Below are 72,089 nucleotides of genomic sequence, written 5' to 3' on the forward strand. Positions count from 1 at the left end.
GTAAATACCGTTAATACGGTAGTTTACTCGCTGAATTTCATCTCGCAGCATGAAATTTAGCGGGTAATTACCGTATTAACGCTAATATTTTTAGAGCGCTCGTTTGAGAGCGTTAACGGCAACAATTGAATACCCTCCAAAGACTCTGTACTCAGGAGGGGAGAAGGCATTCCAAATCCCACTACATCATGATCCACGCAACTGCGGTTGCCATGGTAGTTGCATGACACTGTGCAAAGCTATAAATCATTAATCGCAACCGGAGGAAACAAACCAAGGAAAACGGTAGTTACCAAGTTTCTTCTTACAGCCTCCCACAGTGAGTTGTTTGGGAAAAAAAAAAATCTAATGTTTTCATGGGACATTAACATCTAACATGAAAACTATAACACTTGAACGAAGTTATTACTCAGAAAAGTCTTTTATCTGTGGTTGAGCACTGCACACTTCCCTATGATTGGAAGTAACTTTTTGTAGTACAGTCAACTTAATAATATGATACAGCATTTTTGTTAATGAAGTTAGTTATTGAGATTTTTTTATATAAGCTATAGAGCTATTCATAGAGTTAAATGTATAGATATAGTCAATAGTACAAGTTTATGTATTGAAAATAGAATGTTGCATGGTATTGATATATTAGAGCTAAACTTTCATTGACTGATTATTCCAATTTTCACCCTTCTCAACTCCTTCCCCTTGCTCCACCGAATAAAAGCAATCCCGAAGTAAGGGTCCTATTTTTTGGGGTCTCTCCTCACGCTGTGTTAGAGTTGACGACACTCGTTCTGCACAAGATCTGTGTCTCTCAGACCTCCTCGACCTCTGTGTCCTGTAGACGCCGCAAATCCTATTGTCATGCCCCATTTTATATTAATTGCCATCAACGGCGCTGACCAGAACGTCACAATTTTTGTATTAACCCTGACAGGTGGATCAAATTCTATTGAATGAAGGACCAGAGGATACACACAGAAACAACAGAATAAAGCTGGGTACACACTACAGTTTTCATCCAATAATCGGCTAAATCAGCCGACATACGACCTCTCGTTCAAAAGTCGGGTCAGTGTGTGCAGTGACACGATGGTCGAAAGTCTGCCCAAATGGACGATTGTCACCTCATTTGGTTGGTCGTACAGTTTAATATTTTCGTTCCAATCTCGTTTCCGCTGTGTAGTGTGTATAAACTTCCGACCGATCCACAACAGTGAGTATGAAATTACAGTCATTGCTCACCACAACATGGCTGTAAAAAGACGCTAAATGTACGTCTGCTCTTCCCTTTATCGTCCTAAGCAAGGCTAGTGTGTATGCAGCCCATGGACCGAGCGATCGCAACATCGATCGCATGTTAAATCGCTCGGCATAAAAAGTTGGTTGAAATTTCTGTAGTGTGTACCCAGCTTTAGCTGCTCCTTCTCCCATTAGATGGGATGATTATTCCTCATATGTTGGACAACAGATAAGCCAACTATACTCCTATAATTTGTACTTATAGTACATTTAATGCACGCTAACCAAGTCTACCTAATACACTGCACTATGCAGGAACCTCTTTTCATTTCCATATATTTACACTGTGCAAAATAAATAAATGTGTGTATTATATATATATACTGCAATATCTCACATCACCCATGTTGTTTAGAATATATATATATATATATATATATATATATATATATATATATATATATATATATCATACAGATCGTCACATAAGCCATGTGCTGTAGTTATGCAGGGGTGATAGGACCGCAGATGCTGATCACACGTCTCTCTATTACAGGGGAGGTCACTGTACCGGCAGATGCAGACTCTCCCCGTTATGCTCCCGGTACTTCCACTGCTTCCTCCGGTTGCCGGAGAGACGGGCCGGAAGTCTTACACCGGAACCGAACCGCCTTCACTGTTTGCCGGACGGAATTGACGTCACGCAGCAGACAGGTTAGCGTGAGGGGGCGGTGCTCTGGCGGAGTAGGAGGAGCTGGTGGAAAAAAGCCCGCGATTTTGTTTTGGGGGTGGGGGTGCTATGGGGTGGGCGTGGCGAAGGTAGTACTTGGGAAATGCGATGGGCTTTCAGTGACGAAGGCGACAAAGGGATTCGACAATAAGGGGGAGAGGCGGAGTTATGTAAATATGACAGCATTTGCCGAAGCTTATAGGTGAAGTGGGAGTTAGAGGGTGGGGTTACAAGTATGATTGGCGTCCACATGTGCGCAGGGAAACAGCACTGTGTAACTCAGTGATGGCTAACCTGTGACACTCCAGGTGTTTGTGAAACTACAAGTCCCAGCATGCTTTGCCAGCTATCAGCTAGTTATCTACTGGCAAAGCATGCTGGGGCTTGTAGTTTCACAACACCTGGAGTGTCACAGGTTAGCCATCACTCTTAACTGTATCAGGCCTGGCTAACCTGTGGCTCTCCAGGTGTTGTGAAACTACAAGCCCCAGCATGCTTTGCTATATGATTGCTGACAGGGCATGCTGGAACTTGTAGTTTCTCAACACCTGGAGAGCCACAGCTTGTCCAGACCTGCTCTAAATTATTACATGATGTCTCTGGGGCATATTCAATTAGCTTTTTGATTCGCGGTAACGCGCGTTGCCGTGAAAAGTGCGCGTTCTTGCGGGTATTACGGTACCGCATTAACGCGGATTTTCGTTCGCAACCCTATGGGCTGCGAACGAAAATCCACGTTATTGCGGTACCGTGTATTACGTTTCGCGGCTGTTCCGGCGCGTTACCGCGAATCCAAAAGCTAATTGAATATGCCCCTCTATGTAAAGTCAGTTATTTGTGAGGTGGGGATACTTCAATCTTCCACAATTAGGGATGTGGCACTTTGCTGTTATACAACATATAGGAAAAGAGCAGAAACTGGTAATTACACCCATCAATAAATAAGAGTAATGGGTAGTTCTCTGTATATACCCAATAACAATATTAATGAAAATTGCATTCTGCATATAGAAAAATAAAACAGTGGAACAAAACTGTAGGGACGCGATCAACTGTTCATGGAAATTAAGAATAATTAAGCTGCAAGTATGGAATAATGATAAGCATACTTGCCAACCTTTGGCAAGCTAATTCCAGGAGATCCCAGGCAGGGGGACGTGGTTGGAGGGCAGGAGCGTGAGGCGCAGTAATTCGCGTAATTTTTGGCTCCACCCCCCTAACAAAATGATGTTTTCCCCGTGGGGGGGCGGGGCCAAAATGACGCGATTCACCGCAAATCACGTCATTTTAAGGAGCTTGTTGCCATATGGGGGATATTTGCCTGCTCTCCCGGGAGACCTACCCGAATTTCTGGAGTCTATCGGACATTCCGGGAGAGTTGGCAAGTATGATGATATGTGACATGAAGGAGTAGACACAGGATGAATTGATTAGTAGATAATGTAAAGGAGCAAGCAGGAGGGTGGGTGACATTTTTGCAACAACTGGGAACGGCCACATATTATATTGCTGCTTTGCCAATGGCATTTAAAAAATAGGTCAGAAGACGACGAGTCAGTTGATATTGTAACCTCTCTATAATAGAGTTGCACATAATTCATGGTGGCTCAGTGGTTAGCACTTCTGCCTCACAGCACTGGGGTCATGAGTTCGATTCCCGACCGTGGCCTTATCTGTGTGGACTTTGTATGTTTTCTCCGTGTATGTGTGGGTTTCCTCCGGGTGCTCCGGTTTCCTCCCACACTCCAAAAACATACAAGTAGGTTAACTGGCTGCTATTAAATTGCCCTTAGTCTCTCTCGGTTTGTGTGTGTGTATTAGGAGATTTAAATTGTAAGCCCAAATCGGGCAAGGACTGATATGAATGAGTTTTCTGTACAGCGCTGCTGAATTAGTGGCGCTATATAAATAGATGATGATGATAAATCCATCCTTGCAGGGCTAAGATAGATCTTCAATACTTTTACTTGCTTCAGGACCACCTGGACATTTTTAGCTACGCCTGTTGGTTTACCTATGGACATATATGGACTTTGTTCTTCCCGTTATGGCGTCTGTGTATCAAGCCTTAAACCATTCGGAAACAGCATATTCCACGTGGTTTAGATATTTTAAGTTTAGTAGCAATTTACCAAAAGCTTAACACAGGAGATATCAGAGATCTCTCCTGCATTAGGCAACGTAGCGCACAATACCGTAATCCCCATAATCCTCTATGGGGACTATGGTCTTATCAAATCTATCAGGCTGGAAAGCTTAGCTTTTCGGAGCTTGACCCTGATGGCCGTTCAATCCTATAGGGAGAGGATATCGTATGAGCTTCATCATTGTCATCGCCGGGACAGCCCTTTATCTGATGCGCTGTCCCGACATGTCCTTTATGGTAAATTGCTCTGTTAAGTCCTCTGTCATCACTGCCATGACGGCTGATACTTAACAGGGTAAAAATTCAAATCATGTTAAATAGGCCCCTATGTCATACTTGCCAACTTTCACGGAATGTCCGGGAGACTCCCAAGTTCCAGTGGCGCACGCAGGGGGGGTTTCTGGTTCTCCAGAAACCCCTCCCCTCCGCGAAGCAACGGTACTGTACAGCAGCCGTGGCGCTGTCAAAGAAGCGTCAGCGGCAGTGCTGTATTGGAGTATAATACAGCACTGCCGCGGATGCTGCTTGACAGAGCCGCGCTTGCTGCTGTAGAATTCAGACTCACTGAAATGGAGCTCCCTCTCGCAATATTATTTTTTTTTTCCAGGGGGACGGAAACCCCCCCCTCTAAATCCTGCATTCGCCCCTGAGTTCCGGGTAGGTCTCCCGCATCCCACCCACTTCCCAGTGAAATTTCACAATTGCGTCACGGACTTCTTCACTTCCCCTTCGGGATCTCCCGCAGGCGAGAAAATAAAAGTAGGCAAGAATGCCCTATGTTTGTTTTTTAGGCTTCAGAATTTGTGGAACTTCGTTGTTATGAGCTGTCATATTAAGTGTTTAATTTAACAATCAGGAAGTTGCAGGAAGATTATAATGCTGCTAAGGACCCAATCCCTACATAAGATTATTGGGCTTGTATAATATCCTCTTGAGTACATATTATTTATACTCTGCACTGCTTTTCGGGTTCTGCAAGAAGTTTGCATTAATAGAATATGATTATGAACCCTTTTTATTTATTTAGTGCACACACACTAGACACGTCACGCCAACACAGTCACAGCCAAACATGAAAACCTATCTGTGCCTTGGGTATCTCTAGCTGTTTGGTTGAAATACAAAATGTTCCAGCTTTACTGGTGTGGGTAAACATTTTGTCATGTGTTTCCTGCAGCTTAACCGAGAATGTGTGGGGGAATTGCTGGAATTCTCATTAATCTCTCTCTGACTTAGTCACAAGAAATTCCTGCAGAATTACATACATGTTTACATACATACACTTGTTTTGTTTTGTGTCACACACACATATATATATATATATATATATTATATGGATTTTTATTGTAGAGGTAGTGAAAGCAGAACTAAGTTAGAGATTTGAGAGGGGAATGATCTTCTTAGGGATATTCCTGCAGGAATATCTGTCACTTTAATACATAGGATCAGAACCGGATTAAGGGAATGGAGGCCCCCGGGTTAAGAATACTGTGAGCCCCCCACCTTACCTCCAATTCCTGATCCGTCCTCGCTACAGCCGTTCTTCCACTCCCTGTAGTCCTTCCGCGGTGCGCAGTAATCTTACTGAGGAGATCTCGTGAGAGTGAGACTATGACTCGTAGTCTCACTCTCACGACATCTCCTAAGTAAGATTACTGAGTGTTGCGAAAGGACTACGGTGACAGCAGGCAGCTAACAGCATAACATTTGCTGTTAGCTGCCTGCCATTCTCCATGACCAGCTGACAGTCGGGGGATGGAGACAGCCACGGCCCAATGAATAATGCCACCGCCCGCATGACAGCTGAGCAGTTCTAAAGAAAAAACAAAACAAGCACTTTCAAGGGCCCCCCAGATGCCCGAGGCCCCTGGGCTCTAGCCCAGTTAGACCTTGCGTCAATCCAGCCCTGCATAGGATCCTGTGGGTCGTTGAACTAAAGGTAATATAAGCTTAGGCAGAACACCCTACCACAGAGCACCCATTCAAGCAGTGGTTATATGGAAAATGGGGGAGAGAAACCAAAGGTAACTCACTGTGACCCACCCCAGGTGGTATAGGTGTGTGATGCTTAAAATGGGAGGGGTTAGAGCAGAGGCAGAACTAGTGAGCTGTGGGCCCCAGTGCAGGTAGGTGGGGTGGAGGGAACAGGGGCTCTGATTCTTCCATGTAGCGGGCCCCATTATTTCCAGGGGTCCCGGTGCTCTGCAGCTGCTGCACCAATGGTAGTTCCACCACTGGGTTAGAGAGTGGCAACGCTGATTGAGTCCTGTTCAGTATTGAGTTAAGTCGAGATTAGAGAGTGGCAAAATGAAGAAATAGAAACATGATGGCCCCTAGTGGAGGCAGAGCTGCTAATCTGATCTCGTTCTCAGTCATACTCCAGGTGCTTCAGTGCATGCTAATGTGAGCCTTCAGCAAGTGCTAAACTGGAGTACCCCATTTGGGATAATTCAACATATTTGAGAGACTCAGATGCTGGGAGCTTACTAAAGAGAGGCTTGTGTGTCAGTAGGATCACCCAGGTGTAGTTCTCCAGTTTTAGGGAAACGGACATCAGCTTACTTTGACCCTCAGGATAATGAGGTGGGACAGCCGTACCCATTCCTCTCCCCTAAAAACACTCCTTTAAAACTACACCCACCAGTAAAAGGTGCACGTCCATCCCTGGTCTGCCATGTAGAGCGGCATTGGACGACATACGTCTCAACTTTCCATCCAAAAAGCTGTCCCAATCGGGACTTTCCTGTCTAAATTGGGACACTTGGGAGGTATGGAAAAATGAGGTCAACTGACCATATTTAAGACATGGGAAGGAACATGAAAGGAATTTCTAATGAGAGAAAATGCACAGAAGTCGATATGGGGGCAATGGGATGGAACAGTAGTGGAATTAATTTGAAATACTCTATTTTCTTCCAGCATGACAAAGAAGTTATATATGTATATATTATATATGTAGTTTACCACTACATATATCAGAACGGGACTTTCTCCTGTGTTTAGCCATCATCCCACCAGTCACTTATGGTCCCAGTTTATTTATCCATTAGGTCATGTAATTCTTCATGGCAGGGATTTGTTACCCACTAGGTAACCGAGGCAGGAGCATAGGACCTACAGAGGACCCAAGCATGGCTGCCAGTATACTTTTAGTACCAGTCATTCCGCTCTCTCTACTGTTGCTCATTAGAAGAGACAGCTGGCAATGTCGTAAGCACAGATATGGAAATGAGATACCACAGGTCAGAAGAGCGAGAAAAGGAGAACAAAATAGTGTAGAAAGCAATAAAAATATCCTAATGCATAAAGGGGAGGGGGCTCTATCTCAGACCTGGAAACATTTCTCTGAAACCTTACCTACCAATGACCACCATCTTAATTGCATAAAATGTTATTTGTTACACAGCTCAAAACACCTGCATAATATATACCAAGACCGCATTTTATCGGTAGTGCCTTTCATAAGAAACGGAGGAATACATGGGCACTGTTTTTAATTCCAACCATGGATAGCGTAATACAGATTCCACTCTGCTGTCAAGGAGTGGGGAGTGAGTGACAGGGTCAGGCTTTGTGAAACCGGTTTATCTTTCAAGACCGGTTTGATCAGATATAGAGAACACAGGTTAGTAAGTATGTGGAGTCTCATTCCATGAATATATTTTTATCTCTGCTCTCATTCCAGCCACTTTATACTTAATTGTATTCTGTACCGTTCACTACAAACTACTTTTAACATTTAGAACTTTTAAGATCTCTAATGTTTGTGGTGGTTGAAATAATACAGAACTGACATGATCTATTATAAATGTTTTAAAGAAGGTTAAAATCTTGGCTAATTTAGTTTTGGGATCTTAAAAAGGTGTTAACTTTTGGCCAATCTTTTGTTTTTCATCTCACAGAATGGGTACCTCCATGGGAACCACCCCCATTGCCTGCTCCATGGGAGCTGCTGTTGTGAATCATGCAAGTGCATTGCATACGGTCCATAGATTTTCAATAGAGCGCTACTGTGACCTATGGATGCACTTAGTTCAACAGTGACAACAGCTGTAGTGGAAGATTGCATGTAGGGGAAAGGTTATTTTGAAAAGGGGTTGTCCACTTTTAGCTTCGACATTAATGCACACACTGAAACCAATGTACACTTTAATGAAATGCTGTAAAAATTAATTTTGACACAACTGTTAAATGGTTTATACAGAACCTTGGGTACAGACTTAGCCCTCCTTGCAACACCCCGTTATAGAGAGGGTGCTCTTCCAACAAATAAGATTATACTGTCAAAGAGAAGGGGTAAGACTGGAAACTCATCTCATAAGAGCAGAAGCACTCCATTCCACTAATGTACATAAAAATTAAAAATCACTTTTATTTCATAATTATTATAACTATATCCAAACCAGGTATTTGTGGGGTGAAATATCTAAAAATGTGAACAATAAAGTGCATAAAAAGAAAACAATTAAGTGCTATTAAAACGAAAAACCCATATGCAAAAACCTGACGAAATATTGAAGACAAGAAGTACTTTTGCCGATATCACCTATTTATGTGACAAGATAAATAGTTATACCACCTGTGGATTGGTTACATTGTGTCAGACAGTAATGAATACATCTGTGCTAAAGCAAGGAGATCTGGAAAACATGCACTGTTAGGGGTCCTGAGGACCAGGTTTTGGAAACACTGCTCTAGACTATGCTCAGATTCGGATTTCCTTAACACTCTTTTCCCCCCTCTCGGATTACCACCTACAAGGTCTTCTAAATAACTAACCTCTTTGCTGTCGAACCGTACCAAGGCTCCTTATACCTGCAGAAATCTTCCAAAGCTTTCAGCCTCTTTGCAACACCTTCTCTCCCAATTTCTACATTTAAATCTCTCCTCAACCCACCACCCCAAACCCTCCAACTACTGTAAGTTGCTTCATACTTCAAAAGGACAAAATTGCTAAGATCTGACATGACATGATATCCTCTTTTTTGACTGTTTCAGTACCCCCCTTACTAGTCTTTCATGAATCAGACTCCCACTCCTACAATCTACTTTGCGTGCTGCAACTAGACAGATTTGTCTTGCAAAACGTTCTTCCACTGCCTCTCCCCTCTGTCAGTAGCTAAATTGGTTGTCTGATTTTTACCGAATCCAATCTAAAATACATCTAACATAGTTATCAATAAAACTGCACCAACATACATCTGTTCACTTATCTCAACAAAACTTCCGACTTGAGTTTATCCAGGTTCTCAACCACTAGTACTAGGCTAATCTACCATATTAGCAGCCCTCTACACAGTTCACACAAGACTTATATGTGTTCTTTCTATACTCCAACAACATTGCTGTATGATTGGTTCATATAGCCAACTAAGCACTTTTTAACTCTTGCAAATCTGGCTGGACCAATATGCAATATGTGGCACATGTATCAAACTCCTATTGTCCTATAGATTGTAAGGGTTTTATTACTTATTTTTTTATTATTAATTTTTATTTATAGGGCGCCACAAAGTATCCGTAGCGCCGTACAAGGACAAACAATGGCACAGTACAAGGTGAAACAGCACAGTACAAGTAACAGTAAGCACTATAACTCTGGGGGCTCAGGCACAGCATGAAAGAGAGGGAGGGAGGGGAAAAGTGAGTATAGGCAGGTAACTATGGCCCAAGAGGGTGGGCACGGATGACAGGTTGAGAGTCACTGAGGGGAGCGGAGAGAAGCGAGAGGAGACAGAGGGCAGAGGGACCTGTATCTGTTCCCAGTTGTTAAGCACTATGGAATATGCTGCCGCGATATAAATAAATGTTAAATATAATAAATGGTTACTAAGCAATATTCAAAAATAGAATGTACTTTGTCTACATTTGTTGAGTCACTTTAGTCTTTTTATAAACTGCGCACATCAGGGTACATCATCAGCTATTTATATAGCGCCACTAATTCTGCAGCACTGAACAGGGGGGGGGGGGGGGAAGAGAGGGGAGAGAGACACTAGGGTCAATTTGATAGCAGCCAATTAACCTACCAGTATGTTTTTGGAGTGTGTGAGGAAACCGGAGCACCCGGAGGAAACCCACGCAAACACAGGGAGAACATACAAACTCCACACAGGCCTTTGTCAGGAATCAAACTCATGACCCCAGTGCTGTGAGGCAGAAGTGCTAACCACTGAGCCACCATGCTGCTCAATGCAGTACGTTGTTAATGATTTTAGTAAACAGATTGTGTTGTTTCGCAGATGTTCACTATACAGTTGGTTCGGCGATTCATAACAAGGGACTAAATGGAACCAAAACTAAGCATGGTTTTACAAATAAAATAAAGGTGTTCCAGATTACCTCTTGAAGGGGGAAGAAGTCTTTTGAAATGAGCAGCAAAGGATTACCTGGATGGCTTAACCCAATTAACAGCCATATAGTTATCCAAGACTTGCTGCATATGAACGCAAGTATAATTTGTATTGTATTAATTATTAAACATTTCACTTCTTTTATTTAGAGCCTTCAGTCTTCCGTATCCAGCGTACTCCAATTTTGCAGACGGAACAAATTCCACCAATGTGGCGGTGCACTTATTGTTACACCCGATGCTGCAGCTGGATTCTACCTCCCAAAAAGCTGGATTTAGGTTTGTGAACCCTCAGTAAGTGGTTCCGTTACCTACTACCCCTGAGAATTTGACTACTGAGAAGAAATAAAACTGGCAAGTTTAATCAGATTTTATTTTCAAAAATGTTATTCTTTTCCGTTAAAATATTATAGAAAAGTGCAATATCTGCATTTTGCAGCTGACATTTGAAAAAAAAAAAAAGCACAAAATTTTATTTATTCTTTTACAAATATAGACAAATCGAGATTGATCTAAGGAATGGTCAGTATACGCAATACATATCAGTGTCGCTTTGTTGCATGGGCTAACATTTAGGATTTTTCAATCACAATTAGAATTATACACACACAACCAAGAATTACAAGTTCTCTATAGATTCCTGTGGATTTAGGAACCAGAAAACTAGAGTTTGCAGAACAGTGAACATTACCTGTAATGTATGTCCTCTCTTGCTTTCATAACTGCACCATAAGGAACAAAATCAAAAGCCTATTGCCGAGCATCAAATAAAACATAGTACTGCCTCTACAAAAATGAGAATGGCACCAAATCTATTTCATGTGGGGCACACAGGGCTAACCTGTTAAAGGGCCAATACATGTAAAATACAATTTATCTTAAAAAAAAAAAAAAAAAAAAAAAAAAAAAAAGCTACTGTAATAGCATGGACAAATCTATGTGTAAAACTTTCCATGCATTGAGAGAACTTCACATAGGACTATTTAGTTTTGCTGTGTACCTGAGTGATGGCTGACTGCAGTGTCTTTCAATGGGTTTACTGGACAGGAAGTCTGCTGTGTTTAAGAAAGTAACTCCCTCTACGATCATAACTTTATCTCAAATATCTTCAGCTCCGAAAAGCTTCGGAAACTTTTACATATATAGCCATGCATGTTCTGAACAGATCTTTTATAGAAGTCAACCTGTATTTCAGATGGAGCGGCCCTTTAAGAATCAGAAGCTGTAACCTGCAGACTTCACATTTGCTTGCTGTTTAGTCTAGTTGTAGCAATGTTAATAGACAGAATAAGCTTTCTACAAACAATTATACATCCATTACAATCGTACGGACGGAGGATAGAGACAGACCCACGGTTTTATGCAGTGAAAATGTACACGTCTCCTACACACAAAACCAATATTCATGAAAATGCAACGTATCGATACACTAGGGACGAATGAGGCATAAGGTGCAGCAAGTGGAGGCACAGGTTTATATTAAATTAATAAATTGTACTTGCAGGAATACTGGCTGCGTCCACTTTTTGTAGGCAATGAGTGGACATGCAGTAAATTAATAAGGCTCATCCAGAAATGGATATCATAAATAGTGAAAACAATGGTTAAGAAAAAAAAAAAAAAAAGAATATTAAACAAAAAAAAACAAAAACCAAAAAACTATATATCTTTGTATAAAAATATTTGTATAATCAGGACCATTCTTGTGTCAGGCTGAACTTGTCTCTATGGATTGGCAGACAATGTTTCATCCTGTTCAGCAATATGAAAGTCAAGAGAGTCAAAGAAAAACAAACAAAAAAAACAAAAAACACAACTACAATAATAAATATATTATTGCTATTAAATGATCAACTGAGACATAAGTAGTAAATGAACCATAATTGAGAAATCACAGAAAGTAACAACAGAAAATGGACATTAGTGATTGGCTAACAAGACGAATGTGCAGCGTTCACATTGATTGTCATCTCATCAAGGCTTTAATCCAACATGGGTACTCGTGAGTACTACAACTGGTGCTTGGGTGAAAAGGCAAAACAAAGTTAAGACCCACTGCTCTCTTACTAACGCATTCGGAAACATTCAAGAAACAGTGGTTCAACCCGTCTGTCAACGGAGATGGGCATAAAAATGCAGGACAAGTTTTGATAATAAAGTGGCATATAGTTCACCTCAACTGCTACATCCAGGTCATACGACTCCAGTTCTCCAGTCTAGATACAGACAATAAAATTTGAGAAGAAAGTCATCTCTGGAATGGTTTACAAAATGTAAACCTGGACAGTTTGTTTTTCACAGAAAAGGGTCTTTGGTGCCCCCCTCTCCCCCCCAAACAACAAGCAGGAGACACTGTTGGCATTACAAAAACGGAGGACTTCATTTATCTATAGGGAATTATTGATAGTTTGAAGGGGGAGGGGGGGCTGTCTACATGGAGTAAATTTTTCACAGTCAAACAAGGAGAGAGAAAAGAAAGAAAACACACATGAATCAACATGATTAAAATTGTCCCATTGGAGAAACTTCATTGTTCCACCTTCAAAGGCTCCGTTAGGAATGTAAACTGGATTGGCCTTTGAGATGTCATTCAGTGTCGTTTCTTGAGATGATGGGAAAGTATTTAAGTAGTGTGAATCTGGGAGAAGGATGGTCGTTCTTGTTATTTCCTCAGAAGACAGTCCAAGGGTGAGTTAGCCATGTGTCGAATCTGAGGTCAATCTCCTTTGTGGTGGTTATTGTTCTGCACCGAATGGCCATTGGAAAATGTCCCATTCTTGGTGGGTTCCTCTTCGTCATCATCTGGAATATCAGTTTCATCTTTGTCGCTTCTTTCGTCTTGTTCCAGCTGAACGAGATCAGACATTGAAAAAAACAAAACAAAAAACAAACACATATCAAAAATCAAGTACGAGTTTGTAGTAACCAAGAAGGATAACCAATCATTTTATCTCATTTTTAAGCTTTGGTCTACTCTTGACCCACCAACATAAAGGGTCTAAAGGACGAGGAGCTCAGAAATAACAAGTGTTATCCATTTTCTCTCTGCGATGATGGACAATAAAATGCAAATCTAATTATTACCAGGCATGGTTGAAAGAGGAACGCTCTTGGTCTATATGTGCACACATCCTACAACTGCACTAATGGGAACTATTGACGGCAGAAGAGAGTGTGTAAAACAAGTAATCCTGATTCTATCTCTTGCTACCTGGATCGAACAGTTTTACGGACCCGTGTTTGGCTGTCAAAATATGTAGAGATTGCATTTATAATTATCTTATTAGTAATATGGCACTAAACCTCATTGTCAATTAAGCTACATGATCCGATCCCCCCCAACGATTCGTTTGTCCTACCTTGCCCGTAAGAAACTTGTGGGCCATGCCAAGTATGAGATAGGCCCAGAAGACGTGCAGACATTGTAGTACCCACAGCAGGACGTTGAAAAAATAATAACCGAAAAAAGGCGGATAGAGTTCAATGGGGTAAACCCAGTTACAGTGGAGGATCCTGCAGAAGGAAAGAGAATTGGGTTTTTTGATTTTTTTTGGTTTCAACATTATTAGTTTTTGATATCTACATAGAAAGTGACCTTAATGGAATTGGAGGTTCAATCATTACATGTACAGGCTACTTCTTTTACCTGATAAATCCATCATTAGTCTTTGTGCTGGCGCTATGTCTGACATCAGAGCCCGATATGCACGTTAAGCACTTCTGTTGCACACTCAGTAAGAACGGCTATTGGAATGTTTAGTGAATTAGTAGGATAGGGTGGGAGCCATCTAGAAAGCAGATGGTGCTAGCCACAAATAGGGCATGGTCAACATCTCAAGTAACGTAAAGGTGGACAAGCTGAATAGTACATCAAAAACTAGACAGATCTCACATATCATCTATTTATAGAGCGCCACTAATGCCGCAGCGCTGTACAGAGAACTCACTCACATCAGTCTCTGCCCCATTGGAGCTTACAGTCTAAATTCCCTAATATACACACACACAGACAGACAGACAGAGAGACTAAGGTCAATTTGATAGCAACCAATTAACCAACCAGTATGTTTTTGGAGTGTGGGAGGAAACCGGAGCACCCGAAGGAAACCTACGCAAACATGGGGAGAACATACAAACTCCACACAGATAAGGCCACGGTCAGGAATCAAACTCATGACCCCAGTGCTGTGAGACAGAAGTGCTGACCACTGAGGCACCGTGCTGCCCATTCAGAATAGAGTCCAATGCTTCAGTACCGACACAACAATGCCAACCACTGTGCAGCACCACTTTCAATGGGGGAAAAATGGGGTACACATCCAAGTGCTGAGTCAATGGCTAGATGAGACTGCTTCTCAGGCTACATCCTATATCCTGATTTTACTACAGACTGGTGGTGCACGTCATGACCTGATCAATGCATAATCTATGTATCACTTGTATACAGTCAATGCTTAGTTTTATGACTTATTGCTTGCATTAGAAAGCCACAGAACAGTCAGCAATACTTTAGTGTCTTCCTGTGCTGTGAGGCAGAAGTGCCAACCGCTAAGCCACTGTGCTGCACCTATACGGGGGAATTCAACTGTAAAAAAATCCGCGCAAGGTGCCTCCGGAATGGCCACGAGACACCTTGTGTGGATTTTTTTTTTTTTAAAAACACACAAGTAACTAAGTTTTGCTCGCACCCCTATGGGGCACGAGCAAAAAGCAAAGGGTAACTTAGAACTTGAAGTCATTACACTTTGCTGGATACAGTTTTGTAAAGCTTATATTCTGTATGTACAATGTTGTGTATCTGATTAGGTTTTAGACAGAGAGATCTCTCTCTCTCTATATAATTCAGCCACTCGTAATTGTATACATAAATATTTAAATCTATTTGTAACCTCACATAGGGCTATCCTTGCTGTCATTATGTAAAGCTGAGTACACGCTACAAAAACTTTCGACCAATTTGTTGTCTCTAACGATTGAAGTCCCGACCAGCAGCCGATTCAGGTGTACACACTATACCCAATTACCTTCAGATCTCTGCTCTTCTTCTGTCATAACCATCTGCTACAAGTGACAGCTGCCCTGGGTGTCAGTGGGTAAATGCTCAAAGAACTTTGTAAGATTCAGAAGCCAAGACGTTAATTTCCACACTGTTACATAAGATAACAGTGTTTCAGCAAAGGCTGACTGCAGGTCAGACACCATCTCCGTACTCATATTTGTTTTAACCACTGATGCTGATAATTATGCCGGCACCAGTGACTTATGACCAGACTGTGTCAAGAGTATAATTTATGCGCTGCAATAACTTCTCCTAATGCTCTATACACTTCGTTTGTGCTCAGATCTCCTGCTCTGAATATGCTGCTGCCCTGGCTGTTAATTTCGTAATTCCTGACAGTTCTCACTACCTCCCGGAGCCCGGTTAACCCATACATTGCTGGCCTAAGTTACCTAAAATGACCTTTGAGGGAGTGAAAATCTTCCAGCAGGAAGGGGTGTTCAGGTGAACAGAACGGCGTGTGATGGACACAGTGACAGGCTGCCCTCTGCACAGACACATTGACAGGCTGCTAACTCTCTCTCTCTGGGCAGACAGCGATTGGAGCGATAAAAATCAAACAGTACGACCAACCAGATGAAGCGATGATCGGCACTTTGGGACGACTTTGCATCATCGGGTAAGTATACACACTCAGATATCTGGCCAATCGTATACACACTCACAGATATCTGGCCAATCGTATACACATTCACAGATACCTGGCCAATCGTATACACACTCACAGATATCTGGCCAATCGTATACACACTCACAGATATCTGGCCAATCGTATACACACTCACAGATATCTGGCCAATCAGTCATATATCATTTGATTGGCCCGCTAATCTGCTGAAAAAAGTGTAGTATGTACCTAGGTTTAAGCTGGGTACACACTACAGAAATTTCGACCAACTTTTTATGCCGAGCGATTTTACATGCGATCGATGTTCCGATCGCTCGGTCCATGGACTGCATACACACTAGCCTTGTTTAGGACGATAAAGGGAAGAGCAAACGTCCCTTTAGCGACTTTTTACAGCCATGTTGTCGTGAGCAATGACTGTAATTTCATACTCACTGTTGTGGATCGGTCGGAAGTTTATACACAATATACAATGGAAACGAGATTGGAACGAAAATATTAAACGGTACGACCAACCAAATGAGGCGACAATCGTCCATTTGGGCAGACTTTCGACCATCGTGTCACTGCACACACTGACCCGACTTTTGAACGAGAGGTCGTATGTCGGCTGATTTAGCCGATTATTGGATGAAAACTGTGTAGTGTGTACCCAGCTTAAGGCAGGAAACCCCTTAAGATATAGCTACTTCTGTGTCGATTTGAATTGGAGCATCTTAAGTGGATAGTTTCTTTTCAACCACTGTAAATTTGAAGCCTGAGTGTATCACAGAAAATATGACATATTGATATAGCCCATTGCAAATCAACGATAATTTACAAAATTATTTACTTACCAAAATGGAAAAATAATAATTCTTGTAATGATGAACACCGCAGCAAACACTACAAAGATATTGTTGCAAGTCTGCTTCCAGCCAGCGTAGTTAAACATCTTTGCAGACTGTTAAGAAGAGAGACTTGCACTCAGTTTCCAAATACAGGGCCTCTCGTCATTTATCATCAACAGAAATAATGTAACATCATATAGATTCAGAAAATAATGTAGATTTAAGGAGAAAGCTACCTGTCATTTTCAGATAAAATCACTTTGGCTAAAGTGGCAAATTACTTTGCTACAGTAATTAGGGTTAGGACGTAAGGTCAGGCTCTTAAGTCTGAGGGGTATATTCATTAAACGGCGTGTTTGAAGATGTTGCCTATAGCAACCAATCAGATTCTAGCTGTCATTTTGTAGAACCTACTAAATAAATGATAACTAGAATCTGATTGGTTGCAACATCTCCACTTTTTCAAACCAGCAGTTTAGTAAATATACCCGAGACTCATCCATGCCAAAAAGACCTTTGCCGGATGTCTACTTTTCAGGGGCATGTGATTTAGTGATTTATCAATATCTACATCAATGTAAATATTAACTGGGTTTATTTCAGCAGAACACTGTGTGTGTGTGTGTGTGTGTGTGGTTAATAGATAGGAAACCCCGCATCCTGTCAACCGTTTACCAACATGTGACGATTTGGTATCAATGTGAGCATGTCAATCATTGTTTGCACGAAATAAGATCACAGCATGTCTGACCAACTTAAAGAGATTGTACTTTTAAAAAAGACTCTGCCTAATTCTAATTATTATCTTTCCATAGTTACAGGTGCTTCTATCATAAGGTCAATTATTCACTACCTATTTCTCGATATAGAGTTACACTGTTTCAGAGGTTTCACCAGATGATTTCGGGCAGAAGTCCAAGACTATCAGTTAGGTTCTACAATTTACTAAAGTATGATTTAAAAGTAGGTAAAATCCATTTCGAGCAGTTACCCTTTAACCGGAGTACCAGTCGGGGTGGCATCTACAGTGACTATCTTAATGCCTCACCTCCAGGAAAATGTCGGAGGAGTCGTGTATGGCCATAACCAATGTGCCCACGCGTATGTAGTTTGCACACCACGAAAAGCTGATCAGTATAATAGTGGCCACGTGGTGGATAACTTGCTCTTTAAAGTCCTGAATAAGAAAAGCAAAAAGAAATATATGTTTTAATGGCAAAAAGGAAATTAATAAAAAACAAATAAAATAAAACAATTATCCCACAGAGAAATATTACCAACCTGATTATAAACACCAGCAGCTGGATCCTTCTGCTCCAACACGCTACTGGTTTTATTTAATATGATGTTATTGCCCATTAATTTGTCAGTGGGGGGTTACGATCGGCATTCTACGCAAAGGTGAGTAACCAGGCAGATTCAGTAAGCATTCTAGTAGTTTAAAGGGACTAACTATTTTTTTAATGTTTCCTTTGCATTTGTGTAAATAAGAATGAAGGTATAAATGTATAAAAATACTCTTCAGATAGGACTTTAATATATGGTGCTAGCAAGACTGCTTGTATAGCGCACCGTACAGTTGACATTGTTTGACTTCTCCTCTAATAATCCATTTAGCTCTTCCCACAGCTCTACTTATGGAAACGTCATAATACTCCCCCTAATACGATGGCTTGGGTGCCAGGCATTGTGGGAATGGTATTGAGGAACATCACCAGATTTACACCATTTGGCGGTGTGTCAAGGTCTGTAATAGGACTGAAAATATGATAGAGCGCAAGCACAGTGGTAAAAGGCATAAACCAAACCAAATCAAGTAACAGGCACACACAAGAAGGCTAGTAGTAGCCTAGAAAACAAGGCAAGTTAGCCGGCCATGGTTACTCTTTAAGCAGGTCCACTAAGGTCACCACCTTGTGAGATAGGTGGGAGGACATTGGCATAATATTTCGAACATTCTACATGAAATTGAAGGCTTGACCATGGGGCTAGTTTCAGGCTATGCTGGGCTGGCAACCTGGCACCTGAACCCAAACATTCCCCGACAGCAGTCGAAGACCGGTTCAGTAGGTGATTATTTATGAAGTGGACCTTCATATCAGAAATGTACTTCTGGGTTTGATCAATTTTAGATGGTAAATAAGGAGACGAGTTGGATCAGACCAGAAGGTCCAAAGAAGCCAATAATGGGGACGGAATGTTATGAACAATCTAGAGGTAGTTTAGAGGTCATTAAGAAATCATTGAGCAACTAACCAATCTGGTGCTCATTTAACTACCAGATGTCCTTTAAAGTGCTTTGAATATCTAGTTGCATGACTGAGGTGCTCCTATAACAGTAACTGGACAATTCCATTACCAAGACCCTCTCGTGGCTACAATGTTAATATAGAGTACTTACCTTCCGCTTGACATCAAATGCGATTCTGAAGAGGAGAGACCAGTAGAAGCCCAGTTCGATCATGTAATACCAGTACTGGGATGGCAGCATGCTCTGGTAGAAGGAAAGAGAGTAGAACTTAGCACATTACGGATCTTGAGCTCCGCACTAGTAACAATACAAGGTTCTACTTTGCAGAGAAGAGCGAGAATCTCAATATATAGTGATCAGAGCATTTATAGTGTGCTTTCTTGTCATGTTGATTAATGAGAGAGCAAGATGGCACTGTAAGAAAACAAGAGCTATGCATTTCAATTTAGTAGTTATTGCTGGTACACATCTCAATTTGATAATTGGATCAGACCGGATGAGCAGGCAAGGTTCATTAGACAGCCGGCAGTGTTCACGGCATTTGCACAGCAGTACCAGAAATGGAAAAAAAAAACACTGTTTGGGGTGGAATCAGGGCCGGATTAAGGGAATGGAGGCCCCTGGGCCAAGGCCCCCCCCCCATGATCCGAGCTGCCCCCTCGCCCCCGGCACTTACCTCCTTCTCCGGCACGCTGTACGCTCTTAACTGAGGAGATCTCATGAGAGTGAGACTCACGAGATCTCCTCAGTAAGGAGACTACAGCGCGCCGGAGAAGGACCGCAGTGAAAGTGCTCAGCAGCACTGATCGCGCCGGGGGCGCCCCCGCCCCCGACCAATACTGCTGCTGAGCACTTTCAAGGGCCCCTGGATGCCATAGGCCCCTGGGCTGTAGCCCAGTTAGCCCTATGGTTAATCCGGCCCTGGGTAATCCAGTCCTAACAAGTTACTGAACTGGGCTACGAACTTCAAGCTAGTTGAGGTGTCACCTCATGTTTTTCGTGCGCCAGCCACAGCTACTCTTGCGTCTGTCAGTGGACAACATACTGCCTGCCTAAGGCAACATAACGCGTCTTGTACACAAACACAACGCTACTAGCGGGAGCGAGCAGTGAAGATGAAGGTGGGCTGAAAACGCTGGGTGCCCATCAGATGCCTAGGTAAGAACTTTTTTGGCCCAAACTGTACATTATGTATTCCATCCACAAATAATTTTTCAATTTTGTGATAATTTACCATTTAAAATAACAAAGTCTTTATTTTTTTTAAATTCAGCAATGTTTATTTTATTGATGAGCTAATGCAGAAGAACGCTCCGATTCAACCAAATTGGTTGGGTCTAATCCTGCCCACTTCAAAAGTGGATACACAAGGACAGTTCTCAACATAAAATAAATACAAAGACGCTTTTCCAACAATAAAATGGGCCTAAATATATGTATGCATGCTAACGAGCTGAGCGAACTGCCTTGTACAGTCTTCTTTGTGGCTCCTGCAATATCTTTCAGTGACCTGTTCCCTACCACTAGACTGGTCTGCCATATTGTCCAATGTAAACCTTGGGAATTACCTGTTTGGGGAAACCTTTATACACCTCACTGAGGTCATGGAACCAGGGTTTCTGCAAACAGAAAAAAATTAAATACCATTATATATTAATAACAAGTTAACCCGTGCATGATAGTCATGCATTCTAGTCAAATCAAGCTACTTAAGGTGTTAAAAAGGTTCTTGTCATGCATTTGGGCCATAGCCCAGGCCTCCTCAGGGGAAGAGCGTTACTTCCCGATGCAAGCGCCCTTTTTTAACGTGGTTTTGTCCACATGTCATCACCTCATCATTCTTCTCCATCACCTCATCCTTCATTTTCATCGCCACATCTATCCAGATGTCTATCCAGACACAGGGATCTCTCTCAGCGGTCCTGAGTATCACACTCCTCTCGCTCTGTCACCCCCGGCAACCACCAACCACTCCCCACTGTCACCCCCGGCAACCACCAACCACTCCCAACTGCCACCCCCGGCAACCACCAACCACTCCCAACTGTCACTTCTCCTTCAAGATATATATATTTTTTTTAAATCTTTATAAACACTTTTAACAATTAACAAATTAAAAACATCTTAGTATACCAAATTTCAGCCCTTTCTGAATTTTTTTTTTCCACACACACTAAGAATTTAGTAGGTCAGTGTATAACTCCGCCCAGCAGGTGGCGCTGCAGCTTGGTTTTATTTTTTCCACACACACACAGACAGACTAACACACGCCACTAGACATTTATATATTAAATAATAAAAAAATAATAAAATAATAAATAATAATTATATATATTTTACACACACACACGTATATACACACACACATACATTTTGTCGAGTGTGCTAAATATGTGATAGCTGGAATCTGATTGGTTGCTATAGGCAACATCTCCACTTTTCAAACCTGCCGGAAAACTCCCAGCTTGATACATTTACCCCCAAGTGTGCACCAGACATCGTTGAACTCTCCTTAATTCTACCGACCATGTCTTTTTTTCCCAACATGTCATCTTGTCCACAGACACAATGCTACTAATGTTCTCCGATACAAGATGGTAAGCTCTTTGAGCCAGGAACTTTTTCCCTATTGCATTGAAGTATATGAACTTGCTGTTCCCAAAATATTTGGCATATTTGTAAGGGCCTGTGTACGTTACGTTTCACCACTTAACTTCTACATATAATAAATATATACATATAATAAAAGTAGTCACGTATCTCTAATCTGACCAAACGCAAAAATAATAAAAAAAATTATAAAAAACAAAAGCAGTTATAAAACACTGACCTAATAACAAGAATGACATAAAGTTGTGCCAAGACAGCAATAGCGGAGGGTGGAAATGAAAAGCGCTACTTACATCTACAAGGACGGCCATGCCAGCAATGAAAGCAATAAGATAAAAGGTGAATCTCCAGCTGTAAAAAGAAAGTACCCTTAGTACAAACGAACACTAATCATCTGTTCCATTGCGGTACTCGCCAAACAGCCGATTGTTAAATGGACATTATATTGGGAAAAAACTTCTTTTATAATGTTACCCATATTTTCCAGAGATATTTTGTTCAAAAAACTTATTTCTTGATAAAGGCAAGAAAGAATTTGAAAATTGCATAATACGTTTTGGGAAACAGGATTTTGCAGCAATTATTCCTCTCTTCCTCTCGAACTCCCGGAAGAGTAGGCAAAACTCCCGAAATTTGGCGAAATTCACTGCAGTGAATGGAGGGGGCGGAGCTTAATTACGCAATTAAGCTCCGCCTCTTCATTCAATGCCGCAACAATTTCGGCTTTTTATAGTGGGGGCGGGGCTATGGTGACGCTAAATGTCACCATGCCCTCCTCCTACCCCATGTCACATGACTTCTCCCCCGGATCTCCTGGGGAAGAAATCTTAAAAGTGGTCATGTATGGACTATTAGCATGCTGGTCCATACTGACCAAAGAAGAATAAAAATTAGTGCAAGCTGCATTAATGAAACAAAATGGCCGGCAAACGGCTTGTGAGGCAACACAGCAGTGAACGTTTGCAAAACTAATGTATAGTAATCAGCAAAGGCAAAAAGCTATCTAAATATTGAGATCACTTCTAAACAACTTTTTATCATCTGCCGAGAGGGTTTGATTATTTAAACGGACATTTTAATCAAACGAAACGTTACGCACCCCCAACTCGCTCTTAGCCCCGCCCCCTCACTAATGACCTCGGCGCCCTCACAAATTGAACAACTTGCAGTGTTAAGTCCAGTAGAGGTCATTTCAGGTTGCTGAGAAACAGCACAGCAGCCAATGCATCAACCACAAGCAAAATTAGGCCTCCAAAACAATTCAAGTTCTATGCATGCTAAAGAGTGACAAACCAAACAATAACAGACGTGATATCAGTTCTCATACCTGGCTTCACGAAACTTCTTTTGTAGACTGGGCCTGTCCTGGTTTCTCCTCCGACGGAACCATCTCTCTACCTGGCGCACGGTAAGTTTGCTTGCTCTCGACAAGTTCTCTAGGTCACCCTAAGAAAAGAAGAATACGGATTCAGTTCCCCAAAAGGGTTCAATGGCTTAAATAAATATGTAAACCACAATTTTCGGAACAGACCTCAAAACAAAAACACAAATCTTCTAACAAATATAAGATCAGTCCTCTCTCAAACCCTGATAATACCTGGCAGCACCGCCAATTTCAGGGTAAATTTTATAGATTTGGAGAGAAGAGGTGAGAAAACGCTAGTCAAACACTTAAACTGAAACGCTGATATGGTAGACACTGGAGGTATTAAAACCTTATATCTGGACAGAATAGGCAACATTCTCTCCTGCTTCTACAACAAACTATATAAGCTTGACCTGTGTTGCAGGTGAAAGAAGACATACTGTATTTTGGTAGGGGTATATCAGATAATACAGTACACTTGAAAGCTTGCATCATCCAATTTATATTAAAGGAAGTTCTCCAGGCTATTTAAAAAACTGTCCAATCACAAGTCACCAGGATTGATGTGTGTACTGCTGAATTTTATAAGAATACTGCCAATAAAATTCCCTTGTACTATCCTTCATCTCAGAGCTCTAACTTAAAATTTTAGCGCCTAGGGCGAGAAAGAAAAAAAAAAAAAGCCTTTAATTTTAACCAAATTAACCTAAACTATCCGTAAGTTGCACCCCCCTTCAGCGCTACACCCTGTGCGGTCGCCCTTACCACACAGGCCTAGTTAAAGCCCTGCTTCATTAATAATTTAGTTCTCCAAGAAGACAGCTGCCCACCCTGCTTTCTAATGAAGGCTTAGTGGACTGGGCCCTATAACCCAATAACGGAACGCTGATTTTGTTAGTGGCAGAATGGCAGTCACCAATGTACGCAAAGTGAAGTCATTCAAAATCTGACACAGATTGAAGTCTCCTTATTTGATTTGATTGACTGACTGCATCAGGTATTTCATCAACATCATCAACATTTATTTACCCCCTCTATTTGGTTTCTGGGGTACCTTTTCTTCAGGTGATACAAGTAATTTCCCCCCAGTGGCCTATCCTTTCCTTTCCCATAGGCTGTGGCTGACAACTTCTAAAAGGGATACATGTCGAGTAATGTATTAAAAAAATTGCCCTCTATTATTATCACCAACATTTTCTTATATAGCGCCAGCAAATCTGTAGCCCTGTACATTTAGGAACAAACACCGGAGTAAAACAAGACTGGGTATTATAGACAGAGAGGTAAGCGGCCCTGCTTGCAAGCTGACAATCTATGGGACAGTATGCATTGGATACACAAGGTTAAGTGCTACCCCAGGGAGGATAAGAGGGTGGTTGAGGAATATTATAAGCTTGCCTGAAGAGGTGGGTTTTCAGAGATTGTTTCAAGGTTTGAAGACTAAAGGAAATAGTCTTACTGTGCGAGGAAGGGTATTCCACTAAGTGGATGAAGCCCAAAAAAAAAAGTCCTGTAATTGGGAATGGGGGCGAAGATCTTGTGCAGAACGGACGTGTTGAGTTGGGAGATCTTTGAGACAAGTGAGGAGATGTATGTTGGTGCAATGTTGTTGATGACATGAGATGTATGTTAGTAGAAGATTTTTCTATTTGATTCAGTAAAAAAACAGGCAACCAATGTAGAGACTGAGAGCGGATCAACAGTGGAAGAACGATTTGCTAGGATCATCAATCTAGCTGTTGCATGCAAAACAGACTGTAGTGTTGAAAGTCTGATTCGAGGAAGACCAGTGAGGATGGTATAGCAAGAGTCAATGCAGGAGATTAGTGCATGAATTAAAGTTTTAGCAGTGTCTTGTGCAAGATATGTGCGTATCCTGGAAAAGTTTTGTTTTTTTTAAATGTAACAGGATTTGGATATAGATTGGATGTGGGGAATAAAGCATACCCATAGATTGTAAGCTTGCGAGCAGGGCCTTTTCACCTCTTTGTCTGTTTTACCCAGTTTGTTTATTAGTTTACTATGTTTGTCCCCAATTGTAAAGCGCTACGGAATATGTTGGCGCTATATAAATAAATGATGAGGATGATGATAGTATTAGTACGCTACATAGCTGAACCAAGGAGATCATTTGGTTTATGGTATCTCTGGGTCAGGAGAGATCATCTAGTCTATGATAACTCTGATTAAAATAAATTTTGATAGATTAGTTTAGATAAAATTTCGAACCGAAGGCTTCCTGAATAAGAGCGTTAGCTCTTCACAAAAAAACCTTGGTGGTGGCATGATTGGTAAGGCGAATGTAGTACGCGAGACAGACAGGAAGAGTTTTAATCATTGTTAGACTAGGTCAGTGTTGGCTAACCTATGACACTCCAGGTGTTGTGAAACTACAAGTGCCAGCATACCCTTGCAGGAATAAGCTGCTACATATTGGCAAAGCATGCTGGGACTCGTAGTTTCACCACACCTGGAGTGTCACAGGTTAGCCATCACTGAAATAGGACTACACTGGACTAGGTGGTTGTTACTGATTGAACCATTGTCACACAAGTCGTGCAGGTTCGGGTAAGTGCTGGATCGTGACAAATCTATGCTGGTGACCTATTGGCCTTTTTTAGTGAACCATCTTACAGTTATAATAGACCATTTTTCAACATTTACAATTAATTTCTCCAATTTGGAGTGGATGGAACTGCGTGAAGATCAACACCTACAAACCCACCCCCATTCCATCTCTCTCCAATTAGCTAGAACCCCAAAAGCTTTCCTTTTTTAGGACAGCTGCTCAATTTGGAGAAGGCCTTCTTTAAAATGATCTAGTGAAATCAAAAGTCTGGGGAAATCATCATCATCAGCTATTTATATAGCGCTACTAATTCCGCAGCACTGTACAGAGAACTCATTCACATCAGTCCCTGCCCCATTGGAGCTTACAGTCTAAATTCCCTAACACACACATAAAGAGAGACAGACAAGGGTCAATTTAATAGCAACCAATTAACCTACCAGTATGTTTTTGCAATGTAGGAGGAAACCAGAGCACCCGGAGGAAACCCACTGCAACATGGGAAGAGCATACAAACTCCGCACAGATAAGGTCATGGTCGGGTATCAAACTAATGATCCCAGTGCTGTGAGGCAGAAGTGCTAACCACTAAGCTGCCGTGCTGCTCAAATGCTTAGATCTCCCAAAAGGATGAGTTGAGTCTTCTACACTTACCGGATTTGGTTCCGTGCTAAGCTACTTTTAGAAATCCCTCAGTAAATAGTGCATTTACAGCACCCTAGTCCCTGACTTACATACTTCATTTGCTGCATCAAAATCTTCCTCTATGCTTCAGGCCAGAGATGGGAAAACGTTGCTTTCGTGGTTAGAAAATAAAGGGCTTGGAGAATGTGGTCAGCCACGAGCTCTGACAATAAACCAGTGGTGTCGCTCTACATTTTAAAATATAAATTATCACAAATTGGACCCTATGTTGATACCTTGCTGAGCATTAAGGTAGAAGAGTCTGAGCATATCATATTATCTACCCCCGCAGCTGACATGGTTTCTGGCAAAAAAAGAAAATTAAGACAGCAATGGTGCCAAGTTTTGTCTTTTCTTTATAACATAACTAGGTGTCGATTCTCTCTGAACCCTTTTCCAATGCTTCTAGCTAATTTACACTCCTGGAAAGTCAATAAGAAACTCAAAACACCTACAGTTAATCTTATTAGCAAACAGGGAGCTGGTAACTTTGCTTAGAAATACTGACTTTATCAATGCAGCAATTATTCACAAAATGGCCAGGTGACTAATTTAGGACATGACTGCCTCCCCCATGATTCTTCGGTGGTCCAGAGGGGTCTTCCATGCTGAGCTGTCTTCACCCAGTACATTTCAACTTTCATGCCAGAACCAAAGTCCAGGGCTGTAACTAGAGCTTTGCTGTAGGGGTGACCGCCAAGTGCGCAACGCTGAAGCAGAATGCGGTTTTTGAATATTTTAGGTTCATTTGGTTAAATGGAGGGCTAGAGGGGCGGCCTTTTTCTCTCGCCCCGGGCCCTAAAAGTTTAAGTTAAGGCTCTGTCAAATTCACACACACCTTAAGTTAGTGCAGACACAAGCTATGTTTATAGAAAAAGTCTTAGTATTGGGAAAAAAAACAACCCCCCCCCCAAAAAAAACCCAAATCCATAGGTTGATAGATTATATATTTATATATCATTTACTATTTATAAATAATATATAAATATATATAATATATATCATTACTTTATATCATAGCAAGCATGTTAAATTTAACTTAAAATTACAATGTTGTTTTTGGTCTTATGAAAATAAATACATTTTTTGGAAGGCAATCTTAAAATAAATAGAAATGGAAGTACATTTAAATGTGTAGTGTGATGGTTAATGATATCATTTAAACGGACAACAGTAGAAGTGTTATAAAACTACACAATAAACTATCAAACTCCTTATTGTCTGAACAAAATGGCACAGTTTAAAAGATCAGTCTAAGTTTATGAAATATAGAGGGGTAGAGTATACTGTATACAATGGACAATATCACATTTAGAAAAAAAAACCAGATAAAATATATCAATAAACACAATTTATACAGTTATGTGTCATTTTGATTGAATACAGGACTACTGAAAATGGGCAAGAGTTAATCAACAGAGCCAGAACCCCTCCGTCTGCCCCGCTGTCACACTCCTGCCCCTCTGTCACACTCCTGCCCCTCTGTCACACTCCTGCCCCTCTGTCACACTCCTGCCCCTCTGTCACACTCCCTCTCACTCCTCTACCACGAGCCAGCCATAGAAAAAACCAAAGAGCACATAAACTTACCAATCCGCGCGGCGCCGGGACCCAGCAGACTCCTCTCTCCCGCAGCTGTGACTGAATATCGACGTCAGTGACAGCTGCGGGAGAGAGGAGTCTGCTGGGTCCCGGCGCCGCGCGGATTGGTAAGTTTATGTGCTCTTTGGTTTTTTTCTATGGCTGACTCGCGGTACCCCAGTGACAGCGCCGCGGCACCCCTGGGAGTCGCGGCGCACACTTTGGGAACCGCCGCTCTATGGACATTATTTTATAACTATTTATAAATTTACCTATTGTGGCTAATTGAGTTCTTAGAAGATGGCACTACACAATTAAGGTTATGGTAATGATCAAATTGTTCAGTGTTCTACTTTGTATCTGGACAATCTCTCAGTTCTAAACACCTTAGCCACACTCCAAGGCCTGGTTATATCAGAGGAAAACTAACAAAATAAACAGCACAAGTGTCTTTAATGTCGACGACGAAGAGCTTTGGCCTGGAGAGACAGGCAATGCGAAGGATTCTGGTATAGGAGCAATACCCATTCACACATTGAGATCATACCTGTCTGGGGTGCTTCGAGCCGCTTGTATAGAACGCCTGCAGCACCGGATTATGAGCGGCCCGCAGCTTCACCTTGTCTTTCACACCCAGAAGGCTGGCGAGTGGGGTCGCTGCATAGCTGCATGGGAAACACATTGCAGAAAATAATGTATAGGACGGCACAGTACGTACACACCTACGTCGTCTGTTACAGGAACACCACCAAGTAAAACTATACCCAAATACAAAATCAATCAGAGCCTTTTACTTGGCATAAATTCAGGTTTCACTTTAGAAATAAATCAAGATTCCCCTCTGCCAGATCGAATCTGGTGTCTTTCTTCATTTAATCAACGTTCATTAATAATACTTAGTTTGATAAAGGTTTTCATGGCTTCTGGGAGATGTGGTAGGAAAAAGAAGAGATGGGCAGAGCTTCAACCACAACATAAAGCCTCGCTTGCCTCGGAAAACGCTCTAAGTGGCAGAGGCTCGAAGATGCAATTCACGCCACGTCGTCATCCAACATGCATCAAGTTCGCGCACTCCAGAGGAAATGGCTGCTCTCTTAACGGTCAAGGAGGCACACCTTGAATTTGGGAGTCTCTAGGACATTTCTGGAGAGTTAGTAACTCCCCACTATCCCAGGGGAGTCAAGAGTTTGATTCCTACCAATGTCCTATCGGTGTAGAGTCTGTGGGCTTGAGTCATTAAGGAAAGTAAGGCAAAAAAAGGAGTACGTTTTCTCCTGGACAAAACCATGTTACAATGCAAGGGTGCAAATTAGTTTATTATTTTACACATACGAGAAATACTGGCCGTTTTGTCATGTAGCACACAAATGCTTGATAGCTTTATTTTTACACTGAGATTTAAACTTGATCTAGGACATGCCCAACCCCAACTATAAATCTGCCATCACATTTTAAATTTTCCTCCCCTCCAAAGCAACATGGTTTTACCAAGGTGCAAATGTACTCAATTTTTTGCTTTACTTTCCTTAATGAATCAAGCCTAGTGTGTTTAATTAAGGCGTAGACATAGGTTCTTTTTCACCCACATATAAATGCTTTGTGTAACAATGAAAACTTATTATTACACACTAACCTTCTAGTACTAAGGAGGGAAAAAAAGACCCACACTCTCCCTCTCCAAGAAACTAGGCTGTGTGCACCCTGAGCCGTTCTCCTCTCCTCCCCTTCTCTACCCCTTACGGATTAGCCGAGAAGCACAGGACGCTGGGTAACAGGATTTCACACCACGTTATTTGCAGAATAAGGAAATGTTTTCAATGTTTATCTCTTACTTTAGACATATTGTTTCCTTGTAATGTTTTATTGCTGCAAACACTGAAAATAAAGATTACAAAAAGAGACAGACGATGATGAAAACCACGTCATCGTCTCTTTATAGCCAGCTCACTGCTCAAAACTAGTAAACAGGTACTTAAGTAATGTCAGGTAAGTGCAGGGACGGACCTAGACTTTATTTTTCTGGGGGCGGTTTAGCATAGGCATGCCCCCTTCCATTCTGATTGGCTGGCTCCAGTCCCACCCCCACCCCCGCGATTGGACACAATTTATAGGTAGGCTTGAGCGGCTGTATGTGTGTAAACAAGCAGTCATGTAGCTGTATTAAACTCACACTAACAAAATAATATTTCCACTGCACAACTGAAAAGATAAATATAAATCATGTTATTTCAAGTATATACACAAGATGAATGTATAGCAATCTTCTTATAAAAGGAGTTAACAATTCTGTTTATAATGTTTACCTTGGCTAGAGTGACGTTTTTGGGGGCATCTTTGATCTAGTAGATCAGCCACATGCATTTAGACATGCATAGAATTTACATTTTGTACGCCTTCATTGCAAATTAGCCCCTGTGCGCACAATGAAGGCGTTCGAAGTAAAGAACTGGGCAGACTAGTGCTTCAGAAGCGCTAGACACGCCCCCCATTGTGACCTGGCCACGCTCCCTGCCCCAATACCGCCTACTGAAACCTTGGAAGGTAGGCATTGAAAGCTGCACTGCAGCACAGTCATCCCGTATGTGTACTAGAGATTTTACATAACTGGTCTGGTAACATTACTTTTGCTGCAATCTCAGAAATCGACACTTCTGAGTTGGACCCGTATTAATCATGCACCCACTTTACTAATTATGCCAATGAGATGCTAAAATCCCTACACACAATGGGTGGGCATTACGGAATTCTACAGAAACCTGTAATGAATTAGAAGACTACTGGTATTTCGAGCAAACAGTGCACCGGGGCCCATGGAGATAATGGGGTCCACTAATGGCAGATGCAGAGCGTCGGGGGCCCTGGGTTCCCTGCACCGGGGCCCACAGCTCGCTAGCAACGCCTCGGGCCTTCCTTACCCAGAAGTTGAGGATCTCTCCTCTGGAGCATTTATCATCAACATTAGTGGTGGGAAAATTAACAAACATAAAAAAAAAATAAAACGCAATTCCATCCTTTGGCCATGGTTTGGTCCCTGGTTATGTTCTGCACAGCCTATTGCTGCATTTGTTCTACAACTCATGGCTACAGGGGTACTTAATAGACTTGTTTTATTACAGATTATGCTGGCCGTCAAAATAAATGTTACTTATAAATGGTGTGGTTTATGTGTCTTTAATACCCAAGATATCAGTTTTTCAGAAAAGCATGAGCTGAACACATAACCTAACAATAGGTGTAGTGTTTAAAGATCTTGAGGTATCCGGAATAGACATCGCTTCCCACGCACAGCATTCTGTACTGAATGCTGTGCAGGTGGAAGTTGACGACTGTGATTGCCTCTCCCATTACCCAGGGACCGGTGGCTTTGCCGTGACCGTCCGTTTCCTGCGCAGGTGGTGTAATAAAACACACCAGGACCTCACTCTACTGCCTAGTTGGCAAGATACAGCAGGACGTACAGTTACGTCAAAGTGACAGCTAAACGGTGTGATGCCGAGAGAGAAGGAACCTTTAAACAACAGGTCACCGCCTTAGTAAACATAACTAAATAAAATGTGTTATCTACATCCTCAGAGACGCCAGAAAGATAAATATTTTATTTGAATGAATAGTCCCGGTTATATTTCAGGAAACAGATTCAATTGTTAAACTGTGCACACATACTGTTTTGGCTCTCTACTGGGATATGTGTATTCAAGAGGTCAGGCAAAGACCCATCTTAAACTTTAACCGCTTGGAATGGAGGAATATCACCTAAGCCTTGGGGGTGGGATGGGGAGAATATTTTTTTTTTTATTTAAATCTTAAATTTGATATATTTTAACACCAGTGCATTCAAAGTCTCGTTTCGCTAATGAAATACATACTCACTCACACACATCTATCATATATTATAATATATATATATATATATATATATATATATATATATATATATATATATATATATATATATATATATATATATATATATATATATATACATACATATATACATACACACACACATATGTATATATACACACACACGTGCATTGAGATCTAAAACACTACTAATCAACAGACAATAGTTAAACATAATGAAACAATTTAGAGTTTATGCATGCATAAGGGACAGAAGGAAACAGGGGCTTATGGGCCAATATGTTCAATCAGAGTTTCTGCTTAAAAACAAAACTACTACAATACTCACATTTCAAAGATGTACCGCAATACGAGGAAAACTAAAGCAAGCGGCAATGTGATGTACAGGTCAGAAGCTTTGGCGTACGTACGACCTTCCTGATCCTCAAGGTCGGCCCAGGTCAGACTATTTGGTAGCCACAGCTTATCCCACCAGAAGTAGTCGTAAATGGTTTGCAACATCCTGCTGGAGAGAAGAAGTTACACACAAAGAAGAGATGAGGAACAATGCATACATAGGTTGCAAAAAAAAAAAAAAAGTATTAAAGACACATTTGTGAACGTTATCGCTGTATAAAAGGCTGCTTGCATTTTCATTCGGAGGCTCTGGGAAGCAGCAGCGGTGAATGACCTCTTATAAAAGGCCAAACGAGAGCGGCTTTGTGTGCTACCTTTCTCTAGTCCTCCTCTAGATTTACATATTAAAATCAGATTACGCCGATATCCTGTGAAGCTATTCTGTGTTTGAGTTGAATATTAGCCAGTTCTATGAAGGCTCTTTAACTAGCAGATTGCTGGGGAAAAGTAGAGCGAGGTTTTTGTTTTGCAAGTTATTGTGTCACATACCATACATCATCATCCTCATTTATTTATATAGCGCCACTGATTCTGCAGCGCTGTACAGAGAACTCACATCAGTCCCTGCCCCATTGGAGCTCACAGTCTAAATTCCCTAACATACATACACAGCCTAGAGTCAATTTATTAGCAGCCAATTAACCTACCAGCATGTTTTTGGAGTGTGGTAGGAAACCGGAGCACCCGGAGGAAACCCACGCAAACAAGGAGAGAACATACAAACTCCTCACAGATAAGGCCATGGACGGGAATTGAACTCATGACCCCAGCGCTGTGAGGCAGAAGTGCTAACCACTAAGCAACCATGCTGCCCATTCATCATCATTTATTTATATAGCGCCAACATATTCCGTAGTGCTTTACAATTGGGGACAAACACAGTAATAAACAAACTGGGTAGAACAGACAAAGAGGTGAGAAGGCCCTGCTCGCAAGCTTACAATCTGTAGGTCAGTGGGAGTCTGATACATAAGGTTAATTCTACATATTATATTTTGGTCCAGCCAGATTGCAAAGGTTAAAAAAAAAAAAAAAAAAAAAGGAAGGGATTAGTATGCTATATGATCCAGTCACACAGCAATGTTTGTCAGAGGGTTGTGTAACAGGTGGTAATGGGGTAATCTAGTGAGGTTAAGAGGGTGGTAGAGGAATATTATAAGCTTGCCTGAAGAGGTGGGTTTTCAGAGAACACTTGAAGGTTTATAGACGACAGGAGGGAATTCCAGAGTGGGTGCAGCCCGAAAAAGTCCTGTAACCGGGAACAGGAGGATGTAATGGGAGTGGATGAGACACGCAGATCTTGTGCAGAACGGAGGTGTCGAGTTGGGAAATATTTTGAGACAAGAGAGGAGATGTATGTTGGTGCAGCTTTGTTGATGGCCTTGTAGGTTAGTAAAAGTATTTTACATTGGATTCGGTAAAAAACAGGCAGCCAGTGTAGAGACATACAGAGTGATTCAACAGAGGAATAACGATTTGCAAGGAAAATCCATCTTGCTGCCACGTGTAAAATAGATTGTAGGGGTTTGAGTCTGTTTTTGGGAAGACCAGTAAGTAGGGAATTGCAATAGTCAATGCGGGAGATGATGAGTGCATGAATTAAGGTTTTTGCAGTGTCTTGTGTAAGATATGTGCATATACCATTGTTTCTTACATAGATCCAAACACTATATAACTTACAAGGAAACAGACCTGTCCCCTTTGTTATTTAGTTACCGTATTATGACCCTATGGATAAAATTAACATGGTGCGCACGGTGGCAAAGTGGTTAGCACTTCTGCCTTACAGAGCTGGGGTCATGAGTTCAATTCCCGACCATGGCCTTATCTGTGTGGAGTTTGTATGTTCTCCCTGTGTTTGCATGGGTTTCCTCCGGGTGCTCCGGTTTCCTCCCACACTCCAAAAACATACTAGTAGGTTAATTGGCTGCTATCAAAATTGACCCTAGTCACTTTCTCTGTCTGCCTGTGTATGTTAGGGAATTTAGACTGTAAGCTCCAATGGGGCAGGGACTGATGTGAATGAGTTATCTGTACAGCGCTGCGGAATCAGTGGCGCTATATAAATAAATGGTGATGATGATGCACAAACAGCAACGCAATTTAAGCCACTCTCAGCAGAGTGGAAAAGCATCTACTGTACATAACATGATCTAGTCTTCAGACCTAACTTGTCTATCATACACGACACAGTCCTATGCCCCTCAGTTTCAGGGGCCTAGTCATTAAGACTTAACCCAGGCGTATATATCGACCTGGGCCAATTTAACAAGCTCCAAAAGGCCATTAATAGGCCCGCCAGTCTCAAAGTACAACCCCACCATATATATCGCCAGCTCCGTTAAGTATTCACCCCTGAACGAAGTGTAGGTCACATGGTTGAATCCGCTTTTGGCGTCAAACTTCTGCATTTTAGATTTCGTGGTAGTCTCATAATCTTTATGGCTTGTTAAGCGCATCATTGGGAATGTTAACTGATTGATTATTTATGGAAAATCTCAGTCTCTGTGCCAAGATGTCAGGGTAGTTCAGAGTCTTACGCCACAGGTTTATTGACTTATTGTATTACATCTGCCAACTACTCAGTCCCATGGGAAGCTTAGTGACAGGTACCGCATAAGAAGCATTTGTGCAGTGTTTATTTGACAGCAAAGAGGTTGCGCTCATCACTAGACACTAGCAAGGGTTCAGTAAAAAGTCCAACTTACAACACTATGAACCTAAACGACACCGTTAAAGGTTATACTTATTCCTTAGTCCGGCACCAGTCTATGAAGAACGGTGGTGAATCACGGAGAAGGGTATGTCTGATACTATAGTTTTATTGGAGTCTATGGCTAAGGGAGGGGAGATCTTGCTGGCGATTTTTTTGGGGGCATGGCTAAGTGAGAGGCGTCAAGTGGCCCCACCCCCCACGCTGTCAGAACCATTCTACCCTATTACGTGGGGCCGTGATGACGCGTGAATCGTGTCGCTAAGCCCCACCCTCACCAGTTAACTTAATAAACTGGTTAGTAACCTGCCAGGTTCCCGGGAAGACTCCCAGAAATTCGTGAGTCTCCTGGAAATTCCAAGAGAATAGGCAACTATGGACTATGTGTAGCCTATGATGAACAGGTGGGTCTTATGTACACAATAACTGCCCTGTCCATTCAGGCACATTAAGCATTTACATTTTGTTGTATTAAAAATGTATTTTCTTTTTTCACTCTTATGATGCAGTAAAAATGTCCCTTTTCTCCACACTATTTTGTGCACCACACCAAGCAGGGGGGGGGGGGGGATTTAATTATCTGCAAAGTGTCTCACGGACGCCCGGAGATACTTTGCGACAGAGGTTTTGACAGAAACCTCCGCTCATTTTTTTCCCCTCGCACCTCAAAAATGAGCGGAGATTTCTAGCGCAATTGGTGCACGCCACATCACCATCAATGGAATCCCCCCACCCCTTAATATGAACATCTTTTATTTACGAAGCACCACAAAAAGTCTGCAGTGCCGTACATGAAATGTACAGTAGTATACAATACAGACAACAATCTATAATACATTATTAAACAACATAATTCTACAAATACCAGACCTCTACCAATTAACAGATTACACACAGATAACGTGCTGACGGCGACCATGTTCTTTACGGGACAGAGAATAAGGCTGGGTACACACTATAAGTTTTGCAACCAACTACTGGGTCAATACAGCGATATACGACATTTTGGGCCAATATTACATTAGTGTGTATACATAAACGATGAATGATAGTCATTCCAAAAAAACAATCGTCGTTTCATTTGATTGTTCAGCAGAACTATAAATCTTGTTACGAATCTGCACGGTGTACGCACTCACTAGCAGGATCTCCATAGAGTTTATATAGTCATCTTTTCAACAGATGGGTATGACAGATGAAGAGCAAAGATCTGAGGCTAAATCTTTTAACACATGTATAGTGTGTACATATGAATCGGCATGCTGATTGAGAGTTTACATGACGTGGTTGGCTTCGCCATCTGTGGCATGATGACAGTTCAGAAATTGTGTCCTATGTCCATGTATTGATGCCTATGGAGGTGGCCATTTTCATGGAGACCAAAATTTAATCAAAGACTGACAGCTAAGACAACATGACTTCAGTAATGGAGACAGAAATGTAAAAGACACTTCAGTCTTTAGAGATTCATTAGCTGCTTTTCTTTAACGCATAGTTGCCTACTCACCCGAAATGTCCGGGAGACTCCCGCATTTCTGGGAGACCGCCCGGGCGAGCAGGGCAAGCTCCCGGTTCTCACCCCGGCAATAGATAAGTGGTGGGGGTGGAGCTTAACGATGCAAATATTGTGTCATCTTAGCCCCTACCCCTGCTGTAATTGGCCAAAATTGTAACAATCGCTTAGGGGGCAGGGCCAAAATGATGTGTTTCGTCAAGTCTTGCCCCTGCACGCCAACTTCCTCGGGATCCCCCTGAAGCAGACGAGGGAAAGTTGGCAGGTATGTTGTAGATAACACATTATAACACATTGGTCAGAAAATTCTGTAGTGTGTACCCAGCCTAAGAGTTATGGCAAAAAAAAGGGCTAATAAACATGGCTCAGATTGGTCTACCAGCCACCAGACTGGCGGCATGGAATACCAGCCATGTGACTTGGCACATCATTGTATACAGCCAACAGAACAGGATCCACTATGTCTCCTGGTCAAGTGGGATCTGGCTGCATATATTTAAACTGGTCAAGTGGTAATCTAGATTTTTCATTTACTTGTTAATATTTTTTCACTAACTCTAAACCAAAAAAACCTCCATGAAACAATTTCTATAAACGTCCCGGATTCGTTGCAAGCAACAGGTGGAAGACCGAGCGACCAATCGTATCGCAAGAGACCATCTGACCGAACATTAAGAGGTTTTATCGGTGAAATAGTAAGATCTCACTTTAATCTTCAGCAGTCTGCGGGGCAGGCAGGTCTGATCTTGCAGAAAGGAAACATCAGTTACGTCCTTTGGGCATTGCTTGTCTGACACCTGATTTAAGTGGCTGAGCAGGTAATACAACATAGTGATACAAAAGACTTTACCTACGTAAGCCTCAGATTGCTAGAAAAGCAACAACTAACGCCGTCATGCTAAAAAAAAAAAAAAATAATAAACGAAAAAAAACCAAAAAAAAAAACTTAAACTACTCGCTTCTGCGGGGGGTGGGGGGGGATTCAATTAGCCGCTAAGTGTCTCACAGACTTTCAAGGCGGAGATTCCAAAGAAGGAGGGAACGGAGATTTCTACCATAATTACCGGCAATGTGAATGGCGTGATGTCCGCGCGCCGCATCGGCGACAAGTGGATTCCCCCCTTAGAGTCTCAAAAGCATGGAAACCGGTTTCAAAGTATTTGCAAGATGATTTAGCCATAATTTAAGGCATCCACTCCTCTACGAGATTTTCCTTAGGCTCTATTCCCAGCTTTGAAAGATATGTCCGTTCTCCATGCTTTTCAGCAGTGACAAAACCGAACAGTACAGCTCATTTTTCGCTGCATACAAGACGCAATTCCCGTTATGTATTGAATGGACTGTGTTCTGCTATTGTAATTTTAAGGGCTAGAGAGGGAGATAGCTTCCCTGTCTAAGGACAGGATTGCTCTACCCTCTAACAGGGGCAAACGCAGGATTTGTAGAGGGGAATTTCCACACCACGCCACCAGTGAGCGTGACCAGCATGCATGGGGGCGTGGCTATAATTTTAGACAGTGCTTGGCTGCTCTCCAACTCTTCCTATCCCTATAATATACATGGGCAATGCTGCGTGCACTACTGTTAGGTGCACACAGCTCTCCCTTTTCAAGCAGAGCCGTGTGAAGCGGGAGCAGGGTCCAACCACCTCAATTATACAGTGCCCCAGGCTTGGAGGGGGGTTTCCAGGCACTAGAAAACCCCCCCCCCCTCCCCTTCGGTTTGCCTATGCTGTAACTCATGTCCGCACCTTCCTTGTATGACCTAATGTTCCCATGTATGAAATAGTTTTTTTTTTTTGCATGATGTTTTGTTACGCAGACTGTCAAGGGCTGCAGAACTGTGTGATAAGCAAAGTTAACATTAAAGCGGCATGCAAGCAGGTCAGTGTCTCTGCTTGTTTAGGAATTGTGCAAGTGTCATGCGGATTATCTCGCTCCCCGTGCCAAAAAGAGAATAGACCAGCCTGGCCACAAAGTTTACACATTGCGGTTTCTGTCACCACTCTCTAATACAATTGCTTTCTAATGATTTACACAACCGTTATCCTTTCGAACCCGAAGACGTGGAATTAACCCTTTTAACCAATTTTTTTTATTTTACCACCTGGGAAAAAAATTAAACCGGTGGCACAAGATTACCTAAAGGTGTGGGCGTCTATTTTAAGAGCTTGTTTAATTAGGGTGTTCCTTAAGTTTCAAACGTTATCACTGCAAAAATGGGACAGCCTTTTCCAACCCCAGCAGCTATTAATTCGTCAGTCACCTTTAAACACAATAGCACTTCGCCAAATAATACACAAAACTTGTGACTTCACTGTGTAACCTTATATGTTTCCCCCCCCAGTCATTAGCAAACATGTATATTGTACTATACACAAGTGTTGCTATGCAGCATTGTTTTAAGTGTTCTATACATAATTTTTCTAAGTGATGTTTTTTGTTGTATAGGAAAAAGTGTTTAGCGTTACCAACTGCCAACAGGCTGTCCATGTTCCATCGTATATCGTACAGTTACTGCTCAAACAAGTATTCGGCTATACTCTATTGTAATTAGACCATTAACAGCTCCTCTCTATAGCTACGTACACAACTATGCAATTATTGTGCAGATCACATCATTCATGACTGTTTGCTCAGCTATTGCAAGACTGCGTACCCTCCCACGAACAAGTTTTATCGTACCAAAACACATCGCACCTGTTGATTTGGTTTTCTACACATCCTAAAACTTACGATCAACGATGGAACGATGTTGGGCAAATGTGGGTGCACACTCAGGACCAGCAGTGCAGGCAGATATCTGTAGAGTTTACAGAGTCAACATCTTTTCAGCCAATGGTTATGAGAGATAAAGAGCACAGATCTGAAGGTAAATCATGTAGGTATGAATCGGCATGCTCATCGGGACTTTCAATCAGTGGTGAAATCGTTACAGAAATTGCATAGGAATGTAATATGTAAGACTAAACACCCCACTTATCAGCCAGAGAATGGGGCCTTAATTTAACTTACATGGGGAATTTGGAACATCTTATATAGTTGATTCATGTAATGGTGCTGTGTAACTCAGCAACAAGAAATGCAAGTCAGTTGCCTATCCGGTCTTGTATACAAACTCTGATTAGGGCCATGTTGGTGCTCTGTGATACCAATTGTGTATATTATACACTGTTTGTATAGATCATACTTGCCTACTTTCAGACAGTGCAGTCCGGGAGAGGGGCGTGACTATAGGGCGGGGCACGGTCAATCGCATCATTTTGACGTGGAGGGCAGGGCCAAAATGACGCGATTCAACGCAAATCATGTTATTTTGGCACGGGGAATTGCGGGAGACTTGCCTGCTCTCCCGGGAGTCCGACCCGGATTTCGGGAGAGTTGGCAAGTATGGTTTAGATTTTACAAGGTTTCCCCCCGCTCTTCTTGCAGTAATAGGGTATACACAACCAACCTTTCCCCCAGACCAGCACACTATTGGGAGTCCTTGCCATAACCCATTTACTCACTTATACTAGAAACAGGGCTGGCAAATTCTAGCCCATGGGCAAGACTCGACTCAGCAGCCTATGAGGAACATTTTAAAAGGACAAAAAAATATAACTAAAATGCAGCTGACCCAGCCCAAGAAGCCCCCTACGGGATCGGCCATAGTGGGCCAATGCCCCCGCAAACGCCCCCCAGCCCAGTCAGCCCCTGACTGGAACGGTGCAGGAGCGCTATAGAAGAGCCAGGGGGAAGTGGAGCCTAGAGCACCAGCTAAATTACAGTCTGCTCCTGACTGGACAAGTGACACAAACATTGAGGCAATAACCAGCTCCCGTTTTATTCAGCTCTCTCCTCTCCCAGCTTTCCAGCAGTGGTCCAACACTGCAAAGGAGTATGGGGAAAAAAAAAAAAAAAAGAAAGATTAGGAACCCCAATTTTGTACTAGTCTGTTGAAGAAAGTCATTATGCTGATATTTTATGTTTGCAACATTATAAGTCACTACCCTATGTTTAAAAACACAGAACACCCGCAAAAAGAACACAAAAAAAAAAAAGAAACAACGTTTCCATAACGGTGTTCTTTTAAATGATCTATAAATTATACTGGCCAAGCACAATGCTGCCTGTTTGTTTAAACACCCCCGCCTGTATCTCTGCTGCATTTGTCACTGGTCTCATGGACCAAGTACACGTATTAGATGATAAATTTAGAGGAAACAGGGCCAAGAATGTGCCTGTCCCAGCATCCTCTACAAAGCAACAACACATGCCCCTGCACTAATGCACCAAGCTGAAAACTACCACTTCTAACACCAAATATATGTCTGTTATTGAAGGACAATTACTACACACTCGAAACAAACTTTGCTGAAAGTATTTTAGGACTTTGCCAAGCACAGCAATTTTTCATGTTACATTAGACAATCGCCTCATTATGTATAGTTTGAGGAATGTACTGTCCGTGTTAATACAATATCGAAGTGTAATAACTAAAAATCTGAAAACCAAAAGCAGTCAGGGTAATGTTAAAATAAGCAGCAGCCATTTTGAACCAATATTCAGCCCAGGGCCAGTGCTAGGATCCCCGGCGCCCTAGGGCGCAATTTTGAAATCCGCCCCCCTCCCCCAAAATAAATCCCCCACCCACCCCCCAAAAAAAAAAAAAATCCGCTGCTCCTCTCTGCAGGGTCCTGTCCCTCAGTGACACTGTCGGGCCCTGATGATGTCATGCCCGACAGTCAGTGAGGGGAGGGGGAGTGGAGGAGACGGAGGTGCGCCCACCCCATCTGCTGTTCCGGAGCACAAAGTTTTGCTTGGTAGGAGCAGAGCAAGTGCTGAGCCCGTTCAGTATCTGCGGGCCGTTGCGGCGATGGTGATCCATAGCTGTGCGGCGGCCGTGGAAGGTATGCCCGCGGTCGCCGCACAGTTTTTACAGTAAAAAGTATATCTGCTTTTTAATCCTGTGGCGCCCTTCAGAGCCCGGCGCCCTAGGCAACTGCCTAACGTTGCCTAATGGGAGCGCCGGGCCTGATTCAGCCTATTAATTCACTGCAAACTAGTGTACAAAGCAGGTAGTGAATTAAATTGATAAATATGGGTATAAAGAAGAAAATTCAAAAACGCTTACTGGATAGAGTTCAAATAAATATCCTCTCATTTTTTTTTTTATACCAGTTATGCCTTTTCAGCCAGTTTAAAACAAAGAAGCGGTTAGAGTGGACAGCTCGGTAGCTCAGTGGTTAGCACTTCTGCCTCACAGTACTGCGGTCATGAGTTCGATTCCCGACCATATCCTTATCTGTGTGGAGTTTGTATGTTCTCCCTGTGACCCTAGTCTCTGTGTTAGAGAATTTAGACTGTAAGCTCCAATGAGACAGGGACTGATGTGAGTAAATATAAATAGATAATGATGAAGAATGGCAAATATCATGGTGCATACAATGCAAGTTTATTTTATATCTTTGATATCTAACCAATGCTATTTGATTTTATTTGGGTGGAATATTTTTATCTACGTAATACTACAAGCCTTCTATTGCTGGAGGCAAATCTCTTTAGCAATCTAATGATGTCAATAATTGCCAACATTTTTAACAAGATTTCAAGCACAATTTACAGAGTAACCGCTTATCCAGCCACGTCACCCAGTCCTTCAGCAACTACGAGCCGCACCACATCACGATTTCTCAAATTTCATAATTGCCTACTCTCCCCGAACGTCCGGGAGACTTCTGAATTTCTGGGAGCCCTCCCGGACTCCCAGGAGGAGAAGCAGGGCAACCTCCCGGTTCCTTGTCCCCTGATTACTTAAGTGGTGGGGCTTGAGCCGCCAATCAAGCCTCATAAAGGCCCGCCCCCTGCTGTAATAGGCTTGAAAAGTGCGCCGTTTAGGGGGCGTGGCCAAATGATGCGATTATCTGAGCCCCGCCCACACATGTCCACCTCCCCACGGATCCTAGTTTGCCAAAGTTAGCAAGTATGTAATAACATTGTTTTATACTGTAAATGCTCAGCTTTGATAAAGCTCAACTACCAAGCACTAAGAAGCAAGTTTATTGGGTAGTTGGTGAATATCGAAAAATTGGATATTTTCCAGGGACAAAGCCTAGCTGTCCATGGGGAAAAAAAAAATAGGGACTCAAACCAACGACGGCTTTTTAGAAGCAATAATTATTTTTAAGGCCTACACTACAAATGAATTCTACCTGTTGATTCGGGCTGCAGTCTAATGAATTTTGGTTCAGTTAAAGAATGACTGCCTCTAATAGGAGTGACAGGACACTTTAAATAGTGACAGTAGATGCCGCTTGCACCAAGACGTATTCCCTTTTATGCAAATAATGCACAAGGCAGGTTAATAATTAATTTCTAATGCAGAAGGATATAGCTGCACATGTGACCTCCCTGAAGATTTATCTAATTAGAGAGGGGAAAAAAAAAGGTTTCTCTGCCGTGAGCCAGGTGTATAGATTTTAATTAGCTTGAGAAATGCACGATAACCGTCAGCTCGTACAACATGGGATTACTGAATAATATGGTGACTCTAGAGGGATAGGATTTTAAAAGCATCTGAAACAAAAAGTTAGAGAGCGGGTGTAAATCTCAACAAAAAAGGTTTTCGTATGTTGAATAGGACAGTTAACTGTTCCTCCTTTCCCTCAGATGTCAAGTCAATGTGCAGAAGTGGTTCGCTGCATACTGCCAAATTTATGTGCGAGTCCATCCTACTAACCGACTGACCTAAGTAAACATATAAACCGTATTATTAGTTCTGTGTATTAGAGCCATAGTTGCCAACCTTTAACGATTGGCCTCCGGGAGTATTAGTGTAGAGGTGGGCGTGGCTCAGTGAATCACAGCATTTTAGCCACACCCCCTGTGATGTAATGACGCAACCGTGTCATTTTAACACTGTGGGTGGGCCAAAATTATGCGATTCCCGGAGAATCGCGTCATGGCGGCTTCAAATCTTCCCGCTTCACTAGGAAGTGGGCAGATGCGGGAGAATTGTCAGCACTCCCGAGAGTCTGGGAGACCTACCCGGAATTCGAGAGTCCCCCGGGCATTCCGGGAGAGTTGACAAGTATGATTATAGCACATGGTACTGGTATGACAGATGCTCTTTTCAAGGTAATTTTCAGCCTTACTGCAGCAAAAACAGGACTGATTGTGGTAATGGGATGAAGCCCATTTTAGCTTGCGCTTTATTGGTCACTATAAAACTACACACAACATTCTGTATAATTGGAGGTAGGTTCGACGTTATCCAAAAAAACAGCATGATCTCAGATAGTTATAAAATAAAATTAGGTCAGTGAAATACAACATCGATGGTTATGGAAAATAATAATATTTGGCAAAAGACAAAAAAGTCATCCATTTCCAGACCTTATTTTAGTTCTGTCACAGAAGGGTTAATGTATGACACACTAAACTGGATTCTGAGAAATATATACATTATCTATATGCATATTGTGTAACCAGCCCCTTGTATCTCCAAGACACAAGCAGTTCCCTATGATTCATCATTACAGAGATTATCCTCATAGTATATATTCAACCCATTCCTAACAGACACGGACAGGTCTGGCATAGCTCCTGACTTGATGTTGCCAGAAGAGAATACTCCATTACACTAAATAGATTGAGAGTAGTATTTCCTAATATAATAATACTTGTCAACTCTCCCTGAATGTCAGGGAGACTCCCTGAAATAGGGGTGATCTCTCTCACTCCCTGAAGAGTCTGGCATTCTCCCTGATGCTGAGCCAGAACAAGACGTGGTTGGCTTCACCATCTGTGGCATGATGACAGTTCAGAAATTGTGTCCTATGTCCATGTATTGATGCCTATGGAGGTGGCCATTTTCATGGAGAACAAGATTTAATCAAAAACTGACAGGTAAGACAACATGACTTCAGTAATGGAGACAGAAATGTAAAAGACACTTCAGTCTCTTAATGCATAGTTGCTTACTCTCCCGGAATATACGGGAGACTCCTGCATTTCTCGGGCTCCCGGCAGAGTGGGGCAACCTCCTGGTTCTCATCCCCACAAAAGATTAGTGGCGGGGGAGGGGCTGAAAGACGCAAATATTGCGTAATCTTAGCCAAAATGATGCGATTCATCAAGCCCTGCCCCCGCATGCCCACCTCTCCCGGGATCTCACTGAAGCCAACGAGGAAAAGTTGGCAAGTATGATATTGTTAGAGTGAAATTGTATGATTATTGATTTAATATCTATCATGTGCTAAGCTTTAGAAAATAATGTGCTATAGCTTTAAAAGAAATTAGCAGATATTTTACTTAGCATGAGAAAAGACAAAAGAGTGAAGTTTTAAAAATGTTGCAAAAGATGTTCTCAGAGAATATGGACAAGCCAAGGACGCACAGCTAAATGTTTTATGAAAAGTAACATTAAGACTGGTGGCAGAATGCCTGAGAAGATAAAAACATAAGAAAGATTTGTTTAAAACTTACAAATTGCAGAATACGCATAATGTGTCATTAGCTTATTGTATTCATAATTTACTGTTTTCTAATTGGCTATTACGCTGCTATGCCTCTAAAACTTCTAATTGGTAATTACATTTCTATACCTCTAATAATTTACTGTTTTATGATTGGTTATTACACTTCTATACCTCTAATAATTTACTGTTTTATGATTGGTTATTACACTTCTATACCTCTAATAATTTACTGTTTTATGATTGGTTATTACACTTCTATACCTCTAATAATTTACTGCATTATAACTGGTAGTTGAACTACTATACCCCTATTATTTTACTGTATAAATAAAGAGTCTGAAGGAACCACTGATTGGAACAGAATCACTCAGCATTATATCATACAGGTGTTGTGTGTTTTTCTGTTCACCAGTCGACTGAAAACAAAGGGAGATCTGACTGACATTGAAGGGAATTGATAGAGGTATCGGTGAACCCTGATACCCCAACAACATAACCATAAATAATGCATAGCCAGGATCTGTTAGAACATAGACCCAGGATTGTCGGTTACATTTTTTATTATCAAAAAACAAAACAAAAACAAATCAGATTGTGAAAGGTTTGCAAATGTATGACCAGGAAGTGAGGTCATCGGCTAGGCATGCTGGGAAGTTCCTATTCTCGGTTCCGCATTCAAGTCATGGTGAGTAACCACGTTATGTTTCACTCATGAGAGTGGTCACTCCAGTCTTTCTACACCCACATCTGCATAGTGTCAGAAGTTGGAGGACATGGCTGAAGGTCTGCATTAACCCTCTCACATTTGATGAAAAGATCGCTGATAACTGGCTCCAGTTCAGGAAGGAATGGAAAGTATACTGCATTGATGGGCTATCTGAGAAGTCAAAAAAGGTACATGCATATACTTTACTAAATCTGGCTGGTGCAGAGGCAGTAGGTAAAGGGGAGAATAATGAGGACCCCAGGGGCAAACGCAGGATTTGTAGAGGGGGGTTTCCACACTGTGCCACCAGTGGGCGTGGCCAGCATGCATGGGGGCGTGGCTATAATTTTAGACAGTGCTTGGCTCCTCTCCAACTCTTCCTATCTCTATAATATACATGGGCAATGCTGCGTGCACTACTGTGAGGTGCAGCTCTCCCTTTTCAAGCAGAGCAGAGTGAAGTGGGGGCAGGGTCCTGCCACCTCAATTATACAGTTCCCCAGACTTGGAGGGGGTTTCCAGGTACTAGAACCCCCCCCCCCCTTCCTCGGTTTGCCTATGGACCCCAAAGTGTTTCTAAAATTTTTTGTCAAGATTTGTTTACTCGTAAAGAATGTAATAATGGACAGACATATATTTAATACCACAAACCAAAAGCTTGATGAAACTGTGCAATCATTAAAGCTACTAGCATTCAAAAAAATAAAATAAGTAATTTTGGCGCCATCACCAACGAACCAATCAGAGACGGAATTGTTTAATGATACTGTACGCACACAGTTGTTAAGAGACAATAATTTGACATTAGAACCTGCCATTCATCTCTGCATGCTTAATGAACAGTCTGAGCGGCACAAATGCCCGGCCTTTAATAAACGCTGTAACTCCTGTATTAAATGGAACCACTTTGCAAAATGCTGCAAATCCAACTACACGATGGCAACTAGCACGTCACGTGACACTGAGGGAACGGCAGTCTCATAGAGTCAACATCGTGGACACCGAGTCCCTATCAGAACCTGCCACTGCGATAGATTGCGAGAGTCTAGATCTGGTCGCTGAAAAGGGAGAAACCTTTATTAGCCTCTGTGTCAAACACAAAGGAAACATACTGAAAATCAAATAGGACACTGGTGCCAATTGCAGCGTCAGGTCAAAGACTGTCCTGCACAGAACAAACCCAGTGTCACTAATTGACCAGACAGATACAGTATTCTTGTGATGTACAGAGGTCAAATGATTAAAACCATGGGCACAGCCACACTGGAGTTTCCGTGTGCAACATTACAGTTTCACATCGTTGATCATGGCGTCAGACCACTGCTAGGACTGCCCGACAGGGTTAAACTGGGTACACCTGGGAACCAAAGTCCATATGGTCCAGCCAGAAACTCCAGAACTTAAAGATCTGTTCGACTGTGATACAGTCAGTAAACTCCCTGTCATTTACCACATGCGACATCCTGGAGGCAAAAATCTTCAGCACCCTGGATGCTAAATGCGGATACCTATGGAGGAAGAGTGGTAGAGGCTCACCACATACATGACACACACTGGACGATGTGCTTTTTGGCGTATGCCTTATGGCCTGACCACCGGCAGTCAAGTTTTCCCAATGATGCAAGCACCAGCTTTCTGCAGCATACCCGTATGAAATCAGTCGATGACATCCTGGTCTGGGGTCGCAACATGCAAGAACACGATGAGCGTCTCCATCAGTTGTTGGGAAGAATCCGTGACATAAACTTAACGCTCAACCCAGATAAATACAGGTTCTGGTTTTTGGAAGTTCCATATGTGGGTCACCTGCTCACTGACAAGGGGGTCAAGCCAGAACCTGAAAAAACGGCGGCCAATCAGCAAATGCCGTTCCCTGAAGACAAACTCAGTCTTCAGAGTTTCCTGGGAATGACAAACTACCTGTCAAAATTTCTTACCCGCTACAGTGAGGCAACTGTACCACTTAGATAGCTCATACACCAAAATACAGAATGGTGCTGGCAGGAGCCACAGCAGGCTGTAGATACAAAATTAAAACACATGTTAACAAGCCCTCCAGTAACGCAGTACCTTAATGTGCATTTACCAGTGGTAATCTCTGCAGATGTCTCACAAGACAGACTGGGGGAGGTATATTTACTAAACTGCGGAGAAAGTGGAGATGTTGCCTATAGCAACCAATCAGATTCTAGTTCTCATTTATTTAGTACATTCTACAAAATGACAGCTGGAATCTGATTGGTTGCTATAGGCAACATCTCTACTTTTTCAAACCCGCAGTTTAATAAAAATATACCCCTGGGTGCTTTTTGAGTCCAAAATAAACAGTCCCACAGCCTTCTCCTCCAGAGCAGTGGCCGAGACTGAATCACGATAGGCACAGATTGAAAAATAACTTTTAATGTTAGTATTTGCCAGTCTCAAGTTCCAAGACTTTATATATGGGCGTCATGTCACTGTTGAGACAGCCCATCAGCTACTCCTCACCATACTGAGGAAGCCTTTGTATAATGCTTCCCCTGCATATAAAGATTGATGCTCAAGTAACAAAGTTAACTAACTTAGCTGTACACAGTTCAGACACAGTAAATAATCCCGATAACGGGTTCTCTCCAGGAGCGATGGCTCTTTTGAATTGCGAGAGTCAATTAGTTTGTATGCAGGAATAATGTGTCAATTGTATAAATCTCAGTTGAATAGTCAACCTGTCGTTTCGTTAGTGAAATAAATGAGAAATGAGTACTCTTACTATTTGCGTAGAACACGAGAAATCTGTCCGCAGGAACCTCCGTTACCTCTCGGTCTGGGAGGATACTAATCAGTTGCTCCCCAGGTGCTTCTCGGTCTCGGTGTAGAAGGCGGTAAGAGGTCACTTGTTATACAGTAATTAGTGTCTTTCATTTCACATTCAATACTATTTGTGTTCAATTAAAGTCTTTGATTTTGCACCATCAGCAATTCTCACTACCTTGGTAACGTCTGAGTGCACACATCCGTGTCCTTGTAATACACCCTATACTACAGTAACATTCTCACATATCTAGTACCTTTGGTAATTAAGACATTACGCCTGGGAGTTCCTACAACATAATCTGTGCCGACGGCTGCCTCAAATCATACTTCAAGGGTGGCCCCAGTCCTCTCGGGAGATCTCAAAAAAATTGTGCCCCTTCTTTGCCATAAAAGATGAGCTTACTCTTGTCTTATGGAGTCATCCTGATTGGTCAAAGAATCTTAAGACCGTACACCCTGCAGAGGTACAAGGGTCTTGAGCCACCCAGCGCAGGGCCAGTGAGTCACTATATTGGTCCACCATGTTCAGTGTCATTAAAGAGAAGTCTCCATCTGTGGTCCCTGCAATGCTCTCAAAGCTCATCGACCAAAGGAACCTCAGCACCTACACAAGATTCCCGACTTGAAGTTATGACTGAGCAGCACATCGTCTCCCACATCTTGTTCCAGGTTAAGCTGTCTGAATGTAAACCACTTGTGTATATGATAGACCCTCCGAGAATCTGGTGGTCCCAATAATTACAAGGTACAAGTTGACATTGCCACCTATGAGCGTAAACGTTGCCACTTGCTGAGTGAAGTTCCTTGAGCAAACAATCCAACTATGGTTGACTCTGAACTCACTCACACTCGAGATCTGACAGACCCTCGACCATACCTTCAGACTCAAGACCATCACTTGACCTGCCTGAAGGCTCACGTGGGCTTATGGGAAACGATCAACCAGTGATGCTTCTTATCGTCATGAGGTCTGGTGAGGTGTCCAAGTCTAGCCGGAAATTCCAGGACTTTGTAGTTTAGTGGTAATGCTTCAATGGCCTTTTCTCCCATTAGCATGAAGCCCCATCCTACCCCACTGACACTTTCTGCCTAACCTATTATCTATATATTGAAGGGAAGGATGTAAATGTATAATCTGGCAGGAAGTGAGGTCAGGGGCACTGCATGCTGGGAAGTTCCTGTTCTGCATTCTAGTTACGTACGTCATGCCGAGTAAACCTGGTTTTGTCTCACTCCTGAAAGTTGTCCCTCCAGTCTGTCTACACCCACGTCTACAATACTAATCTGCATTACAAGTTGGGGCATTGTAAGGGAATACGAGGTAAATCAGTAACTATACAGAAGTGGAAGTTGCTCAATCAATTTATAGGCTCATAGCAGGTGCTTGAAAGGCCGGGGGTTTTCCTGAAAGGAACAAACACACAGAAAGATCCCCCAGCACACTGCCGCCACTCCACGGCGCTTTTGCTAATAGGGTGGTCCTAACTTTAAACAGTGACAGTTCCATATATTTGGGCCATACATATGTGTCTTTTTAAATTGAGAGCGAACTTACCAAGAGGTACCCCAGAAGCCTCCAAACAGCAATCCAATGCCAGCACTCCCCCTCAGCTACTGACACCAACATGGCTCTCAGACAAATCCAGACGTGGAAGTTGCTCAATCAGTAATTATACCAACAAATATTCCCCTTTATCCAACACCCTTTTTCCTACATTATTTTCTGAAGGGAAATAGGTTGGAGGTAAGGATCAGGTAGCAAAATCATAACCAGCATAAACCATCTCCATGTCCCCCCCACCCCCGATCTCTGCTGTACCTAGTTGTCAAATGTGGTGAATATATCCATGCGGCTTTCAGTGTTTACTTCGGCGGGAGATTCAATTACTGGCGAGGTTCCACCACGGAATGTTCGGGATTAAAACTTTGCTTATTTTTTTGCTCACACTTCAGAGAGATGCGAGCGAAAATACCGAGTTGCTTCCTGTACTGATGTACATATTACAAAGTGGACATTAACCAAACTCAGTGGGAGCAGCCATTTAGCATTAACCTATGATAGGAAGAATGCAGACAAGGGAGTACTCATTTTACCTTACATCAACAGACCCGGAAAACATATAGAGCATTTAGAAACTAATCTGCCCCATACATCATCACCACCATTTAGTTATATAGCGCCACTCATTCTGCAGCGCTGTACAGAGAACTCATTCACATCAGTCCCTGCCCCATTGGAGCTTACAGTCTAAATTTCCTAATACACACACACACAGACTAGGGTCAATTTTGTTAGCAGCCAATTAACCTACCAGTATGTTTTTGGAGTGTGGGAGGAAACCGGAGCACCCGGAGGAAACCCACGCAAACACGGGGAGAACATACAAACTCCACACAGATAAGGCCATGGTCAGGAATTGAACTCATGACCCCAGTGCTGTGAGGCAGAAGTGCTAACCACTGAGCCACCGTGCTGACCCGATTTATGTATTTATCACGGCTGCTGGAAATTTCCAGCTCACATATGTTATACACACAATTGTCGTAGAACAGCGTACTTGAGAAAAGATACACTGGAGTTTATATTTACCTCGTTTTCCTACGAGTACAGTACGACAAATATGCAAATATCGAGATGTTTACAGACACGGTGCTTCCTTAAATTTATTCTCTAATTCGTGCTTAGCTAACAGGCGTCATTAATCCCAACGGTGCAAACGTTTACAGTGTCTTGTAGGTTGAACGCGGGGTACTGTCAGTGGTACTGATCTTAACAGAGAAGTGGAGTATGGTACTGCCCGATTAACCAGCAAGTACAAACGACTCAGGATTTATCACGTATTTTTCATCAGTCTCACAGATATAATCTCTGCCACAGAGAACAGAACACAGCACAAACAAGTCTCAGTGCTGGAGTCCCTGAACGTTAACGCTGCGGCTGTAGGCCGGGTCTACTGACATTGTATTGAAAGGGGAGAGAGAGAGAACTGTGCAGAGTACCAAATCAACTCACTGCTGTAATCCCTGGACACCAACCATTTAGCTGTATATCCTGGTTACCGACAGTGCTGAGGGGAGAAAGAGCAGTATAGAGTACAAAGCAGTCACACTGCTGTAAACCCTGAATAGATGTCCTGCCTACAGACACTGAGAAGGTATCTCTCCTACCAGCACTGAGCCCCAAATGGTCTCATATCTCTGTTATATATACAGACAGCAGTGCTGAACGGCCTGTTCAGTCTACTAAAGAAAAGCACCTCTGCAAGACTCAGGTAGTGGAACATGACAATAGTGCAGGTCTGGCCAACCTGTGGCTCTCCAGGTGTTTTGGGAAACTACAAGTCCCAGCATGCCCTGTCGGCTAATGACTGGTTATCTACTGGCAAAGCATGCTGGGGCTTGTAGTTTCACAGCATCTGGAGAGGTACAGGTTGACTAGGCCTGCCATAGTGGGTGGTACTGCCTCGGGTCCTGCTCTTCAGTGTCAGGGAAAGTCTTGTGGGTCTTGGAGGTCTGTCCTGAGTCTAATCTCATGGGACTTCTAATAGGCCGAGGAATGGCACGAAGGGGACGGGGCTACAGGGTAGTCAAATACGGCCTCCGGAAGCCACGCACACCTTCTTCTCTTTTCAAGCAGCCGTGTTGAGGCAAACCCACGTGCTTCTGTACAGGTGTCCCATTCTTGTACCCTATCGTATCCATTACCTGATATTAGCCGCCAATATGAAGTGAAGGTACAAGCAGCTATAACAGCGATGGTTAACCTGTGACACTCCAGATGTTGTGAAACTACAAGCCCCAGATAGATAACTATCTGATAGCTGGCAGAGCATGCTGGGACTTGTAGTTTCACAACACCTGGGGGTAAATGTATCAAGCTCAGAGTTTTCTGGTGGGTTTGAAAAACCAATCAGATTCTAGCTATCATTTATTTAGTACATTCTACAAAATGACAGTTAGAATCTGATTGGTTGCTATAGACAACATCTCCACTTTTCAAACCCACCGGAAAACTCTCGGCTTGATACATTTACCCCCTGGAGTGTCACGGGTTAGCTATCACCGAGCTATAATCTCTGTGGCCAGGTAATTCAAACTTGCTTGAGCAAGACGTGTGTAATGAATGCAGCACCTGATTGAACCGTTTTATTTCCCATCCAATTACGTGATGCATTAACTATACGCATGCCGTCCTAGCAAGCAAATTGTAAGGATGGGATTATTCTGATGAAAGATAATGGCTCCGCTTCCGGTGACTAGTGGGTGCAATCATGTAATGGTGAGTGTAGGCCTCCACTGAAGCACTAAACGTGGGGGTTTGCCGAAAAGTAGACTTTAATGGAAATAATTTACCGGTACTTTAATCATTGCCAATAAAAATGTACACCAAATCATATATCGGGAGTTTATTTACACAGTGGCTTGGAGGGGGACAGCGTGACAGAGGGCAGAGGCGGAGGGGACACAGCGGGACAGAGGGCGGAGGGGACACAGCGTGGCAGAGGGGGCAGCGTGGCAGAGGGGGCAGCGTGGCAGAGGGGGCAGCGTGGCATTTTTGCATACAACTAAATAAGTATTTTTGTCGTGACCTAAATACTTATTAAAAAATTTTGACCCAACTACTTCTAAAACAGTACTGCTCAGTAATTATTTTGGAGGGGTGCCTTGAAAAAATTTGGAGACTTTAAGGGTGCCGCGAACTGCAAAAGTTTGGGAACCACTGCTCTATCCTGTACCAGCAATGTCCTGACTACATGTCTAGTGACCACATCTCCATGATTAACAATGCAAGTGACTGTGTCAAGAGGCTCAAATGCAGGTTTTGCATCTGTCAAACAGGAGTTTAGTTATCAACATTCCTCAAGTGGCCGGCTGGGGCACACAGGGACATTGGGATAGATTCCAAACTAGCTTTCAGTAGCGCTCAATAAGCAATAAACTGTTCATTAGTCCAATTTCTGTTGAACTGTAAAGCTTCATCAGTGGCAGCACGGTGGCTCAGTGGTTAGCACTTCTGCTTTACAGCACTGGGGTCACGAGTTCAATTCCCGACCATGGCCTTATCTGTGTGGAGTTTGTATGTTCTCCCCGTGTTAGTGTGGGATTCCTCCGGGTGCTCAGGTTTCCTCCCACACTCCAAAAACATACTGGTAGGTTAATTGGCTGCTTCAAAATTGACGTGTGTGTGGAAATTTAGACTGTAAGCTCCAACGGGGCAGGGACTGATGTGAGCGAGTTCTCTGTACAGCGCTGCGGAATTAGTGGCGCTATATAAATAAATGGTGATGATGATCAGTGCCCATTTATTATAACTAGTATTTTCATTTTACTTCAATCAATTTATACGACAGGACGGTCGACTTGAACATATGCCTCACCTACGAGTTTATTTGGATCAGTATTGCAATCAATATAAAAGTAAAGAATTTTCAACCCCATGCACATTGAAGACTCTAAACATGGAAAATATAGCCTTGGACGGAGGTGATAATCAGGAGGAATGATACAGGATTGTCAACCCAGCACCAATTTACAAAAAAAGCCCAAAAAACACAACATTCTTAAGTCAAGTTCTATACAAATTATTTATCAAAGTATAGTAGGAATGGAAACAATCATGTAAAACTCAGACGATACATCAACTGGAAATGTGGGCAGCACTGTGGCTCAGTGGTTAGCACTTCTGCCTCACAGCACTGGGGTCATGAGTTCAATTCCCGGCCATGGCCTTATCTGTGAGGAGTTTGTATGTTCCGTGTTTGAGTGAGTTTCCTCCCATACTCCAAAAACATACTGGTAGGTTAATTTGCTGCTATTAAATTGCCCTTAGTTTCTCTCGGTCTCTGTCTGTGTGTATGTTAGGGGATTTAGATTGTAAGCTCCAATGGGGCAGATATTGATGTGAATGAGTTCTCTGTACAGTGCTGCGGAATTAGTGGCGCTATATAAATAAATAGATGAAACGTACTCATTGAGAAGCATAGAAACCTCCTCCCAAAAACTTAGACGCCAGCATTCAATTTTAGGAGCTGTAGAAATAGGACTCCTGGGATCTGTGCAGCCCTGTTTAAAAGTAATGGGTTGCATGAACACTGTCAGAATATTCTGTCTCCGCCCACTGCGTGGCAGGTTTGGCGCTCTCCAAAAGAACTGACTGCGCTGAGGAGTCTGGGAGATCACACCTTAATTTTGGAATCTCATGGACATTCCGGAGTGTAGGCAACTCTGGCTATAACATTAACGTACGCCAATATCACTAAATGGCAACAAGATAGAAACTGCTAGTTTAGTCTTTTGAATCTAGAAAGAGATTTTAATACGTGAGGCTTTTTTTTTTTTACACCGCTGCACATTCATTTTAAGTCTACTGACCTTCTGTACTTTATCCTTACTATTTTACGTATTGAACATAATGGCTCTATAATGAGTTTGGCCTTATGCGACAGACACACTATTTTCGATTTATACAATAATGTTTCCTAGGAAATTATTAGGGAGCCACTTTTTTGGTTTTAATGTAACTTTTCATCTGCGGATTTACATTTTATTGAATAAAGCAATATTTTTTTTATATTTGGTGCTGTGCAGTTTAACAAGTGTTTCTTGTGCAGATTTATTCAGTTATTACTTTATGGTTGCATCATATGCACCTGACCTACACATCCTCTCCAATGAGACTTCATCAGGGGGGTGGTCCACGTCGCTACGGTAACCAAATGGTCATCCCGAACTCCTCCAAATGATTATGTGCAGCAGGGTGGCTCAGTGGTTAGGGGAGGAAACCTGAGTGCCCGGAGGAAACCACACAGATAAGACCATGGTTGGGAATCAAACTCACAACCTTAGTGCTGTGAGGCAGAAGTGCTAACCACTGAGCCACCGTGCCGCCCACATATAAAACTTACTTCCCTATACGGGTGTCATCTTATTACGTAAATTATTAAACACTCAAAATTTTGCTTGCTCCCCAATATTTGTCTTCTAAATCCCACAACACCTTTCTCCCAAACGAAGAATGCGTGCGGGCTGGGAAGGTGTGCCCAAGTGTTGCAAGCAGGAAAAATACATTCCTTTTAATTTAAAATACATAAATAAATGTAAAACTAAAAAGATTCATGCACGTAAAGGGGTTTTTTATATCGCTGCACAGAGAACATTCATTTTTCTGCCAATTACATCGTTATAGTTACCGCATTAGATATCATATTGAGTTTCAGATATAATTTGAGAATTGCAAACAGTATATGATTTCTTCTTTATCGTCATACGCACTGGAATTTACCAGTTGCGGGAAAAAGTTGTCCCCATTTGAACTGATGCAATGCGAAAAGCAATAATTTAATCTGGTTATCGAAATGGTAAACACCTGGGATCTGGAAGTGCTTAAACCTGAACAGGACGATCTTTGAACAGGACGATCAAACAGTTGCATTTTTTAATGACCTGCCAATTTTTATTCAGCATTATAAAAAAAACAAAAAACAACACACATCTACAAACCCTTGAACCCTAACAATAGGCAGCATGGTGGCTCAGTGGTTAGCACTTCTGCCTCATAGCACTGGGGTCATGAGTTCAATTCCTGACCATGGCCTTATCTGTGTGGAGTTTGTATGTTCTCCCCGTGTTTGTGTGGGTCTCCTCTGGGTGCTCCGCTTTCCTCCCACACTCCAAAAACATACTGGTAGGTTAATTGGCTGCTATCAAAATTGAACCAAGTCTCTGTGTGTGTGTGTGTGGGGGTTAGTGAATTTAGACTGTAAGCCCCAATGGGGCAGGGACTGATGTGAGTGAGTTCTCTGTACAGCGCTGCGGAATTAGTGGCGCTATATAAATAAATGGTGATGATGAATACTATAATTTAATTTTCTGACCATCAGCAACCCAGCCAAGTCATTAACAGCAATGTTTAATAACTTATTCTACTTCCAAAACTCTGTAGTATAACTGAAATAATTTTGTGTGCATGTCAATTACACAGAAAAAAAACAGTAGTGTTTGATTAGCAGTGCGGATGAGCCGCTGTAGTTTTATAAATTATTAACGCCTATCCATTTCTCTCTACCTTAAACGCTGAATTAGGCACAGCTATTAGGAAGAAACTGCTCTGCAAACAGGAATACACATAAAAAAAAATAAAAAAATAAATAAATCAGTAAAATGTTGTGAACACGACTAAGGATATATATAATTTCTTATTTGATAAAAACATGTTTATTCATCATGGTGACAGTACCATTTTGAAGCCACAATATATGATCTCTGTACAGACTAAAGAAAATTTCTCCCCATGAGATTTCGTTCATGATTTTACCAACTACTGAAAGCCCCGATCAGCATGCCGATTTAGTGTACACACGATACACGTTTTACCGTCAGATCTGCGCTCCTCATCTGCAACCATCGGCTGAAAAGAGCGTGACACAGTAAACTCTAGAGCAGTGTTGGCTAACCTGTGACACTCCAGGTGTTGTGAAAACTACAAGTCCCAGCAAGCTTTGCCACTATATAGCAGCTTATTGCTGGAAGGGTATGCTGGGACTTGTAGCTTCACAACACCTGGAGTGTCACAGGTTAGCCAACACTGCTCTAGAGAGATCTGCCTACACAGCTCATCGTTAGTCCGTACACACCGCAGGACTGGAACAACACTGTTCCTTTGAGGTACGAGATTTTTAGTCCGTTTATAAAATCAAACGATACGACGCACTTCGGAGCCATAATAGTTCAGCGTTGGGGCGTACACACTAATGCGATATCGGGCCGAACGCGCGATTGCCCCGATAATCAGGTGGAGAACCTGTAGTGTGTACCCAGCCTAATTCTCACTAGCAAACAGGTGAAATTCCAGTGCACAGCAACTCCCCCTCACAGACTTAATATACACTAACACACCTTGTCCATTCTTCACAGACGCTGCTCATAGTAACAGACACACTGTAGACCCCCCCCCCCCCCCCCCCCCAACCCTACAGAACAAACACACAACTGGCCACAATCCTTCTCTAAAAAGCGGACAACACTTGCTACAACCTAGCAGGTGCTCAATAATGATTCTAGATCTGGGTGTAGCAAGTAATAACCACTGAGCCACAGAATACACTGAAAGGTGATAATGAACTCCTCAAGTGTTAACAACTTCAGGTTAATAATCCAGTGGGGGATAATACATTTTGTACTCTCAGGGGACACCCAGCCTATAATAAGCTGGGTCACACAGACCACCCTCTATTTCAGGCAGAGGTGCAAAGTTGCAGGTGACATAAATGTTGGGATATATATATATATATATATATATATATATATATATATATATATATAATCATTGACAGGGACAGGCTGTACTAAGTGCACGTTGTGAGTTATGTCTTACAGGCTGTTATAATGCAAGTGCTCCACTTAGAATGTGATTTATATAGAGAGAAAATAACTTACTTCTATGCTGATCAGGGGGATTGAGGTCTCTTCTGTCTCTGCCGGAGGTCGGATCGCAGGATTTGGGGGGTGGAGGAGTTGCTGCTGCTCTCCCCAGGAGATGAGATCTTCTGACGTTAGCTTTCACCCCACCCCTGCCTGCAAATCCTATGAGAGGAGGGGGGTAGGCTGCTTCCTCCTCTCAGCCGGTCCACTCCCCCCTCCGGGCTCCCCCCCTCCCCTAACCCAGGGGCAACAAGTGGGCGTCTCACCCCGGGTACCCTGCACCTCAACCCACTTCATATGCACCCCTCCTGTCCCTCTAATTCATGTAGAATCGGGGGTATCAGTGACAAGACTCCTACTGCCTTCACTAACCAGTCACTCAACATATCTGCAAGCCATGCTTGTTACATTTTAACTTTACCTTAGCATACTTTGTCCTAGGGTGCACTAACTTTTATATATGCTTAACAGATTTTATATATATATATTTATATATATATATATATATATATATATATATATACACATGTTACATTCTAACTCTAACATACTTCTGTCCTAGGGTGCTCTAACTTTTTTCTATTTATATATATATATATATATATATATATATATATATATATATATATATATAGTAATGACACCCTTGCAGGTTTTTTATTTAATTAAACTTTCTTCCAGATTATGTTTGCGATTAAAAATGTTTTTTTTTTGTTTTTTTTGTAGTGCTTGCAGTGGAATAAAACCCAAACAGCGGAAAAATTATCAAACAGAAATCTTTAAATGGGCTGGACCAAATTATGGGCACCCATAGAAGTGAGAATAATTAGATTTAAAGCAGGGGATTCACCTGTGGTGAGTAGCAGGTGCCTGCAATGTAATAATGGCTCGTGGAAAGAGCTGGAATAGAGGACAGCACTCTCTCTCTCCTGTTTGTGTCATTGCATGTACTGCGAGTAGCATAGAGATAAGAAGGAAAGAATTGTATTGTATTAGGAGTTCGTGGCATGGTGAAATCTGGAGGTTATCGGAATTAGTGGCGCTATATAAATAAATGATGATGATGATGATAAGGCCATTTAGGAGCCCTGTTGTGAAAGCTGGGTCGTCGTTGACGGCCATAGGTCTTCCAACAGGACAATGACCTCACACGCGGTCCAAGACAAGATGCTGGACTATTCTGAGGTGGCCAGCATGGAGCCCATATCTTATTCCTTTAGACCACCTGTGGAGAGAATTTAAAACAGCAATTGGGAGAAGACACATCTGGGAGGATCGTATCAGTTTGCACAAGAAGAGTGGACAAACCTGCCTGTAGAGAGGTGCTGGAAGCTAATCTCATGGCTATAAGAAGCAATTGATTGCAGTTATTTTGACCAAAGGTTATGTTAACAAGTATTACGTCTAGGGTGTCACTATAAACACCAGTACCGAAAATGGCCAATCTGTGGCTCTCCAGGTGTTGTGCAACTACAAGTCCCAGCATACTCTGCCAGTATTGACCTGCTATTTACTGGCAAAGCATGCTGGGGCTTGTAGTTTCACAACTCTTGGAGAGCCACAGGTTAGCCAAGTCTGCACTATACGTTTTCTAGCCTGCAGATTTCTCATTTGCTTTTACTGTCTAAATAAATCATATGGCTAATGTCTTTACAGGCAGCAATAAAAACAGTGACGCATGCAAATAGCTTCAAAGTTTCTTTGATGGTTGTTACTCTAAGAACCTCGTGCGAGACTCCTATGGGACTTCGCTGGTAAGTGAATCTCCCGCCAAGTGCCAGGAAGACTCATTTGCAAAAGTGCACTTGTGGTGCTGATGCTCTTTGTGATCAGACGTGCTTACTTTTATGGGTAAGTGCAAGGATTTTTCAGGCTAAGCAGACGACTTTTGAGAAGGTGCAAAAGTTTTGCATTTTGTGTCCTGGGATTCCGTCCGCGCCAGTGCGTCCTGGGCATGCCATCCGCGCCAGTGTGTCCTGGGCATGCCATCTGCGCCAGTGCGTCCTGGGCATGCCATCCGCGCCAGTGAGTCCAGGGCATGCCATCCGCACCTTTGTGTCCGGGGCATGCCATCTACGCCAGTGTGTCCTGGGAATGCCATCCGCGCCTTTGTGTCCTGGGAATGCCATCCGCTCCTTTGTGTCTGGGGCATGCCATCTACGCCAGTGTGTCCTGGGAATGCCATCCGCGCCTTTGTGTCTGGGGCATGCCATCTACACCAGTGTGTCCTGGGAATGCCATCCGCTCCTTTGTGTCTGGGGCATGCCATCCGCGCCAGTGTGTCCTGGGAATGCCATCCGCGCCTTTGTGTCCTGGGAATGCCATCCGCACCTTTGTGTCTGGGGCATGCCATCTACGCCAGTGAGTTCCAGACCATCTGCCCTCTTCTCCGCTTCTCATCATTCTCACCGGATTCTTAATTCCTGCCGATCCTCACTGATACCTACTCAAAGGGCCACGGCCTGTGGGGGGCAGGGGGGGTTAGCCGCTAAGCCCATACCCCTCCCTAGACTCCGTGCCTCTGAAATAGGTAGTGCCAAATCGGTCCGGTTGCTGAATCCAGTAAGTTTAAAAAATATGAGGTCACTCCCTAAAGTGCCATCACCGCGCACTGTTTTCTCTAGGTCAGCGTTTCTTAAACCTGGTCCGCAGGACACCTAACAGTGCATGTTTTCAGTATCTCCTTGCTTTAGCACAGGTGTAGGCATTGCTGACTAACACACTGTAACAGATCCACAGGTGGTATAATTATTTCCCTTGTCATCTGGAAAACCTGCTCTGCTATGGTTCCTGAGGACTGGGTTTGAGAAACACTGACCTAGGTTACCAGCATATAAAAACGAGGTGTCATTAAAAAATAAATAAATTTATATATATATATATATATATATATATATATATATATATATTTTAGAACCCATAGAGGAAAGGGAGTTCTGTGAAAAAATAAGAAATGTTATATAATGATTTATTTATTTTTATTTTATATTAGTCCTCTACTACATCCATACTTGATACCTCTTTAAAACACTTCCACTATAGTTGCCAACATTTGAACACAATTTCTGCACACACTTTGCTGTACATTCATGTAAGAATGTTACACAAGGTACAGCTCATGCAAACGTTGGTGCACTACAACCTCCATCATAACCTGTTCCCTGAAGTTAGATATCCTCCAATTTTTTGATTTTTAATGCTAATTTTTTTTTTCCCTACAGAATAACAATTTTACTGTGCAGTCGGTTAATTATAAACAAACATGTAAGCTGTGAAAATGTAATAAAAGGACTATTGTCATCAACAACCAACCTTGGCTCCGATCCTTGTTTTCTGGGCGCTCACTGTGAAGAGATTAGCAGAGGAAAGTTTCTCACAGGTCTGCACTCTGCAGTTATCCAAGCTAAACTGAAATAGAGAAGTTTAGCACCTAGTCAATCACTCACCTTGTGCATAGATAAGCTAGGTGCTTGTGGCTAAAGCTGGGTACACACTACACAGTTTTCGTCCAATAATCGGCTAAATCAGCTGACATACGACCGCTCGTTCAAAAGTCGGGTCAGTCTGTGTAGTGACACAAAGGTCGAAAGTCTGCCCAAATGGCCCATTGTCGCCTCATTTGGTTGGTCGTACCGTTTAATATTTTCGTTCCAATCTCGTTTCCGCCGTGTAGTGTGTATAAACTTCCGACCGATCCACAACAGTGAGTACGAAATTACAGTCATTGCTCACGACAACATGGCTGTAAAAAGTCGCTAAAGGGACGTCCGCTCTTCCCTTTATCATCCTAAACGAGGCTAGTGTGTATGCAACCCATGGACCGAGCGATCGGACCATCGATCGCATGTAAAATCGCCCGGCATAAAAAGTTGGTTGAAATTTCTGTAGTGTGTACCCAGCTTAAGTCTCATTTTGGCAAGACAACATACCTACAAAGTTATTCCGGTTAAAAACACAATTTGAAATCCAAAAACTCTGTTTCTGTATTACATTGTGAGAATTGGCAGTAGTGAAATATTTGCAATTCTGCAATGCAATTTTTTATTACTGGCCCTAAAGACCAGGTTCTTTTGTGCTTCCATGGCATGGAACCAGTATGACTGATACGTTTAATCTTAATATTTTCAGTGTAAAAATGACACTGGGCCGTTAGCCACTTGCAGTAAAATGAATGTAAACAAGGTATTGGCATGGAGCCTATTGGTTCCAGGACCCTCTAGCTGCTAGTGATTGGGAGGTATTTACTAAAGTGTTGGTTTGAAAAAGTGGAGATGTTGCCTATAGCAACCAATCAGATTCTAGTTATCATTTATTTAGTACATTCTACAAAATGACAGCTGGGATCTGATTGGTTGCTATAGGCAACACCGCCACTCCCCCTGTGTGCATGTATGATCTCTAATTCATGCTCTTTTAAGTGGAACTTCATGTATATTTGGCGTTCTTTAAGCGTCAGTATGTTCTGGCAGATTGTGGGATTGGCTGTTATAGCCTGGTGCTGATTGAGACAAACGAGGGAACTGTGCAATATTCCTGTTTAGAAAATATGGACATGGTAGGTTACGCCCTCAATCCCAACAAGCCTGAACCGCACCCTGCTTCACCCACACTACACCCATTTCTACACTGATAACAAGATAATGAAGACCAGTCACATGATAATTGGGACTGATTGCAGGTATCCAATAGCCATGGGCCCCGTTCAGGGCCGGATTAAGGGAACGGAGGCCCCTGGGCTCCATTCCCCCGTGAGGGCCCCCCCCCCCCTGGTGATCCGAGCCAAATTCCCCCCCCCCCCCCTTCCCGGCACTTATCTCCTCCTTCCCCGGTGCACTGTACAATCTTTACTGAGGAGATCTCGTGAGACTGAGACTCACGAGATCTCCGTAAGGAGACTACAGCTCGCCGGGGAAGGACCGCAGTGAAAGTATTGATCGGTCGGGGGCGGGGGTGCCCCCAGCGCGAACAGTGCTGCTGCTGAGCACTTTCAAGGGCCCCTTGGATGCCCGAGGCCCCTGGGCTGTAGCCCAGTTAGCCCTATGGTTAATCCGGCCCTGGCCCCGGTTAGTACATCAAAGGGTTAAAATGGGAAAAACGGGTTAAAAAAGATTATCGCTGCAGTATCTGTGAGATAACAAGTTCTGTTTAATTTGCAGCTTCTTACCCCCCCCCCCCCCCTCTTTGCGACCAGACCACATGACACGGTTTTGCTATATGTCAGTTAAGAAGAGAAACCTGATTTAATGTATCATGTAGTTAATTAAATGGTAATATAGTGAAACAAAAATCAATCGACTCGTTATTCGAGGTATGAGGATACCGAGCATGTCTTTGTTATGTTATATACGATAGACTTCTAGAACCTAGAGCAAAGATTTTGTTTATTCATGATTTTTAGATCCAGGATACACCGGATTTATCGGTGCTGATAGGCAGAGGAGTACTGAGACACATATATCCCTTGCAGCTCCCTGGGCTTCTCTAACCATAGGGATATCACTGATGCCACTGGGTCTTCCTTCATCAATGGGAAAGCTGACCCCCGAGCACCATATTCAGCAGTCCATCGGCCGTGGATGTAAAAGTACAAGGTGGAAAGGGGTTAGGGCTTACTAACCCCTTCCCACTACTCTGGACCAATAAAAACAGGGGGCGTCCATGACGTCACTAGACCCCGTCCCCTCCATTTAGTTTACACAGCCAGCCAGGACCCCGGACATTCCGGAAGAGTAGGCAACTATGATCTTGGTACATAGAGCATTCTTTTTGTTAACATTATGGAATGAACTGTTTTGCAAGGGTACAACAGATGTGGTTGTTTTAAAACTAAAACCCGGATTTGATTGAGCCACTCTCAGTAGAGCAATGTATATCATTTTTACTTGTTACTTTAGGCCTGCCAATTAAAAACATGTTATTATGTTCGGTGTAATTTAAATCTAAACCAACAATTGAGGATACTGATCACTCTCACTGTTCCCAGAGTTCATCGTTATGATTTGCGCAGGTCTTATTACGTTAAACAATATATGGGCAGCACGGTGGCTCAGTGGTTAGCACTTCTGCCTCACAGCGCTGGTTTCATGAGTTCATTTCCTGACCATGGCCTTATCTGTGTGGAGTTTGTATGTTCTCCCTGTGTTGCCGTGGGTTTCCTCCGGGTGCTCCGATTTCCTCCCACACTCCAAAAACATACTAGTAGGTTAATCGGCTGCAATCAAAATTGACCCTAGTCTCCCTGTCTGTGTGTGTATGTTAGGGAATTTAGACTGTAAGCTCCAATGGGGCAGGGACTGATGTGAGTGAGTTCTCTGTACAGCGCTGCAGAATTAGTGGTGCTATATCAATAAATGGTGATGATGATGATGATGAATATACATTAGGGTTTTGTGTTGGACTGTGAGGCCTTGTATTCATGGGCACTGATGGGATGTTCGCTGTATGTGATACTGATGATGATTTCAAAGCACTGGAAACTCTCATAAAAGTAGGGTGCATTGAAGTGTTGGGCGGACACTGTCTCTGTACACACGGGCCCTCTCGTTGAATGCAAAGCGGTCTATGGATGTGAGACAATGACACTATGCGGCTACGGGATACAGCAGGCTGGAAACACGGCCGCAGAGAGTGCCTTTGGCTCTTTTTTCGGCCCTGCCATCACTCACCAAGTCTGTCTCTTTCCTGTCTGCAAACGAGACAGTTATGGACTGTCCAGCATCAGCTACCCAGCTTCACCTGCAACTGGGGGTCCCAAAGGCAGACCCTTCGTTAGTACCACCACATGCTCTGCACACTTGTGGGTCTCATTGCAGAGATTACAGCGTTTATTCTCTATTAAAAGCAGGGCTAGCGGCTTTTTTAAAAAAAGTTTGAGAGCCCGGACTAGCCCATTATATTGTCAGGTATCCCAGAACTTCGGACAAGTGCCAGATTTCTCCAGGCCTGATTAAGACTCTTTTAGATTCTCCTCCAGGACAAACAAAGCTTGCGAGATCTCTCAATAACAATTTGCAGGAAAGGTGAAATGGTAAGACATTAATTATATTACATCCCTCAGCACTGCTTAATGATACAACCTGTAGCATTCTATTAGGACAAAGATTATAATTGCATGCAGCACATCCTATGTCATTAGCTGCAGATCCATCATAATACATTAAGAGCTCTGTCTCTAGATCTCGTGAACTGTTGCAGAATATAACGAGGGACAGTCAAACAGATATAAAGGGCTCTAAAAACCAAGAAAAACAAATAGACATTTGGGGCCTCACTCATCAGGAAACTCACAGAAAAAAAAACCTATTCATTAATGTCACCTGTTCATAATATAGTAATTAATAAACGTTAAGAAATAAAAACGTTTTTTTTCCTCCATAAAATACATTTATTAGGATGTTATTAAAGTCCCTGTGCATAAAATACATGTTATAGTTGCTTCTGATTGCAAAAACATGTTCTAGCTTTCATACACAGCCGTCTTCATCATCATCATAAGCTATTTATATAGCACCACTAATTCTGCAGCGCTGTACAGAGAACTCACATCAGTCCCTGCCCCATTGGAGCTTACAGTCTAATTTTCCTAACACACACACAGACAGAGACAGACTAGGGTCAATTTGATAGCAGCCAATTAACCCACCAGTATGTTTTTGGAGTGTGGGAGGAAACCGGAGCACCTGGAGGAAACCCACGCAAACAAGGGGAGAACATACAAACTCCACACAGATAATGCCATGTTCGGGAATTGAACTCATGACCTCCAGCACTGTGAGGCAGAAGTGCTAACCACTGAGCCACCGTATCCGGTTAAAATGATTAGCTATCATTTTGCACATATCTTGACAACGATGTTTAAAAGGGTGAAGGGCACGGCCTGATTAAGGGTTCCAGCTGCCCCAGGCTAACACATCGGTTGCCGCCCCCCTGTGCGACAGCTCGCGCCTCCCGCCCCCACCCCAACCACAGCCTATCAGCCCACTTCACCACTGTCTGTGTGCGTGTACATACATGTGTGTGTGTGTGTATATATATATATATGCACAAAATTGTAAAATATTAATTAATACATAAAAACACACAGGCCCTGATTCATTGAGGAAAGGAAATCCAAATCTGCAGCTTACCCCCATCCCCCCACCCCCGCATCATGATATGTGCCACTGCCCCCCATAGAGAATAATAAGTAAAGCCACTCAGCCTATTATCCCAACCCCAGTCATGATCTGTGCCACTGCCCCCCCCCCCTTCCCCATTAATTATTTGTGCCTAAAAAACCCAGGTTCTCCACACATATTGTGTCTGAAAATGCCAGGTTCTCCCCCCCCCATATTGTGCCTGAAAAAGCCAGGTACCACCCCCTATTGTGCCTGAAAATGCCATGGTTGTCCCCCCCCCCAATATTGTGACTGAAAATGCCGGAGCACCTGGAGGAAACCCATGCAAACACGGGGAGAACATACAAACTCCACACAGATAAGGCCATGGTTAGGAATTGAACTCATGACCCCAGTGCTGTGAGGCAGAAGTGCTAACCACTGAGCCACCGTGCTGCCCCCATCACTAGTAATTGGCACTTAGACCAGACCTGTAGCTGGTGTAAGAGATACGACTGAAAATCACGTACCTTAGAGATGCCCACAGTTGGAATCGGACGCTGCTGTGTGTGCTCCAGCTTGGCACGCTCTTACTGTACATTGACTACATATGCCCAATTACCCTCTGCGTTCCGCCCTTGAAATTGTAGACTGTAATAGGGGGTTTTGCACTTGAAGATTAATTGGACATTGCTGCATTCTTTGGCTTACTGTTCGTTTCTGGACATGCACAGAGTGACTTTATGCAAAATGCGGCACATATTGGCATTAATGTTCTTTAATGATTCAGGATTCAGGCCCTTAATTTGAAAATAAGTTTGAATATGACCTTTCTTTAAAATCGCAACTAAACTGAAAATTTACGCCATTGACTTTTGATCTCAGTACCTCTATTTCTGGCAGCAGTCTTTATTTCTCATATACAGTGAAAGTGTAATTAAGAACCTCAAAGCAACATAGACAAATCTCCTGCATCCACCGTATTAGGAACTTGGTGAATGACAATGGGTGTGGTAAGGATACAGGGACAGGATCCTGCTCTGTAGCTTCTCTGTAGCTTCTCTTCGCCACACTATGTTCCCACTAATCTTAATAATCTTGAAAGGAAGTAGTTAAATGCCCAACGTAATGAATGTAGATTCTACCTGAAAGGTTGCATCAAAATTAGCTGGATTTTTACTAATTCTTAACTTTGAAAAATATGATTTCCAAATAGTTACAGAGTGCTGAGGGGTGTTCCTCCCTTGAAATCAGGTGAATAGTATTTTAAGGGGTGGCAGAGATAAGGTCCTGACCTCATCGCCTCTTCCTCTTCCCCATTTTCCTGTTTCTCTACCAGTCCTCTTGCTTCCGAACAATTTGCTCACATATACAATACAGCCATCCCCAGTCCTTTGTCTTGTGGTTATTGTATTAGCCGCACAGAGGATGACAGTACATAGTTTAGTCATGTTGTTTATCACCGTTCTGCAAATACTGCGTCCGCTATATCCTCTCTGCTCCCTCTCAGCTTTAAGTCAAGTCCCGCCCATGAGGGTCCTCTTACACAGCATGATGATCGAGGTGCTCCTCTCTTCACTAAGAGAAACAAATTTACTACTCTGGAAGAGACATGGGCAACGGAACAGATGATTTGCTACCTGTATTGGCTCACCTGGACTTAACTACTGATAGCATCCATAGATGTCCCAGGCCATGGTACCTAACACTGGGCACTCCCGATGATGTACAAATTATTTTTGTAAGACTAAAGAGAACATCCGGGGAACTGTGAGAAATTGTAACAATGAAAAGAGTTCCCTCTATCCTATCTCCCCATATGCTGATATATACAGGGCCTCGTTGTAGAGAATTTAGCCATCCAACAAAACCCTTATGCAAATTGGTGATCGCCTATGGTAATAGTTTGTCTCCTCCCTCTTCTTCCAACTTTTAACGTCTCGCCACTATCGTCCTGTTACATGTAGGTTGTACTCCTCGAAAAAAAATTTGGGTCCCTGGCCCACCTACTATTCTAACTATAATTCAATGCACACAGATATACAGTATAGTAAACACCTTTACCTTTACTGCGTTATTTCTTAAAAATTTGTCTCCCTAAGCTCTCAATAAGTAATGGCTAGCCTTACAGACATCTGAAGATTTTAATGTGGATATTGTTGGCCTTCCGGACACACATTCTCCAAGTTCTAAAATTGAAATGATCCACAATGTTTTCCTACTAACTTTACCTCCAAGCATAATTTTGGGGCTCTTTTTCCACAACGATACTCTTTTTAAATGGACAAAAATGATTCTAGAGAAAGAGGGGAGATACTTGATACTAATTGAAGTGATAGGATAACAGTTGTTGTTTTTTTGTTTTTTTTTACCATAGCCAGCAAAATACGCCTTTAGGGATAGATTTACTACAACTTCTAAGAAGGAAAATTTAAGGTGCTGCCCATAGCAGAAAATCATAGATAAATGTAAGGTTATGCATTTAGGGATCAAAGACAAGAACACAATCTATAAATTAAATGGAATTAATTTAGGAGAATCTATAATGGAAAAGGATTTGGGAGTGCTCGTAGACAGTAGACTTAGCAATAGTGCTCAATGTCAAGCAGCAGCTGCAAGGGCAAACAAACTATTGGCATGCATAAAAAGGGGCATATATGCAAGGGAAGACAGTGTAATTTTGGCACTGTATAAATTGTTGGTAAGACCTCATCTTGAATATGCAGTACAGTTCTGGGCACCACTCTATAACAAAGATAATTTGGAACTAGAAAGGGTTCAGAGAAGGGCGACAAAATTGATAAAGGGTATGGAGTCATTAAGTTATGAGGAAAGGTTAGCCAGTTTAGGCATGTTTACTTTAGAAAAGAGGCGTCTAAGGGGAGATATGATTACTATGTACAAATGCATTAAGGGTCAATACAGAGAACTATCATGGGAACTTTTTACCCCAAGGACTATACACAGGACACGCGGTCACCCCCTAAGTTTAGAGGAGAGGAAATTTAACAACCAGCAAAGGAAGGGGTTCTTTGCAGTAAGGGCAGTCAAGATATGGAATTCACAGCCAGGGAAGGTTGTGATGGCAGATTCAATAGATATGTTTAAGAAAGGGTTAGACCAATTTTTAGCGGAAAGGTGTATCCAGGGATACGACCGTTAATTAAAATGAAGGATAGTAGTGGATATAGGGTAAAAATAGGACTGCAATATTGAGTCTGGGGGGATTTTCACAATTGAAACAGATTGGCGGTGGCTTATTCTGGATCAATTTCAAATATAAGTGCAGGATCGCAGGAGATCCAAAATAGGTTGAACTTGATGGACTGGTGTCTTTTTTCAACCTCATCAACTATGTTACTATGTTACTAGATTCTAGCTATTCTTTATCTAGTGCATTCTAGTAAATGACAGCTAAAACTGCTATGGGCTCCACATTTCCATTTTAGAAGATTTATTTACCCCTTAATGTTAGACACATTTTTTTTACACAGTTTTTAATTTAATTGAGTTCCATGAGCAAAGTTCGGTAGCAGTTGTAGGTGTCTTCAGTCTCTCCCACAATATAGCATTAGCACTACTTTGATCTAAAGAGTGAGTAAGGCTTTATCAATGTTGTTAGCCCAGTTTTTTCACATGGAGATATTTAAACTTTCTGTATAAAGACTTCACTTTTTTTTTTATCTCATCACCCGACACCTACCTATACAAAAGAATAGACCTCTTCTCAGTGGACTTGGGGGTATATTTACTAAGCTGCGGGTTTGAAAAAGTGGCGATGTTGCCTATAGCAGCCAATCAGATTCTAGTTATTTATTTAGTACATTCTACAAAATGACAGCTAGAATCTGATTAGTTGCTATAGGCAACATCTCCACTTTTATCAAACCCGCAGCTTAGCAAATATACCCCTTGGTCTGTAAAAGAAACAGCAGCAGCTTTTCCCCTGGCTAAAGCTCTTGGCCCTAATGGGTTTACTAATTTATTCTATATTGTCCTTCGCTATAGACTTGTCACAACACTTAACAGACGTATTCAAAGTCTGCTCAACACAGAGCTCTTTCCGACTTTAAATGTCAGAAACCAATGTAGGGACAGTTGCCAAACCTGGCAAAGTCCCGAAGATTGTCAAAGTTACAGGCCCGTCACCAGGGCCTGATCAGCCAACAGACTGACTGGGGCGCTGGGTCAGGGGGGGGGGGGGGGGCAGCAGTGCTGGGAAAGAAAAAACATTCTAAAAAGCACTAAAAACTGGGATCACTAAAAACTGGGTGCACTAAAAACAGGGAGCACTAAATACAGGGGGGGAGAGCATTTTCAGGCAAAATATGGGGGGGGGAGCGTTTTCAGGGACAATCTGGGGAGGGGGAGCATTTTCAGCGACAATATGGGGAGGGGGAGCGTTTTCAGCGACAATATGGGGAGGGGGAGCATTTTCAGCGACAATATGGGGAGGGGGGAGCATTTTCAGGGACAATATGGGGAGGGGGAGCGTTTTCAGGCACAATAATGGGGGGGGGGAGAACCTGGCATTTTCAGTCACAATATTGGGGGGGGGGAACACAACCATGGCATTTTCAGGCACAATAGGGGGTGGTACCTGGCTTTTTCAGGCACAATATGGGGGGGGGGGGGGGGAGAACCTGGCATTTTCAGACACAATATGTGTGGAGAACCTGGGATTTTCAGGCACAAATAATTAATGGGGGAGGGGGGGGGGCAGTGGCACAGATCATGACTGGGGTTGGGATAATAGGCTGAGTGGCTTTACTTATTATTCTCTATGGGGGGCAGTGGCACATATCATGATGCGGGGGGGGGGGGGGGGATGGGGGTGAGCTGCAGATTTGGATTTCCTTTCCTCAATGAATCAGGGCCTGTGTGTTTTTATGTATTAATTAATATTTTACAATTTTGTGCATATATATATATATATATATATATATACACACACACACACACACATGTATGTACACGCACACACACAGCGGTGAAGTGGGCTGTGGTTGGGGTGGGGGGCAGGAGGCGCGAGCTGTCGCACAGGGGGGGCGGCAACCGATGTGTTAGCCTGGGGCAGCTGGAACCCTTAATCAGGCCGTGCCCTTCACCCTTTTAAACATCGTTGTCAAGATATGTGCAAAATGATAGCTAATCATTTTAACCACGATCTCCCATCTTTAGTCATCTCTGGATAGGTTTCTGAGAGCTTGAATCGTATCATGAACCTGATCCCTTTACTCTGAATGCCTTGACTTCCTCCAGTGGGAATACATTAAAGATATACTCACCAAATGTAGCTCTAAGGAGAACATTATACACTCCTTACTGTCTTTATACTGTAAAAGGCAAAGTTTTTAATGCTGATTTCTCCTCTAAAACTACCAAAATAACTAATAAGACAAGACAGGGGTACTGCCTGTACCACATATTTGCTTTAACTATAGAGTCATTAGAAGAGGCAGCACAGTGGCTCAGTGGTTAGCACCTCTGCCTCACAGTAGTACGGTCATGAGTTTGATTCCCGACCATGGCCTTACCTGTGTGGAGTTTGTATGTTCTCCCCGTGTTAGTGTGGGTTTTCCTTCGGGTGCTCCGGTTTCCTCCCACACTCCAAAAACATACTGGTAGGTTAATTGGCTGCTATCAAATTGACCCTAGTCTCTCCCTCTCTGTCTGTGTGTATATTAGGGGATTTAGACTGTAAGCTCTAATGGGGCAGGGACTGATGTGAATGAGTTCTCTGTACAGCGCTGCGGAATTAGTGGCACTATATAAATAAATGATGACGATGAAGAGGCTATAAGATTCCATTCTGAAATAACAGGCCCCATTGTTTATGACTCCAGACATAAAACCTGAGTGTTTGCCTATGAGATTTTACTTGCCTTTACTAAGCTAGATAAGTATAGATTAGCATCTTAATAGAAATTGAACACTTCAATACACCAGGGGATACCTTGGCCTCTCATCAAAAATCTCAACTATGCGTGGAAGTCCAGGTCTATTCAATACCTAGGTATCCATATCCCTTCCACACCTGTGAGGATTTTGAGCTAAAGTTTACATTTGATCCAGGAGACTGAAT

At 42.6% G+C, this 72,089-nt stretch overlaps 2 protein-coding genes across 3 annotated transcripts in view; both read right to left on the reverse strand.

The window, feature by feature from the left end:
- Positions 1 to 1,965, reverse strand: part of LOC142108712 (histone-lysine N-methyltransferase SETDB1-like) — a 57,881-nt gene extending 55,916 nt beyond the window's left edge. Inside the window, 1 exon segment of the mRNA XM_075192549.1 lies at positions 1,808 to 1,965. The gene's annotated coding sequence lies outside the window, so the exon portion shown is untranslated.
- Positions 1,966 to 12,423: 10,458 nt separating this feature from the next.
- On the reverse strand, positions 12,424 to 58,062 carry CERS2 (ceramide synthase 2). 2 transcript variants are annotated; one of them, XM_075193554.1, is made up of 11 exons: positions 57,924 to 58,062; positions 32,235 to 32,408; positions 28,590 to 28,707; positions 23,170 to 23,288; positions 22,136 to 22,193; positions 20,801 to 20,851; positions 19,383 to 19,475; positions 18,030 to 18,158; positions 16,988 to 17,094; positions 13,824 to 13,977; positions 12,424 to 13,312 (listed from the first exon to the last, which is right to left on the reverse strand). In XM_075193554.1, the coding sequence occupies exons 2-11, from the start codon at positions 32,405 to 32,407 to the stop codon at positions 13,181 to 13,183; spliced, it is 1,134 nt and encodes a 377-aa protein (XP_075049655.1). In that variant the 5' UTR covers position 32,408; positions 57,924 to 58,062; the 3' UTR covers positions 12,424 to 13,180. The 2 variants fall into 2 exon arrangements, with proteins under 2 accessions (XP_075049655.1, XP_075049654.1); XM_075193553.1 differs by having other exon boundaries at positions 32,235 to 32,411.
- Between the last annotated feature and the right edge of the window lie 14,027 nt (positions 58,063 to 72,089).

The sequence above is a fragment of the Mixophyes fleayi genome, chromosome 12 (genome assembly GCF_038048845.1).
Source record: "Mixophyes fleayi isolate aMixFle1 chromosome 12, aMixFle1.hap1, whole genome shotgun sequence".
NCBI classification, from domain to species: domain Eukaryota; kingdom Metazoa; phylum Chordata; class Amphibia; order Anura; family Limnodynastidae; genus Mixophyes; species Mixophyes fleayi.

Excerpts from the sequence above, each read along its gene's own strand:
- CERS2 (XM_075193554.1), bottom strand. The coding sequence starts at position 32,407 with ATGTTGCAAACCATTTACGACTACTTCTGGTGGGATAAGCTGTGGCTA. Across the intron at positions 20,852-22,135 it reads GCATGGCCGTCCTTGTAGAT|AAACCCTGGTTCCATGACCT; the intron begins GTAAGTAGCGCT and ends TTCTGTTTGCAG. Across the intron at positions 13,313-13,823 it reads ACAAGTTTCTTACGGGCAAG|CTGGAACAAGACGAAAGAAG; the intron begins GTAGGACAAACG and ends GATCTCGTTCAG.